General features: G+C 40.8%; 9 protein-coding genes across 9 annotated transcripts in view; 1 reads left to right on the forward strand and 8 right to left on the reverse strand.

Annotated features, from left to right (window-relative positions):
- LOC113568081 (extracellular calcium-sensing receptor-like) overlaps window positions 1-81 on the reverse strand; it is a 3,682-nt gene extending 3,601 nt beyond the window's left edge. The window contains exon 1 of the mRNA XM_035525564.2: window positions 1-81. This exon is cut by the window's left edge and continues 145 nt beyond it. Within this exon, the coding sequence (XP_035381457.2) occupies window positions 1-73 (73 nt within the window). The 5' untranslated portion in view covers window positions 74-81.
- Window positions 82-2,004: 1,923 nt separating this feature from the next.
- On the reverse strand, window positions 2,005-6,562 carry LOC113568083 (extracellular calcium-sensing receptor-like). Its single transcript, XM_026996258.3, has 6 exons — window positions 6,417-6,562; window positions 5,216-5,507; window positions 4,082-4,912; window positions 3,538-3,780; window positions 3,156-3,279; window positions 2,005-2,918 (listed from the first exon to the last, which is right to left on the reverse strand). Exons 1-6 carry the CDS (start codon window positions 6,524-6,526, stop codon window positions 2,005-2,007), a joined length of 2,514 nt encoding a protein of 837 aa, XP_026852059.3. The 5' UTR covers window positions 6,527-6,562.
- A 3,800-nt stretch (window positions 6,563-10,362) lies between these two features.
- olfcu1 (olfactory receptor C family, u1) lies at window positions 10,363-14,780 on the forward strand. Its single transcript, XM_026996255.3, has 5 exons — window positions 10,363-10,638; window positions 11,734-12,552; window positions 12,673-12,900; window positions 13,436-13,559; window positions 13,843-14,780. Exons 1-5 carry the CDS (start codon window positions 10,363-10,365, stop codon window positions 14,745-14,747), a joined length of 2,352 nt encoding a protein of 783 aa, XP_026852056.2. The 3' UTR covers window positions 14,748-14,780.
- Window positions 14,781-14,996: 216 nt separating this feature from the next.
- Window positions 14,997-19,117, reverse strand: LOC113568079 (extracellular calcium-sensing receptor-like). The gene is made up of 6 exons (XM_026996254.3): window positions 18,986-19,117; window positions 18,506-18,806; window positions 17,481-18,266; window positions 17,031-17,255; window positions 16,659-16,782; window positions 14,997-16,324 (listed from the first exon to the last, which is right to left on the reverse strand). The coding sequence occupies exons 1-6, from the start codon at window positions 19,105-19,107 to the stop codon at window positions 15,411-15,413; spliced, it is 2,472 nt and encodes an 823-aa protein (XP_026852055.3). The 5' UTR covers window positions 19,108-19,117; the 3' UTR covers window positions 14,997-15,410.
- A 5,454-nt stretch (window positions 19,118-24,571) lies between these two features.
- LOC113568082 (extracellular calcium-sensing receptor-like) lies at window positions 24,572-29,126 on the reverse strand. Its single transcript, XM_026996257.3, has 6 exons — window positions 28,933-29,126; window positions 28,453-28,753; window positions 27,407-28,192; window positions 26,911-27,135; window positions 26,623-26,746; window positions 24,572-25,923 (listed from the first exon to the last, which is right to left on the reverse strand). The coding sequence occupies exons 1-6, from the start codon at window positions 29,121-29,123 to the stop codon at window positions 25,004-25,006; spliced, it is 2,547 nt and encodes an 848-aa protein (XP_026852058.3). The 5' UTR covers window positions 29,124-29,126; the 3' UTR covers window positions 24,572-25,003.
- A 5,840-nt stretch (window positions 29,127-34,966) lies between these two features.
- Window positions 34,967-39,065, reverse strand: LOC118241253 (extracellular calcium-sensing receptor-like). The gene is made up of 6 exons (XM_035525599.2): window positions 38,929-39,065; window positions 38,424-38,724; window positions 37,435-38,220; window positions 36,940-37,164; window positions 36,652-36,775; window positions 34,967-35,971 (listed from the first exon to the last, which is right to left on the reverse strand). Exons 1-6 carry the CDS (start codon window positions 39,048-39,050, stop codon window positions 35,058-35,060), a joined length of 2,472 nt encoding a protein of 823 aa, XP_035381492.1. The 5' UTR covers window positions 39,051-39,065; the 3' UTR covers window positions 34,967-35,057.
- Window positions 39,066-43,671: 4,606 nt separating this feature from the next.
- LOC118241217 (extracellular calcium-sensing receptor-like) lies at window positions 43,672-48,004 on the reverse strand. The gene is made up of 6 exons (XM_081715779.1): window positions 47,786-48,004; window positions 47,277-47,577; window positions 46,211-46,993; window positions 45,558-45,782; window positions 45,316-45,439; window positions 43,672-44,747 (listed from the first exon to the last, which is right to left on the reverse strand). Exons 1-6 carry the CDS (start codon window positions 47,971-47,973, stop codon window positions 43,834-43,836), a joined length of 2,535 nt encoding a protein of 844 aa, XP_081571905.1. The 5' UTR covers window positions 47,974-48,004; the 3' UTR covers window positions 43,672-43,833.
- A 6,372-nt stretch (window positions 48,005-54,376) lies between these two features.
- Window positions 54,377-58,092, reverse strand: LOC118241216 (extracellular calcium-sensing receptor-like). The gene is made up of 5 exons (XM_035525425.2): window positions 57,793-58,092; window positions 56,727-57,509; window positions 56,101-56,325; window positions 55,859-55,982; window positions 54,377-55,290 (listed from the first exon to the last, which is right to left on the reverse strand). Exons 1-5 carry the CDS (start codon window positions 58,090-58,092, stop codon window positions 54,377-54,379), a joined length of 2,346 nt encoding a protein of 781 aa, XP_035381318.1.
- Window positions 58,093-64,710: 6,618 nt separating this feature from the next.
- The window catches only part of LOC118241215 (extracellular calcium-sensing receptor-like), a 5,874-nt gene continuing 1,222 nt past the window's right edge, over window positions 64,711-69,362 (reverse strand). The window contains exons 2-7 of the mRNA XM_035525424.2: window positions 68,793-69,110; window positions 68,284-68,584; window positions 67,209-67,991; window positions 66,577-66,801; window positions 66,335-66,458; window positions 64,711-65,768 (exon numbers count right to left, since the gene is read on the reverse strand). Of these exons, the coding sequence (XP_035381317.2) occupies window positions 64,855-65,768; window positions 66,335-66,458; window positions 66,577-66,801; window positions 67,209-67,991; window positions 68,284-68,584; window positions 68,793-69,110 (2,665 nt within the window). The 3' untranslated portion in view covers window positions 64,711-64,854. The remainder of the gene's footprint in view (window positions 65,769-66,334; window positions 66,459-66,576; window positions 66,802-67,208; window positions 67,992-68,283; window positions 68,585-68,792; window positions 69,111-69,362) is intronic.

The raw sequence follows: 69,362 nt of genomic DNA on the forward strand, positions 1-69,362 counted from the left end.
AAGGCCCCACAGCGTGCACCCAGACCATCGCAGCCAGGAGCCCCTGTGCCCATAGCCATGCAGACACAGCCATAGCCCACCAGAGAGAGGGAGAGAGATGGAGTGATGGAGTGAGAGAAAGGAAGAGGAGAACAGGGTTTTGCATTTGCAAAGAGAGCGAGAGAAGAAGCTCTTTAGTAGAGGTAAATTTGCCCAGAGCAAAAAATAATTTGTGGTAATTAGAGGAAGTCCGCATGGACCTAGAGTAATTTCCCAGCCCAGAGAAACAAGTGAGCAAAATGTTTTTGTGTCATTCAGTAAAGAATTGATTGGTTGCTTGTGAATTGTAGGCACAGTTTTATAAATTGCATTTCAATTTTCGCAAAACTATTAATCTCTTGTATTTTACTTACTGCGCATTCAGTTTCATTTTGAGGCATTAACTGCTTTATTTCAGTGAGAGTACCCCTTTATATTAACCCACAGGGAAAATAGGGACAAATTAAAAAGCCATTGTGATGTCATGGTTAATTGTTCTATTTTGCCAGGGCCATGGAGCATGATGTCTTTGGAGTTCAATAATCTTTTTCTCCTTATCCGCCATGCACACACACACACACACACACACACACACACACACACACACACACACACACACACACACACACACACACATACGAACTCAAACCCCCCCCCCACACACACACACACGAACACACACACACACAGGTTCATCATAGTGTACATGAGACTGACATTTCAGAGGGTTACAAGAGATTACTCCTCTAAGAAGAGATAGCACTACAGCATAGTCTCCTACCTGTTTACCACTACAACATAGTCTCCTACCTGTTTACTACTACAGCATAGTCTCCTGTTTACCACTACAACATAGTCTCCTGTTTACCACTACAGCATAGTCTCCTACCTGTGGTGTCATAAATGAGGTACCCCATTGAATAAAAGTGAGTTTATTTTTGTAAACTCATTGTTTTACTATTGACAAATAAAATACTTTATATTGCAATTTATATTACCTTGTTGCTTAACATTTTAAGTACCACCTGAAATGTCTGGCTAGAAATATTAAAATAAAATAAACAAAAGTCTAAGTCTAAGTCTATGAAAATGTTTCCCTGCATTATGTCCACATGGACTGCTTTTGATTACACATTTGCAGTTTATTTGAATAAATATGACCAGATCCTGGTTATCATCAGAAGACTTTATTAATTCAATTATTTTTATGATAATGAATGTTATGCTCTTTATGTAAATCTTGAAGATAAAATGTACCCTTTAAAAAAGAAAAACAAACACACACACACACACACACACACAGACACACACACACACACACACACACACACACACACAATGCCCCGACTACCACAAAACCTCCACAAGGTTTAGTTTACAGAAAGTTCTATTCAAAACTACTTACATTTTAAAATTCATACCACTATTTGTTACAGTGCCCCTTCATCTTTATAGCTCACACATGTTTATTTGTTGCACTGACCTCACTCCTATCTATTGTATACATCAAGCACAAGCCTGTTCCTCATCTCATGTTCTGACTATCCATGTATTTAGTTCTCCCTGTCCGAGTCCCAGATGTTGGTTATTGTCTTTGTGTGGTGTATGTTGGTTGTATATCACTTTCTTTTTTAACGGCTCACGCCTGCACCCTGCACCTTTTTCTGCTTGCCTCAATACACTGTCACAGTATCGATAATTTCTCTGTAATATCTGTAGTTTGCACTCCATATTTACATGTTTATAATATGTCATCATTACATGTGATCTCAAATACTATATGTTCATGGGCATGTCATGTGTCACAGATAATTTTGTGCACTAAACTTAAGACTTATTTACACACTAGATTTGTTTAAGGTTTTCTCAGTATACCGGCGGTGTATTTAAGTAATTTCCAACATGGAAGGATTTTTTAATCTTTACATAAAGGCACAGTATTATGTACATATCATGTATAACCCTTTCATAAGAAACATTCTATAGCTATTTCTTTTCTCTTGCTCGACCCATAATTGCTTTTTTAGTGTTCCTCTCAGGGTGCAGGAGGATGATATAGCACTTTGGGGCAAAAATGGCCAGCAGTAGACCAAAACTAGAGGCCAAGATGGCAAAGACCTCTACAGCCACTGAATACTTCCCCGGAGAGCTGATGTATGCTGGCACAAAAGTGATCCACACTGCGCAGAAGATCAGCATACTGAAGGTGATAAATTTGGCCTCGTTAAAGTTATCTGGAAGGTTCCTCGCCAAGAAGGCCAGCAGGAAGCTCACGGCAGCCAGGAGGCCAATGTAGCCCAACAGAGTGGCAAAGCCCAGCACAGATCCCATGGCACACTCATACACTATCTTAGAGCTGATGTAATGAGTGTTTTTAAGGGGTGTGGGGGATGCCATAGCCAGCCACACTACACATATGGCTATCTGGAGGGCTGTGAGGGCAAGCACTGTGCCTCTCTGTTGGGGTACACCAAACCACTTCAAGGCACTTTGGCCTTCTGGCCGAGAGGACTTAAAGACAGCCACGACCACCATGGTCTTGACCAGGATACTGGAAACGCTCAGTACAAAGCTGATGCCAAATGCCGCGTGCCTCAGTCGGCATGTCCACTGCTGTGGCTGGCCAATGAACAGCAGCGTGCATAGGAAGCACAGTTTGAGTGACAGCAGCAGCAGGAAACTCAGCTCTGAGTTGTTGGCACGGACCACGGGGGTGTGGCGGTAATGTGCGAACACACCCAGAACCCCGGTGCAAAAGCAGGAGCCCAACAGGGAGGCCACTGTCAGGGAGATGCCTAACGGCTCCTCATAAGACAGAAACTCAAGTTCTTTAGGGACACAGCGGTCCTTATCTGGGCTGGACCAGAACTCCTCGGGACACGTGGTACATTCAATAGAATCTGAGAGTGGGATAGAGAGAGAGAGAGGAGTGGAGAGAAAAACAGACATATAGCGTGAGAGGGAAAGAGGAGTTAAAGGAATAGGAGATGAAGGTCAATATAGATATCCATAGGTGAGTAAGATTGAAAAAAGAGAGAAAGCAATTTAGTGGAGGACAAGAGAGATGTCAGTAGCACTTTACAGACAGTTAAAAAGACACAGAAATGAACTAAACACATCAAAGTCAAAGTTTTCACCTGTTACATTGTTAAACTCTCCATCTGCACAGGGAAGACAGTCAAAGCAACAGATGGGCAGACCTTTCCGTCTGGCCCTCCTGGTGCCTGGAGGGCAGCTTTCACTGCACACAGACCGGGGCGGCTGAGAAAAGGGGAAAACTAATTTGTCACTTCAGGACACTGTGAATTCAATCAGCACTGAATTGGTTGTATGTGCATTTTCTGTCCTATGTGTGTATGCATTTCCTGAGCATTTAAAGTTACATGCTAATTACTTAGTGGTAACACAACAGCAATATTCAACTCACATATAAGTGCACATATAAGTCTGCTCTTGGCAAAGATCTGTGTACTCGCTGTTTACTCTTAGGATACAACTGTAAAGCAGAACATGATTTACTTTCTTTGACTTGAAGTTCCAGTAGAGGGCGCCCTCCTCTAGTGTAAGGACATCCCCTGTAAGGACATCCCCTGCTTGGGCGGTCTCATACACAACACCCACTGTATGAACTCTGATCGATCCATCTGGGTTTGGCTGCCAGTTCATGACATCATAGATAGCCAGGGCATCACCGTTCTTGTCAAAAGACACGTGGTCACCAAAGCCAGTGGTGAAGTTCACATTCTGCAGGTAATGGACGACCTGCACACATAGACAAAACAGATAAAGAAAGTTTTAAAGGTGTTAATGACTGACCTAAATACTTTTCCTAAGATATAGGGACACAATAAACACATTGTAAAATAATTTCTGCATTTCAAAGACCCTCAGTTGTGACCTGCAAGCTGTTTTAAATATTAAGTATCCACCATATTCTCAGTTTAGTCTTGGCAGTGATGTATGCAGCATTTCCGTAAGTGTGTGCATGTGTGTGTGTGTGTGTGTGTGTGTGTGTGTGTGTGTGTGTGTGTGTGTCTGTGTGTGTATGGAGGGGGACGGTCACCTGCCAAGGCTGCAGAGAGTGTATGCTGGCACAGCTGTGGCTTATGAAGGGTCCTTTTCCCTCCTCACACTGCATCAGGTCATGAAGTGCGTGCGCAAGAGCATAAACAGCCTTATACACATTGTACGAAGCCCTGAGTTCAGACATGTCAGTGTACGCTGTGTCCATGCTACGCAGATCTTCTGCCCCTGTGCACACCTTTCTCTCCCTTTCTCCATTGGGTTGTGTGCTTCCAGAATCAAATGTGCACTCAAACATCTCCTCCCAGAAGGTCCTCACTATGTTGTTTTTAGGGTCTCTGTCAGGGCGGATGTTCAGCAGGAAGTCCCGGAGCCCCTGGATCTCCCCACGGCGGATTGCAAGCCCAAGCGTGCCCCCGAGGAAGGGCAGCAGATGCGGGGTGAGGAAGATAGGAGAGGTGGCCCAGGCCTCACTGGCAATCCACTGCCTGCCAGTCACATTCCTCTGGGCCACTTCGTCCATCAACGGCAACAGGTAAGCCTCAGTGGAGATCACCACCACCACCATGGCTGTGGAAGCTCTGATCACTCCGACAATGCGGGCCACATCCCTGCAATTGTTGTCTCGTGGCAAGATCTCGGAGTAAGCCACACAGCCACCAAACTGCCCCTGCAGGTCCTGGTGGAAGGCGAGGGCAGCATGGATACCATAGTCATCGTCACTGTAGATCAGGCCTACCCAGGTCCAGCTGAAGCGCTTTAAGATCTGCACAATGGCGCGGACCTGGAAGACGTCGCTGGGAATGGTCCTGAAGAAGGAGGGGTACTGTTGCTGGTTGCTGAGGCAGGAGCAGGTGGCGAAGTAGCTCACCTGATGGAGGGGAAGAGAGCGTGATAGACAGAACGAGGTAAAGAGGATATGAAAAAGAGATGTAGCCCTAAAGACAGTGTATGTGTAATAGGAGGACAGAAACAAAGGGAGACAAAGAAAATGATACCACATAGAGAAAGGAACGTATCAGCCAGTGTGAAAAAAATACATGTTCTTGCATAATTTCAACTATAGAAAAAAAAGGATCTACATTTTAAGATAATCACTCAATTATAAACACAAGCCATTCTTTCACAATTTCCCACTCATCTAAAGTAAACTCAATTTGCCCAGAATCTGTACCATGGGCACTCGAAACAGCCCCAGCACACTAGAGATGGCAATAGAGTGGGTGGATCCCGGGTCCCCCACTATTCCAATCACCGGGGGGGAGCCAGTGCAGTCCAGGGTTGAGAGGGCCTCATCAGTCCCACTAATTAGGGCTGTGGCTGCTCGGAATGCCACAGCCAGCTTCACGCAGTTATCATACAGATGGTAGCCCAGGGTAACATTGGGCAACAGGTGAGGATTTCTGTTGATCTCATCAATAGCAAACGCCATTGTCTGTGCCTGCTGGAAGCTTGCCATGTCAAACCTGCGGAAGACAATGAGAGTCAGACGGTATGTAAACAAACAATGGAATGATGAATCTGATGTGATTGTTACATGAATTAAGTTACATTATCCTATTGTGTCAGGGCTTATTATTATTATTATTATTATTTTGATTTGTAGAAATGTACTGTGCAGCAGGTAACTTAAATGCAGGATAATGCACTGGCAATGGCTTTTGGTTTTACACATAAAGATAAAATAAACATTTAATTTTAAATAAAATGAGAAATATATGAGTACAAAAAATACATATACAGTACTGTGGAAAAGGTCAGGAAATTCCATGCTATTTATATGGGCTACAAATATATTTGCATATAAAAGCAAATCAGTAAAGACTAATGAAATAAAACATTATTCCAAATAAACATTCATTCAATAAAGAATATATATTTTATATATATTATTTTATTTTTAGCATGACAAGGACTTCATGACAATAACTTCATGATAACGACTTTTTGATAGTGACTTCAAAACATTTTTATCATGGTAATAACTCCAAGCTTTGTGAAGAATAATTAAGGTGTGCAGAACTCTTCCAAAGTGGGCAGAACAGAATGCCAACACCAACATATCTAATGCCAGCTAGGATCCTTTTGAAAAGTAAAAGAACAAAAACAGAACAAAAAACAAAAGTTAACATGGGACTACTTTCTTGATAAGCAAATAAAGAGCACTCTGGTTAACACATTTCATCATAACTTTTTGGGGTGGCCTAAGACATTTGCAATGTGCTGCAGAGAAACACCGCATGTTTCTAACCATGATCATTTGGTTCTACTGCAAATGAAACTACTATATCCACCCCTTGTTATGCTCTCACTCCTCCTTTTAAACATTATGTCTCTGGTTATTCTCTTAGAGCCCTTTGGAAGTGGCCACTCACTGTTGACAGTAGGGCTGCTCCGGTTCGCTGGTGAAGCTCAGCTCTGGGAACACGGTGAGGAAGTGGACCTCGAACAGGCCCCCCACAATCAGGTCTCCATCCTGATGCATCCCATTCAGCTGGAAGTGCCCCTGGAGCCGGCAGGAGCTGGGGCCAGGGAGCAGGCCTGGAGCTGGGGGTGCAGAGAGGGAGAGGGAGGCTGAGGAGCTCCAGGCCATGCTCAGATACAAGTATGAAACAAACCACATGTTCCCTTCTCTGCTTCTCTACCTTCTACCTCTCTCTTTTTACCACTCTTGACTGTTTCGTGTGTGTGTCCTTCAGGTCTATGGTGGGGGTGTGGGGTATTGTTTTATATAGCAGGTGTGGTCATGTGTGCCTCTGTGGAGATGATGCCATTGCATTTGTTTTCTTTGCTTTTCACTTTTAAGTCTTTTACTTTTTTTTACTACGATTAATGAAGTTGTAGTGTAGTTGTAGTGACGGTGATGATTTATTACCTTGCCTTGTGTTAATGCATGAACATAGCATGAACATAGCTTGAGTAATTTCGGAGACTATGAATTAGTCAATGTGCTGTATATGTATAGGCTTATGTTATACACTGTATGTTGAATTAATAACCGAGGAGTGTGAGACAAAGCTCAATTTTTTTATCAACATGCTCTTATTCCTAAAGTAATAGGAGGCAACCAAATTTATTGCTGGCCCCATCTCCAGATTTTCAGTAAGCTGGTTTATTGCTGGGCCTCATCTCCACAGTTTCAGTAAGCTGGTTTATTGCTGGGCCTCATCTCCAGAATTTCAGTAAGATGGTTTATTTGTCTTACAATGGGCTCAAGGTCATGAGATGAGACCAGCTCTCTCTGTCTGCCTCATCGGTTTGTGTTTAAAATGGAATTGAAATACAGATTGCAAAGCTAAAACTGTTCCATTATGTATGCATCCTGAAATCAACATACATACCTCCAAAAATCCCCACTGCTTGATGCCTTTTGTGAAATGTAAATATATACCACCTTTAGATTTGTAAAGGAAATCCTTTTAGATGATGATTTAATGATGTAATGCCATACAGTTTACTTTTTCTGAAATGAGGTTGCCTTCAACTCAGTCACCAAACTATGGATAAAATGTGACTTCAAAACAAGGCCTGTGAGTCCAAGCATGCCCTGAAGATGGCAGTGTTGTACTTGACATCGCAACTGCTGCACACCTATGCACCTTCCAAAAACTGAATCAACTGCCTGAAAGCTCCTCATACCAAACAGAATATTCCCTCAGTGTCAGTGGAAAACGATTGACTTCATTTTTCTAACTATGATTTCCACAAATGTGGTTTGATTTATCATCTAAGTTATAAAAAAATACTTATTTATTACTTTTCAAATAAACACACACACACATACACACATGTACTTGCGCGCGCACACACACACACACACACACACACACACAAAATTTTATATGGACATGTTTATGCAGAACCAGTAGCGTAAAACATTTAAGGTCATTGTTGGAAAAACAGTTGAAACTCTATAATGCACTATTGAAATAAAGGGTAACTGGAGTCATGGGCTTTTAGCCAATTCAGATGTGAGGTTAACATAAAAAAAGCACTTTTGGTTACTTGCTCACAGATGCGCCATAAGAAAAACCTGAACAAGAGTATTGTTCATGGGTGGTTATTCAAGCAAATAAAAAAAGGTTTTAAGCTTGTAAAGACCATCTAAATGTTCCACAGTTCTGCCTGAATTGTTATACATTTTATACATATAACATTTAGATTTTTTTTTAATGGTATATATGTACATATAACATGTATGTATGTTCACATATGTACACAATGTTGGAGAAAATAGCCCATATGTGGAATATGGTGGAGAAAGTATAAATGTGTGAGGCTTCTTTGCTGGATGAATTGCAAGAACCAATGAATATAAAGTAGAATTGGTAAAAATGCTGAGTGTCATGTGACTGTGTTCTGAAGCTCCAAAAAAGGTTCAATTATGCAACATGACAATGATACAAAACACATGAGTTAAACAAAATGAACACAGCATTCTTCAAAATGAAGGTTTTCTGTGTTTTAGAGGGGTCCAAGACACAGTGCAGACCCCAGTCTCAGTGCAGACCTCAGCCACATTCAAAAAGCTGTGCTATGATCAGAAGCAGGCCATTCCTCAAAATACAAGGGGCCTGAGACAGTTTTATATAGTGGACTGGGCCTCAATACCTCCTAACAACTGAGGGGAACTTATGGGCAGATAAAGAAAACATTTGATGGCTGCTCATGCGAATACTGGAAATGATAAATTACTGGATTACTATGTTTAAAGGCTTACACACATTTTCCCTAATGATCTTGGTTGTTTTCATCTGATTCAATTAAGATTTAATAAAGACAATTCAATATTTGACAACATATTCAATATATATTATTTGAGCCACTCATTCACAAAATTCCAGATTTTTCTATAATTATTAATTCCAAACATCTTCTCACAACTGCATACGTTAATAAATTTAACTTCTGTACACTCATATTTACTTCAGATGCCTTTAACAGTTTTGTATTACACAAACACATCTGACTGACAATACCTTTTTTGAAGAAGAAAAAAAGCTTTCCTTAATTCTTTTCTTTAATGACTTTGATGCTTTTTAAAAATCTGTATTACTTTGTTTGCATTGTTTTTCATTTTGCTGGACATGCCCCATAGATTAATTAAAGCTTTTGAATTTAGTCCTATTTTAATTGGTCAGTAAGTCATTCTTCTTCAAAAATAATAAAACTGCTGTACCATACTTCCATTCCTTATTTTCCAGTGCTTTGTTGTTTAACACTCAAGCCACTGCTTGATTGGTTTCTTCCTCCTGGCCTCTCTCTTCTCTCATTGGCCTGTTTTAGTACCAATCACATGTTACCACATAACATGACTCCAGTGTTGTTTATAAAGGCAGGTCATCCAGTCTGACATGAACTGTGTGTGGGGTCATTCATGCTGATGAACTTACCTAGGAGTCACTGTGATGCCAATCACAAGATGCCAATGGGTGAGCTAGTAGTGCTGGCTCTCTTTCTGTTCATCTGGCCCAGGGTTAGGTCCTCTGAGTCTGGTAGTGGATGTCAGAGGTTGGGGGAGTTTGCGCCTCAAGTGCTGGAGCTCGATGGTGATGTTATCCTTGGGGGACTTTTCCCCCTGCACTACATAGCTCTAGAACCTGATCATGCTTTTACAGATCATGTGCTGCATCGGAGGTGTAGCGGGTGAGTGTGACTGCCAGCAGGTTCTAAAAGAAACATCTGCTTGGAAAGGGACATGACAGGGTGTCTTAAGAAAGACAGGGAGGCTCCAGTAGAGAATGTCTGCAAGTGACTAAGATCTCTGGTTATAATAATAAGTTTAATTTATATAGTGCCATTGTCAAATTCAAGATAATTTCACAATGCCAAAAAAAGTGGGGGAGTTAAGGGACATAAAGGCAGTTAAACAGGTTTTAGCAGGAGGATGATGATCGTGTTGATAATAGAGGTGATTTAAGATTAGCTTTAAAGACAGAGAGTGGAAAGCAGAGACACAAAGATTGTGGTAATGTGTTCCATTATTTGGTTTAAGGACAGTACATGCTTTTTCCTAAGTTCCAAACTGGCTGTTCATTTTAACTTGAAAATTAACACATTATGAATGCATTATTGACAGCAGGTGTAAAATCACATACTGTTTTTTTCCTCATCACTTTTCCCTCATCAATTATAGCCTTCTCACCACAGCGCAAGGGTTCTCCTTTACCCCCTTAGACAACTCTCACTCTCTCTCTCTCTCTCTTTCTCTCTCTCTCTCTCTCTCTCTCTCTCTCTCTCTCTCTCTCTCTCTCTCTCTCTCTCTCTCTCTATTTGCCACTCTTCAGGTTTGACCTGAGGGCCTTTCGCTGGTTCATGACTATGGTGTTTGCCATTGAGGAGATTAACAGGAACCCCAGCCTTTTGCCAGGGGTGAAGCTGGGTTATCGGATTCTGGACAGCTGTGATCACGTCCACACCAGTCTGCAGAGCATGTTCTCTCTGATCAATGGTTCCTCTTCCACACAGAGAGAGGGGTCTGCAAGCAGTAACCCCCACTGCCTCTCCAGAGCTCCAGTCCCAGCTGTTATCGGCCTGGCGTCATCTACACCAACCAGAGCGGTAGCCCACACATTGGGGCCATTTGAGATCCCACTGGTAAGCATAGTCTTGGTCATTAATATGGTTGTTACAAAGAGGGTTATACTACCAGCAATGCAGAAGTTACAAAGTAGAGCTGGTTTGAATAGTGTTGGCTTTTCAGCCCCTGAAATTTAAGGCAGAATCATGAGAATTAAGTCAGTCACATTATCCTAATGGAGATTTCACTTGTTGTCTTTCTTAATTCTGGCTCATTTCATGTGTAATTCAATTTCTCGGAGCTTCAAATGTGTAATGATTCATTGATTAAATCATGTAATTACTTTTGCTCTCAGATAGCATTCTAATTTTCAGAGGCTGTATGTGCACACAATAAGGACATCATCAATATTACTGTCATGGGTTTATGATAAGAATACTGAGGAGAAAACGGTTTCATGCCCTTATAACACTCTGACATTATTGCAATGACAATCTGAATTTTTGTAACACTTATGAATAATGTGGGATGTCAGGTTTTTAACAAAAGAACTTGTATGGCATAGAAAAGCCTCTCTTGTAGTTGATGTGGTGGCATCATGACATTAAGAGCCTGACAGGCTCCTCTGACCCTTTTACTTTTCTTTTTTGACTCTTTGACCTTTTGCCTAAAGGTGTCAATTTTAACTAAATGTATAACTATAAAATCCTCCACCTGTTCAATTAAAGCTCGAGCTGTTGTACTTCTGAAATACTGTTAACAATAAGACATTTTATTATCTGGAATAAGCCTTTCTATATATAATGTCCCTCATTTAGAAAACACATATGGAGAAATGTATATGTAAAGTTATACTTTAAAAAGTATATGTGTTATTGGCTACTACTAAGAGCCCATTTAATCAAATACTGCTCACTCTTATTTAGTTTGCAAGAACTTTGAGGGTTTAATATGGGATACTATACAAATTGTAAAGTATATTTATTTAAAAATAAGTAAATATTTTGTTAATCCAGACATTTTTTGTCAGTTTTGTACATTTAGTTTCACTAGGTCCAACTATACTTTAAACATTCCTACATATGCTTACAATTTCATTTCAGTTGTTTATTAATTAATTCTATTTATTTAATGAATATTTGTTTCTCTGTTTCCTTATTTACTTCTCACAGATCAGCTACTTTGCAACTTGCACATGTCTGACTGATAAGCGGGTGTACCCCTCTTTCCTGCGTACTGTTCCAAGCGATGTCTTCCAGGTGCGTGCACTTGTGCAGCTGATGGTGCATTTTGACTGGCGCTGGGTGGGCACGATGGGCACAGAGGATGACTATAGCCGCTATGGCATCCAAGCCTTCACCGAGCAGCTGAAGGAATGGGGTGGCTGCGTGGCTTTCCACTGCACCATCCCCAAGGTTCCCACCCTGGCACAGATCAGCGCCATTGCCGATGCCCTGGAGGCCTCCACAGCTCGGGTGGTGGTGGTGTTTGCCACGGAAGGCCAGCTGATGGGGCTGCTGTCTGAGGTAGCACGGAGGAACCTGACTGGCTGGCAGTGGGTGGCCAGTGAAGCCTGGGTGACTGCCAGAGTCCTCACAGCTCCAGAGTTCCAGCATGTGCTGGCTGGAACACTGGGGTTTTCCTTCAGGGGTGCCAACATCTCTGGGCTGGCTGAGTTCCTCCTGAGAGTGAGACCCTCCCCTAACTCAGGTTCTGTCTTCTCTAACCTGTTCTGGGAGGAGCAGTTTAACTGCAGGCTGCCTTATGGAGATGGTGAGAGGTTGGAGAGGCCACTCTGTACTGGTCTGGAGGACCTGGAGCAGGTTGAGAGCAGCTACACAAGTGTGTATCCAGTGCGGGTTTCCTATAATGTGTATAAGGGAGTATATGCCATTGGCCATGCCCTGCACCTCCTGCTACAGTGTACACCTATGGGACAACAATCAGATCAGAGAGGTTGTAACAATGATTCACAGTTCACATCTGAACAGGTAATAGAACATTTTTTGGTGGAATATTTTATGGGCTTTTTTGTTTTGTTTTGTATATCAATTGCTATCGACATTGTGTACTGTCAATTATTCTGCCTGTCACAATATTAATTCTAATAGTTGCTTCGTCACCTAAGGAAAGTGAATTTCACCAACCAGTTTGGGGAAAAGGTGTATTTTGACCATAACGGTGAGCCAGTTCCCCTGTATGACATCATCAACTGGCAGAGAAATGTCCGTGGGGGGATCCGGTTCCAGAGAGTGGGGGCATATGATGGTTCTGCCCCTCCAGGGCAACAGCTTGTAATGGACAAAAACTTGATGGAGTGGACAGGAGGGCAGAATCAGGTTAGTCTGGAGTAGGTAGCAACAGGGTTTACTGCAGTGTAGGACAAAAAGGGAACACTAAATTAATTTACTTTTAGTTTAAGTCCATTTAAAGCACCAGAGCTAAGTAAGGTACAGATGTATTTCTACAGGTGGATGGAAATTGTAATAGTAAATAATAATAAACCAAATGCAGTCAGTCAACTAAGGCATATTTGTTGTATTTGATCAGTTGAAGCATGCTTGGTATATTTGATCAGCTGAAGCATGTTTGGTGTAGTTGATCAGCTGAAGCATGTTTAGTTGATCAGCTAGGGTTACATTAGCCTCATAGCTCCACTGTGAAGTTAAAGAAGCAAAGAAAGGACACCAGACCTTTGGTTGATAAAATACATTGATACAACCATTAGCTTAAAGGAAATGTGTGCAATAGACCATCTTCCAAGAATATTTTGATAGGCTTTAATTCACATTTTGGGATTCTGATAATTAATCATAGTAAAGATCATTGTTCCTGAAATTTTCCAAGCTGTTTTCAGGGTCTCTCTGTGTGCAGGTTCCTGTGTCTCTGTGCTCATCACCATGTCCTCCAGGGACTCGGCAGTCCCCAAGGCCAAGTCAGCCCCTCTGCTGTATGGACTGCCTGCCCTGTGCTGAGGGGGAGTTCACCAACACCTCAGGTAAACATGAGTAAACACTGTACATAACAGTCATTTCATGTGTCTCAGATTTGATCAGATATTTTGATGTTTGTAAGTGTTTGGGAGTATTTATCCATAAATGTTTTTCTTATGTTTTCTCTGTAATTTTCTCTGTACATTCATGGTTCTACATTAATTTTCTAAGGGTCTCTTTGTGAATACATTTTTAATTGTCATGATGCACATATATTAAATATATGTATACTCAGAGTGATATATCAAAGAGAGATCACTCAGGAACATCTGTTCATGTTTTGCTCAGGAGCCACAGAATGTATCAAGTGTCCTCTGTACTACTGGTCCAATAATGAGCGGGTGGCATGTGTTGCTGGTATAGAGGAGTTCCTTTCCTTTCAGGAGATCATGGGTATTATCTTGGTTACCCTCTCACTCCTTGGAGTAGCTGCGGCGAGTGCTGTCTCAATAATCTTCTTCCTCTTCCGAGCCACGCCTATTGTCAAAGCCAACAATTCAGAGCTGAGTTTCCTGCTCCTGCTTTCACTCAAACTCTGCTTCCTGTGCTCACTGGTGTTCGTGGGCCGCCCATCACTGTGGGCCTGCCAGGTCCGGCAAGTGGCGTTTGGGATCAGCTTCGTCCTATGCATCTCCTGCATCCTGGTCAAGACCATTGTGGTGCTGCTGGCCTTCCATGCCAACATTCCAGGGGCCACTTCACTGAAACGCTTCGGCCCTCCTCAGCAGAGGGCCTTCATTGTAGCATGCACTGCAGGCCAGGCAGTCCTATGCATAGCTTGGCTGGCATTAGCACCTCCTTATCTCTATAAGAACACGTCATACCAGGATGGAAGGATCGTGCTGGAGTGTAAGGATGTCTGGCCTTTAGGTTTCTACATGGTCCTGGGTTATATCGGACTTTTATCCTCTGTTTGCTTTGTCCTGGCCTTTTTGGGTCGGAAGCTTCCGGATACATTTAATGAGGCCAAGCTCATCACTTTCAGTATGCTGATATTTTTCGCTGTGTGGATCTCATTCATCCCAGCCTACAACAGCAGCCCAGGGAAATACACAGTGGCAGTGGAGATCTTTGCCATCCTGGCCTCTGCTTTCGGACTGCTGCTTTGTATATTTATTCCTAAATGTTACATTATTCTTTTGAGGCCTGAACTTAATACCAAGAAAGGAATGACTGGGAAAGCTTCAAAATGAACTAGCCAGTCAAGACATGCTGTTAATAGCACATTTTATACACCATTATGTCATTCCTTTTAATTGTTCATTATACATTATAAATGTTTAAATGTAATAAAAATGTATGCCTATGTAATACATACAAGTTAATAGGCAATGTTATTTATTTTATGAACAATGACAGTCTGAGTCCAAAACCCCCATTACTCCTGTAATCATACATATGACCTATTAAAAATCAGGGCAATAACAATAAACATAATGGATAAAAGTATGCATGTATTTATTTATCATTAAGTCTCACACAGAAATATGTCCAGACATATAATAGCAGAAATTTCATGAACTGCAAACACTGAATGCTTGAATTCAGCAAAAACCTTTTTTTTAAAGAAAAAAAGTTATAGATAATATCATCTAATAGGACACTTACTAGATTTACCAAATATTCTACGTTATTATCAGCAATGTTGCAACTTATTATGCTTGCTAACACTATACATATTCACAGATACATAATTATTTACTATAATTATATATTATTATTAATTATAAAAAAAGTTTATATTAAATGTTTATATGTAAGGATGATGTATTATATACATGTAAGCTTTATCATAACCAGTCAGATTTTATAGAAGTTTCTGGATATTTATATTGCCTCCTATTTAAGTGAGGGTCTTAAAGAGCTTTAGAGGGAACTTTACCCATAAGGTGTTTCTTGGTATTCTGCTCTGGCCTAAACACAATTATGAAACACTTGGGAGCAAAAATACAAATAATCAAACCAAAGCTTGAGGCCAGAATAGCAAATATCTCCACAGCTACAGTGAATTTTCCAGGAGAGCTGACATAAGCTGGAATAAAGGTGATCCAAACTGCACAGAATATGAGCATGCTGAATGTGATGAATTTGGCTTCATTAAAGTTATCAGGCAACTTCCGTGCTAGAAAAGCCAAAATAAAACACAAAACAGCCAGGAACCCAATATAACCCAGTACAGCCCAGAAACCTACATCTGAACCTAAACCACATTCCAAGATGATCTTGTCCTTGTAGTGCTTTACATTTTTGAAGGGGAAAGGGGGGGAAATTGTTAGCCAAAGAACACAAATAATGACCTGTATGAGAGTAAAAGCAAGAACACTGAGTCTCTGCTGTGGAAGCCCAAACCATTTCATGACATTACTGCCTGGAAGTGTAGCCCTGAAGGCCATTAACACCACTATTGTTTTCCCCAGAACACAGGAGATGCAGAGGACGAAGGTGATCCCAAACACTGTGTGGCGCAGCATACAGGACCACTCAGAGGGCCGACCAATGAAAGTAAGTGAACAGAGGAAACACAGAGTCAGAGAGAAGAGCAGCAGGAAGCTCAACTCTGAGTTGTTGGCTCGGACAATGGGAGACGCCCTGTGTTTGTAGAAGACAGCAGTAACACACACAGCTATGAATGCCCCAGTGACGGAGAACACTGTCAGGATGATGCCCAAAGTGTCATCCCAGGACAGGAACTCAATAGACTTGGGCAGGCAGCTGTCTCTCTTGGTGTTAGGCCAGAGCTCAGCAGAGCAGCGTAAACAATCCAGAGAGTCTAAAAGATGAAAAAGTTAAAGCTCTATTTAGCTGAGAATATTCAGAAAGATTTCAACATTGAACAAGTTTCTTTTTAGACCATTTTTCCTGATAACTTTATGACATCAGTAATATTAAAGGTAGATGCTATACTGTTAGAATCAACTGCTGCATTACAGAAGTCAGTATAAATTCAGACACTGGGAAATAAATTAACGCTGAATGGACCAAGTCCACTGATGAGTTTTATTCAATGAGCATTGACGAATATCTTTACTCTGTAAACAGGGAATCAAGGCAATAGGCAAGTCTTGTAAAACCTTCATTCCACATTATGCTCTGTGATACACAACCTGTCTTGTTACTGATCTCTCCCTCTGCACATGGTATACAGTCATAGCAGCAGACAGGCCTTCCCTTCTGCACAGCCTTCCTGGTGCCTGGAGGACAGCTCTCACTGCACACAGACACTGGAACCTGGGAAAGTCAGAGAAACAATCTCTAGTACTGGAAGGTGACAACTGCATAATATTGTCTTTTCTCTACTCTGACACATCTAAATAAAGTAAGTGATTAATGTAACAATTAAATCAGGTGAAGAAAAGCAAGGAAAACCCTAAACAGTGGAATATTTCACCCAGACCTTGAGTTTAAGAACCACAGGCTAAACGCAGTGTGTTATACTGCACCTCTGTCTGGTATGTACAGTGTGTGTTATACTGTACCTCTGTCTGTCCTCCCACCCAGCTGATAGCACTGTTCATTCTGAACTCCTGTCCTCTTGGTTTGGATGAGTCATAGTAGCCGACTGGCACAAAATTCAAAGCACCATCTTTCTTAAACTGCCAGTTTATGAGCTCATAGACAGCTACAGGATCTCCATTGGAATCAAAGCTGACCTGATAACCATTCTTTGTGGTGAAGTTCACTCTCTTGAGCCGGTTAAGTATCTGCAGTGGTAGATACAACCTAATGAAGGGTCATGACACTGGGTGAATTCCACTATAGACAAATGGACTCACCTGTAGTTCAAAGTTAGTTCTGACATACATTAATAAGTGTCATTCTTAGACATTCATAAATATTTATATAAACGTATTAAAATATACAAGCATAAAAAAACAAAAACATAACGCAAGATGCGAGTTTGAAACTTGTTTTAAGCAATTATGTACCTGCCACGGTGCGAATTTAAGGGTCTTGTCGCACTGCGTGCCACTACAAATAACACCATGTATAGCATGCGCTATGGCATATGTAGCTTTATACACCATGTTAGTTACGCGCAGCTGAGACGTGTCTGTGTATGGGTTCTGTAGCGCGCGGATGTCCTCACTGCCGTCACATTCTCGCAGGAACTCTGAGGAGCCTGTCCGCCCTTTTAGGCTACAGCTGAACGATCTCTCCCAAAATTCCATTAGAAGGGGCGATTGCAAGGCTTGTTCTGGAGAGAGGTCTAGAAGAAACTCAGGAAGACCTGGGATCACTGATCGGGGAATCCCAAAGCCTATTGCGCCAGCACACATGTTATACCGCAGAAACTCTGTCTCTATTATCCACGTTTCGCTGCCTATCCACTGAAGCGGAGGCGGTGGCTGCCGTGCTAATTCTTCCAAGAGAAACTTCATGTCGCCTGATGCAAGAAACGCTACTATTACCCGTGCCGTAGATTTGCGGATGACATTTGCCACTCTCTCCAGTTTACTGCGCGGTTGTGTTCTGTAGTAGGCCTCGGAGTACTCCACACAGATCCCCTCCTCCTGCGCAGTCTTTAGGAACGCTGCCATTCCATTATTTCCGTAGTCTGAGTCGCTGCGCACTGCTCCAATCCATGTCCAGCCGAAAAACTTCACCATTCTCGCCAGTGCAGCAGCTTGGTGTTCGTCACTAGGTACCGTCCTAAAGAAGGCAGGAAACTGCCGTTTATCGCTCAGGCACGCGCATGTTGCGTAGTTACTCACCTGTAAATTAGTCAGTGAAGGAAATTAGATTACTTGAGTAGCCTGATTCAGTTCTCGTTTAGCTATGATTTTTACTAGCGTTTACTTTTGACTTGCAGTTTTTATGTTACTACATTGCGCATTTAACCTCTACATCATGCATTACACTTTATGCCTATGTAGCTATTTATAAAGCATCATTCCGAAGCTCTGTGTCTCGTAAAAATACGAAATGATGTGGTATAACCTATAATATTCACCTGTGGAATTCCAAATAGACCTAGGATTCTGGCCATGCTAATTGACGGGGTGGATGCAGACTCTCCTACGAGAGCTGGTACAGCAGCAGCTACTGATTTTGAACAGGAATTAACGTAATTGAAAATGGGGACTAAGCCATTTGCAAACTGAAATGCAACTTTGATTGCCATCGGCACGGCAGAGCACGAGTCGTATATCTGATAGCCCAACGTGATGTCCGGCAGGAGATCGGTTCTGTTGTTGATCTCGTGGATAGTAAACTCCATAGCACGGGCGAAGCGCAGCTCCCTGAAATCCATGCTGCGTGGAAACAGTAGGACAAATAAATATTAGGCAAAATCAAAACTTGTGGTTTGTTTTTACTTTAGCTTACTATCACATGACTGTTGAAGCAGAAGCAGTGGTAAACATCATTTCAACATAATCTTTTTAATGTAAAATCCTGTTTTCTGTGCTATCCACTCCACCCTCACACAAACCTCCCAGAGCACCGTGGTTGTCGTGGCAGCCTGGTATAGGTGTTCTGTTCTGAACTCATGTAGTAGTGAATAGAGAAAATCCCTCCAATAATAAAATCTCCATTCATAAAAAGCCCAGGCATCTGAGGTTCAGTCCACAGCCTGCAGCTGACTGGCTTTGCTTTACATCCTGCAGGGTTGAACACAGCCATCCACAGCACTGATACAAATGACACCAGACTTGAAGTGATCTGCATGGTGGGCTTTGTGCCTCCCAGCACTATGAATGTCTAGATGGCTGCTTTACACTGGTTTAAATAGCTATGTTCCCTTGAGCTTTGCAAATACATTGGGTTTGTATTGGCCACAGGAGGTGTGGTTATGTATTCAGTATTACTCCTGATTATGACCATACCTTTTTGTTGTGGGTCTTTCTGGTGTATAGCAGGGTTGTATGGGTTACTTTAAAAATGTTTTCTGTTACAAATTACTGATGACCTGTTAAAATAATGTATCGATAATCTAATCCAAATTATTACTGTATTAAAGTAACCTAATCTAATTACTGTTTGTTATTTTTGGATTATTTTAAGACATTAAATAACAGTGAGTTTGGACTAATCCCAGCCAGTATGTCTATGAACAAGCTTCCATGGTCGGTGCAGACTCATGAGCTCAGCAGCCGTCCTTTCTCCAGCAGTCCAGCATTGTTTACGAGGCCTTTTGTGGCAGAATGCCCAATCTTGTCAAATTTCTAGGCTCCATGAGATTAAACATTATGGATGGAAATATAATATTTTGATATCAGTGAAAACAAAGTTCTTTGTACCAAACCTTTGGTGCGTTGGAACAATAAACTGATTCAAACCATGTTTCCACAATGGAATCATCTATATTAAAGAATTTGCTGAAGTACTCCAATTATAAACTGTGTAGTACTTGGTGGAGAAGAAAAGGTTTTGGCTATGGCCCACAGACTTTTGCATGGATTTTTCCATTTAGCTGTAATATACTCTTGGTAGTAATCACCATACTTTTACATGCAGTCCTGCTAGTAATCACCATATTTTTACATGTATCAGTAATTTAATTACAGCTACCATATTGTGTCCTGATTATGTTATGCCAGTACGTGTTTTATTTACAGTATCATTCTTTACTGTATCATTACAGTAAATACATGCCCATGCTGCTATAACTTTAACTCTAGGTCACCGTAGGTATAACAGCCTTTTTTATACATCACCACTTGTCCTTGTAACATTAATTTGTGTACAAGAGCAGCTAATTAAAGGAGTTAATTAGATCTGGCTCTTTACCATTTCATTGTGACTACCAAGCTGAGACAAAGCAGACAGGACAGCCTACCTGAACGGTGGGTAGCGGCTGACCCTGCATGTGTTTATTGCCACCCATAACCAACAGGCAGGGGGCAATAAAGAGTTACACATCTATTAAAAAGCAGGCAAAGTATTACTACATATCACAGAAAACTACAGTACAGCATCTGTAGATGTAGTGAATACATTTGGTTTCCAAATGTCTCAGAAAACAGTGATGTGAGCTTGCACTATAACTTGTTTAATGGGGTGTGTGACTTGTTTAATAAGTAATGAAATAATATTATGAATTTGGATTCATTAAAGTTATCAGACAAATTTCATGCTAGAAAAGCCAGATTAAAACAGAAAACAGCCAGGAACCAAATATAATCCAGTACAGCCCTGAAAACTACACCTGAACCTAAACCACATTCCAAGATGATCTTGTCCTTCTAGTGCTTTAAACTTTTGAAGGAGAAATGAATGGAAATTGTTAACCAAAGCACACAAATAATGACCTGTATGAGACTGAAAGAAAGAACACTGAGTCTCTGCTGTATAGGCCCAAACCGTTTCATGAATTTACTGCCTGGAAGTGTAGACCTGAAGGCCATTAACACCACTATTGTTTTCCCCAGAACACAGGAGATGCAGAGGACGAAAGTGATCCCAAACACCATGTGACACGGCATACAGGACCACTCAGAGGGCCGACCAATGAAGGTAAGTGAACAGAGGAAACACAGAATCCTAGAGAAAAGCAGCAGGAAGTTCAGCTCTGAGTTGTTGGCTTGGACGATGGGAGACGTCCTGTGTTTGTAGATTACAACAGTAACACACAAAGCCATGAAGGTCCCAGTGATGGAGAACTGTCACGGTACAGCCACTCCTTCGAAACGTCTCCCTGTGTGTGTGTGTGCATGTGTTTGTCTGTATGACCACGCCCTCCTTATGTTTCACATCTGCTTCCTTCTGTATCATTAGAGTGTGTGTATATAAGTCTTTTGTCTAAATGTGAATATTGTCAATGTTTAACCGATAGCCTGCATGCTATGTCTTCATTGTGTTGAGTTGTATAGAGTTGTGTTGTGTCGTATGGTTAAGTTTTACGTGACTCGTCCCTGCATCCTGCTATAACTCCTCACCGTTACAGAAACATCGACCACCGAAGGATGTCTGGGATGAGAAATAAAAAGAGGAATGGAAAGAAGGGAAGTAAACACCTTCCCACAGCCCTTGCAGGGAAGCCCCCCATGTTCATGGGCACCCTTCTGATTCCCACAATAGGGGAGAATGGTCCAGGTGAGTGTGGTCCAGGTGAGGGTGCGGAAGCAGGGGAGTGGAGAACCATGTCTGGCTACCGGGGCTGGTATAATGATTTCCAGTCCTCAGAGTCGGACTCCGTGGACTCCTCCCGTCCTCCATTCGCTCATGCTTGCCTCGCTCTATGGGTCCACAATGGGGGAGGAACCCACTGGATGATTTTGGGGGGACCCTGTACATGGTCCGGGGTCGGACTCTGCTGAGTCCTACGGAGACCAGCCGGACTACGAGAACCGGCACTTGGAGGTGGGCTCCGCTGGGTCCTATGGAGACCAGAAGGACTATGAGAACTGGCACTCCCTCTACTAGGGCATACAGCCCTGGAACTCGTGCACCCATACCTAAGCCTCGTAGAAACAAGGGGGACGCGACACCAGTACTCACCCCAGAGTCAGCCAATGTAACTGGTGCGCCTCCTGAAATTGGTGCACGGAAGTCACCACCTCCCAAATCAGTGAGGGGCAATCCCCCACAGACGGGTGGGACTCCAGCCCAGCTGAAGACTGCTCAAAATAGACATTGGGACAACTGCAGAAATAGACACAAGAACAAAGCCAGGGACAGATGATGGGGTAGAAGCCAAGGGCACAGAGGAAGGAATGGAATCAGACACAGGAATAAAGCAGAGACCTGGGCAACAGTGGGAGCAGACACAAGAGCTGATCCAGGGATGGACACAAGAAAGACAAAAGACTGAACAGATACAGAAACTGGGGCAACGACAGGGGCAGATACAGGAGTAGAAATGGGAGTGGACACAGGAGACATGAAGAATGGAGCAGACACAAAGCAGGAGCACACCTAGAAATTGAGGTTTCAACCGGGACAGTCACCAAACAGACATAGGAGAAAGAGCAGAGTGCGGAAGGAGACAGAGTGTAACTAAACCAAAACATGGAAGCAAATGGAGAATAAAACCAGGAAGAAAACAGAAAACATGTGAAAGCTCCAAACTGAAACAAAGCAAAAAGAGGCATTGGCATGGGAAACACAATGCCAGAGAGGAACAGATCCTGACAGCTCTGTAGGTTCATAAGTAATCATGGAGAGAGGATGGGAGGAATTGTCCATGATTAGCAGCAGTTGTGTCAAGATTCACAACCAATTAGAGGAAGTCCATGTCAGTCCCAATAACCTGCCCAAGCTTTCTGATTAGTTTGTCCAGTCGACTTACATTGCATTTTATTTATACATTATATTTAGCAGACACTCTTTATCCAAAGTGACTTACAAAAGTGCGTTGACATCTACTCATAGAACATATCCTAGCCTGTACCGTAGGTTAGAGACAGTCCAGACTACTGTGTTGGTGGTGCAAGTGGATGGACCAGGCTTGGCTGATGCCCAGGCCATAGCCTCATTGCTAGACCAGATCTCCATCCATTATATCACAGCTATCATAAATCTGTGGAAAAAATGTCTGAAATAAAAATAATAGTCCCTTTTGCAGGAATACACTAGTGACAGTGTAGTGCCCAAAAGAGAGGACTGATTCCCAAGGACTGGATTTACTCCAGATTTAAGGGGTATGTCGGGGTTATTAGTGGACCTTAATGGACCTCAAGATTTAGATCTCCTCAGTGTGCCTGGTAAGGTTTTATATACATGCTGTGTTCAAGTTCTTATTAAATCTGTCCTAAATTAGAGGGCTGTTATCAATCCAAATGTTTTTGTAGGCTCAGGAAAACCGTTTTCAATGTTTTGTTAGAATGTGGGAGGCTTAAACTGCTGTTTGGCATATTTGTTTATTGGCATGGAATGCTCCCCCCCCCTCCCCAACAGTCATGTGGTATGGCCCGCCGCATGCAGAGGGATTCACATTTGTCTTATTTGTGACCAAGGCCTCCTTGATGGCACAGCTGCACAGGGTTTAGTGTTGGGCATCTGTATTTAAACCCCTGTTGGTGTGTGCATCATCATTAGTAATTGTTTGTGTAGCCACTGTTAGTTTATATAGCCTCTGTCAATGTTTTGGTCATCGTTGTTAGTGTTGTGTATTCATGTTCACTGTTAATGTTGTGTGAGTGCCAACATTGTCATATAGGTTGTATGTCAATAAATGTTTGTCAAAGTCGAGAGAGTCTGTGTGTCCTGCTCCGCACCGTGCGACACTCAGGCCGTCACATTTATGGAGTGTGGCAAATGTTTAACTTTAGTCTAGGTCATGCAAAACTCATGACAGAATATCAGGATGTATTGCCTTTATTTATTGCACTGGTGAAGTCCAAGGTTATTTTGATTTAAAATTGTATAAAGTCACAACAAACATGGAGGTGTCTGAATTAGAATGGTGTATTGTAGATGTGTTTTGCACCATGGTGGAGGGATGGTAGAGCTCTTCTTGTCCGTTAAACTGATGTAGTTTGGCTAGTTTTGTCACGGTTGGCTCCTCCTAGCGTTCCTGTCTCCATGTTTTTCCCTGTCTTGCATCAGTGTTTAATTTTCTCCGTTCCTGTTCCAGTCCTTTGTTTTGGTTTTTGCTTTCTCATTTGTATCAACGGTTTGTTAGTCCTCATTACCCTGTGTGTATATATACACTCTATTTTCTGTCCTAGTTTGCTGGTCATTGTGAATCTATGCCGCTATTTTTGCTGTAAATTGTTGTTCTAAACCTTTATTGTTGTCTTTGCTCTGCCCATATTTCTTAGCCTGTTTGTGTAGTTGTCTCTTACTGCAGCTGTTTTCATTGTGTTTTTGTATGTTTTTGTTTGCCATGTTTTCCTGGACCCTCCATGTTGGCTCATTGACCCTGGACAGATCTAATGACTCTAATTTTGGATTTGCTCCTAATAAATCTCGTTCTTCTCAGTGTATGCATCTGCCTCCACTTTATATTTTTAGACCATATGAAGTAATGCATTGCATTCATATTGATGTAGTAAACGTTCAAATTCTGAGATACAAACTCAGTAATTATAGACACATCTAAAAATTAAATGCCTATTTGAGACATTCTTCAAATTTTAATTTAAATAATATTTCAATACATATAGTTCAGTACATATGTTGTCCAGTGAAGTGACTAGTCATGTCAAATACACAGGCTACTTTTTGTCTCATAGATTTGTTTAAACCATCCATGATAAGCAGGCAGAAACTATTTTAATGCTTTACTTAAACAAACTTTAATAAATACATTTTAAATATCAGTGATGCTCATGCAATTCTCATAAATTAATTATACATTTAAATTTCTGAACATCACATGGAGATGAAAAAAACATTTTTACATGAAGATCATTTAATACGGAAATAAACTCAAAGCTTGTGATAAAATAAGGATAAAATAAGATACTAGAGAAAAAAGGGTTAGAGAGAGACTGCAAATGCAACTATACTTGCATTTAAAAGATGTTGGATCTTCATGTTACCTTATGTTACCATGTTACCTGTTCTATTCATATGAAGGTTTAGATGGCACTTTACCCATAAGGTGTTTCTTGGTATTCTGCTCTGGCCTAAACACAATTATGAAACATTTTGGAGCAAAAATACAAATAATCAAACCAAAGCTTGAGGCCAGAATGGCAAATATCTCCACAGCTACTGTGAATTTTCCAGGAGAGCTGACATAAGATGGAATAAAGGTGATCCAAACTGTACAGAATATAAGCATGCTAAATGTGATGAATTTGGCTTCATTAAAGTTATCAGGCAGCTTCCGTGCTAGAAAAGCCAAAATAAAACACAAAAGAGCCAGGAATCCTATGTAACCCAGTACAGCCCAGAAACCTATAGCTGAACCTAAGTCACATTCCAAGATTATCTGTTCTTTGTAGTGCTTTAGATTTTTGAAGGGAAAAGGAGGTGATATTTTTAACCAAACCAGACATATAAGGACCTGTATTAAAGTAAAGGCAAGAACACTGAGTCTCTGTTGTGGAGGCCCAAACCATTTCATAACATTACTGCCTGGAAGTGTAGCCCTGAAGGCCATTAACACCACTATTGTTTTCCCCAGAACACAGGAGATGCAGAGGACGAAGGTGATCCCAAACGCTGTGTGACGCAGCATACAGGACCACTCAGAGGGCCGACCAATGAAAGTAAGTGAACAGAGGAAACACAGAGTCAGAGAGAAGAGCAGCAGGAAGCTCAGCTCTGAGTTGTTGGCTCGGACGATGGGAGACGTCTTGTGTTTGTAGTAGACAGCAGTAACACACACAGCCATGAAGGCCCCAGTGATAGAGAATACTATCAGAATGATGGCTAGAGTGTCATCCCAGGACAGGAACTCAACAGGCTTGGGGAGGCAGCTGTCTTGTTTGGTGTTTGGCCAGAACTCAGGAGGGCAGTGCACACAATCCAAAGAGTCTGAAAGATTAGAAAAGTCAGAACTATATAAAGGACAGAATCTTTATATTATATTATGTTTTGCAGCACATGGTACAAAAGCACAATTGAAGAAATTAAAACATGTATTTCCCCAGCAAAATCGTTTTATATTTTATTTTTACAGTAGGTGAGCCCAATGGGAACCTGTTTTCCTTTTGAGATTTGGCTCCTCAGTTTCCTTATTATACTCAGGAAGGGTTTCCTTACCATTATCACTACTTTAAGCTTAATGTGGCCATGGACATGATAGCGATGCATAAGAACTGTGTTCATTATTTTAGAAGGAATCTTTTAAAAATAAATTTAATGGGGATTTCATAAGGAATTTTTAAAGGAGGACACTATCCTGCATTGGCACATTCTGCTTCAAAGTTAATAGGACAAATTAATAATTAGTTGTTACTGTAACCTTTTAATGCATTTTAAAAAAAGACAGAAAGGGTCTGTGTTCAAGGATATATTCTGCCATACAGTTAAAATCTTCATTCTACATTGTGCACTGAGATTATGCAACCTGTCTTTTTACTGATTTCTCCCTCTACACTACTGTGTGACATGAAAAAAAAATATTAGCTCAATCAAAATGTAAACTAATGTTTTCAACATAAACATAAAATTAATGTTTTCATTTTAACAAGGGAAGAAAACCTTCAATTCACATGTTTGGTGATATACAACCTGTCTTGTTACTGATCTCTCCCTCTGCACATGGTACACAGTCATAGCAGCAGACAGGCCTTCCCTTCTGCACAGCCTTTCTGGTGCCTGGAGGACAGCTCTCACTGCACACAGACACTGGAACCTGGGAAAGGCATTGGAGAACGACACAAATACAAATCCTTTGCTGAATTGAGACCCAGGCTCGAGTGCCATAGAATGATATTTTGTGTTTTCCCTTCACCAACACATAAATATCAATTAATCAGAAAATGCTTTGTACTAAGTAAAAGGTGTGTTATACTGTACATCTGACTGTCCTCCTAGCCAGTGGATAGCACTGCTCATTCTGAACTCCTGTCCTCTCGGATTGGACGAGTCATAATAGCCCACCGTCACAATATTTAAAGTGCCATCTTTCTTAAACTGCCAGTTTATGAGCTCATACAGAGCTGCAGGATTGCCATTTGAGTCAAAATTGACTTGAAATCCATTCTTTGTGGTGAAGTTCACTCTCTTGAGCTGACCGAGTAACTGCATGGGTAAATAATAATTAGTAACAAAATGTCATTAATTAAAAGTAATATATAATCATTTTTGCTTTCTGAGAACTTACACTCAAATTGTAGTCCACAGTTTGTATTTGAGTAATTTACTATTCCTCTTCTGAAAATACCATTATTCATGAATAATATTAAATAATATTAAGTACATCTAATGTTATTTCAATAATAACGCAACTCACGGACTTCGACTTATTAGTAAAGGCGGTTTTAAAAAATACAGCATTAAAGTAGTTCCATACCTCCCATGGAGTGAATTTAATGGACTTGTTGCACTGTGTATCTTTACAAATAACACCATGTATGGCATGCGCTATGGCATATGTAGCTTTATACACCATGTTAGTGATGCGCAGCTGAGACGTGTCTGTGTATGGGTTCTGAAGCGCGCGGATATCCTCACTGCCGTCACATTCCCGCAGGAAGTCTGAGGAGCCTGTCCGCCCTTTTAGGCTACAGCTGAACGAGCTCTCCCAAAATTCGGTTAACACGGGAATTTTCGATGCTTGTGCTGGAGAGAGGTCTAGTAGAAAATCACGGAGACCCGGGATAACTGACCGGGGGACCCCAAAACCTACAGAGCCAGCGCACATATTAAAGCGCAAAAAGTCTGGATCTGTGACCCAGGCCTCGCTGCCTATCCACTGAAGCGGAGGCGATGGTTGTCGTGCCAATTCATCCAAGAGACACTTCATGTCGCCAGATGCAAGAAACGCTACTATTACACGGGCTGTAGATTTGCGGATGACATTTGCCACTCTCTCCAGTTTACTGCGCGGTTGTGTCCTGTAATAGGCCTCGGAGTACTCCACACAGATCCCCTCCTTCTGCGCAGCCTTTAGGAACGTTGCCATTCCGTTGTTTCCGTAGTCCGTGTCGCTGCGCACTGCTCCAATCCATGTCCAACCAAAATACTTCACCATTCTCGCCAGTGCGGCCGCTTGGTGTTGGTCACTAGGTATGGTTCTAAAGAAGGTAGGAAACTCCCTCTTATCGCTCAGACACGCACACGTCGCGTAGTTACTCACCTGTAATTCAGTCAGTGAAGGAAATTAGATTCCTAGAGTATCCTGATTCAGTTCTCGTTTAGCTATGATTTTTTTTTTTTTACTTTTGGCTTACAATTTTTGTGTTACTACATTGGGCATTAACCGCCACATCATGAATTAGACTTTATGCCTATGGAGCTATTCATAAAGCATCATTCGTAGCATCATCAATCTATATGTCTAGTACAATAGCGATACTTTAAAATACGAAATGATGTGGTATAACCTAAAATATTCACCTGTGGAATTCCAAATAGACCTAGGATTCTGGCCATGCTAATTGACGGGGTGGATGCAGACTCTCCTACGAGAGCTGGTACAGCAGCAGCTACTGATTTTGAACAGGAATGAACGTAATTGAAAACGGGGTCTAAGCCATTTGCAAACTGAAATGCAACTTTGATTGCCATCGGCACGGCAGAGCACGAGTCGTATATCTGATAGCCCAACGTGATGTCCGGCAGGAGATCGGTTCTGTTGTTGATCTCGTGAATAGTAAACTCCATAGCACGGGCGAAGCGCAGCTCCCTGAAATCCATGCTGCGTGGAAACATTAGGACAAATAAATATTAGGCAAAATCAAAACTTCTGGCTTGTTTTTACTTTAACTTACTCTTCTAGTGCATGAATGTAGAAGCAGAAGCAGTGCTAAACATCATAACAATCTTTCTAATGTAAAATCCTGTTTTCTGTGCTATCCACTCCACCCTCACACAAACCTCCCAGAGCACCGTGGTTGTAGTGGCAGCCTGGTATAGGTGTTCTGTTCTGAACTCATGTAGTAGTGAATGGAGAAAATCCCTCCAATAATAAAATCTCCATTCATAAAAAGTCCAGGCATCTGAGGCTCCGTCCACAGCCTGCAGCTGACTGGCTTTGCTTTACATCCTGCAGGGCTGAACACAGCCATCCACAGCACTGATACAAATGACACCAGACTTGAAGTGATCTGCATGGTGGGCTTTGTGCCTCCCAGCACTCTGAATGTCTAGATGTCTGCTTTACACTGGTTTAAATAGCTATGTTCCCATGAGTTTTGCAAATACATTGGGTTTGTATTGGTGACAGGAGGTGTGGTTATGTATTCAGTATTACTCCTGATTGTTACCATACCTTTTTGTTGTGGGTCTTTCTGGTATATAGCAGAGTTGGAAGTGTTACTTTAAAAATGTGTTCTGTTACAGATTATTGATTACCTGTTAAAAGAACGTATCTGTAATCTTAACCAAATGACTACTGTATTAAATTAACCTCATGTAAGGGATGGCACCAGGCTGAGGCCCCCTCTGGCCACCAGAGGGAGTCCTTGAGTCAGGCACGCTACTAATCAGGCTTGATGGCCAACAGCTGGGCTAGGTCTTTATAAGCCCAGTGACCCAGTCACTTAGTGCTGGGTCTTTGCTCAAGTTTTGAGCCAAGCGCCTAGCTGGTAACTTTTGTTGTTGAGGTCTGTGAGCCTTTATGCTCTCTTCTTCTCTGTGAGGGTGTCTGTGTTTTTACACGTACCCTCCTTTCTCCAGTTTTCTCTCTCTTAGCCATTAAAGTTCCTCACTGTTTTCTGGTTCTGTTTGGGAAGTTTTAGTTTGGTTTTCCTGAGTGCATTGGGGCTGCCATTCTTCACATGGCATCCCTTGTTTATTCCTTTTTCCATGCTCGGCACGGTGTTTAGTTTTTGCTCTCGTTTTGTCGTCCTCCATTTGCCTCGCAGCAAAGCGGCTGGGGTTCAACTCCCTACTTTTTTTTTTTTTTTTTTTTTTTTTTTTTTTTAAATATACTTCTCTTACCTGTTCTTAGATATTTTGCACATGGGCCTACCATCACTAAAATGTGGTAGCTCACCCAGTAGGCTGTTGGTGTCTTCACCTATCTGACCTGGTTTTGAGCCCCATTACACCTAATCTAGTGTTTATTTTTGGATTATTTTTTAATCATCCCGGATAGGTATATAATATTTTGGCATCAGTGAGAACAAAGTTCTTTGCACCAAACCTTTGGTGCTTTGGAACAATAAACTGATTCAAACTATGCTTCTGCAGTGGACTCATCTATATTTAAAAAATTTGCTGAAGAAAGTACTCCCATTTAAAGGTATTGGCTATGGTCCACAGACTTTTACATGGACTGTTAAGTTGTAATGTACTCTTGGTAGTAATTAATAGCAAGATTGCATGTAAAAGTATGGTGATCACCTTATCTTTACATCTATCACTAATTTAATTACTGCCTTTTTTCTACACTTGTAATAGATTACAGCTACCATATTGTGTTATGCCAGTACATGTATTCTGTTACTACTCATGCATTCTATGGAAGTGTTACTGAGGTAAGACTGCAAATGCAACTATAATGATAAATGCACCTACCTCAGCTGTTGCTGCACTGGTTACCCTCATTGCATGATGGGAAAGAAAATCAACTTTAGCGATACATACTTTTCCATTAAAGTTAGACCAATAACATTCAGAATAGAAATACATTTGGCCTTTTACAAATAAAGAACAAGTTATCAGATATGGCTCTTTACCCTTTGATTGTGACTATCAAGCTGAGTCAAAGCAGACAGGACAATCTTCCTGAATGGTGGGGAGCAGCTGACCTTGCATGTGTTTACTGGCACCCACAAACAACAGCCAGGGGCCAGTAAAGAGTTACTTATCTAATAAAACACGAAAAGCAGGCAAATCGCTTTTGCATCAGGGGATTGCCAAGGAGACAGGATTCAGTTGCAAGCCAAATGAACTTAATAACAGGCAGTAAAGGTCAATAACAAAGAATCAGCAAAACAGTATGAAACTTCACAAATAGTGATGGGGAAGACAAGGTTTAAATAGGCAGGTAAAACACGTCATAGGCGTGACCAGTAATCAGTAACAGGGAGAGGCAGACATCTGCAAGGTGGATGAGTTAGGGACAGTAACAATTTTATTTATTCTTTAAATAAAAAATAGAGAAGTCTTATGAGGAGAGAAAAACTAAAAGAACAGCAAAGTATTTTGATTCATGTCATGGGATAGTATTTCTAGAGTGACAGGAATACAGCTCTCACACACAGTAGTTGTAAAAGCACTAAAAATGGCATTGTCACCATTCATGTGCAAATATATAATGAAGCAAAATAACATTCCTGGGCCATGGGGAAACACATCATACATTTCATGTGTATAAATGTCCCCATATATACTGTCTGTCCATTGTGTTTTGTGATGCCTTGCATTTTAAACCTACTTGGCCAAGCTGTTTTTTGTATTGTTTTTTTGTTTGTTTGTTTGTTTTTTTGGCATTTTCTGTGTTCTGGTATTATTTATAGCTTATCTTTGGCTTTTGTCTTTGTCTATCATTATGGATGCTGTCTGCCTGACCAACAAATTAGAATTAGACTCTGAAGTGGGATCCATGAGCAGGCAAATTTATTGACAAACAAGGACAAGACGAAGGAATCTCAGGTTACACAGATGAGGATCAGAATAAACCAGGATCAGCGACAGGAAACAGTACAAAAGAGCAAGGCAAAAATCCAGCATCCACAAAAACAGGCAAGAGATCAACAGGCAAAAACAGCAGGAATACAAGGGAATAACTTAGTTTGCACAGAGACTGTAGGCAATACTTCAGAATGGTTCCAAACTCCTGGAGGCTTTATATAGCAGCGTTAATAAGTTGCAGGTGAGTGAGATCAGCTGCCATGGAGATCATTAGAATTTGGGGGATGAGGACCTCTGGTGGGCAGACATGTGTTCCGAATCACCTTCACTGACAGTAACCCCCTCCCCACGATTGGCCCCAGCCGAAGCTGATGAGCAGCGATGAGGACTGCCCTGGCGGCATGGAGCGGGTCTATCAGGATGTACGTGATGGAAGTCCTCAATGAGCGATGGATCCAGGATCCTTACTTTCTGTCCAGGCTGGTAGGTGGGAGCAGTCCTCTGGTGTCAGTCTGCTTGTAGTTTTTGCTTCCAGACTGCATGTTGTAACTGCACATGTGCTTGTTCCCAGGTGCCTCCACTGCACCACATCAAGTCACCACCGCGAGAACTCCAGAGGGCTCACCTGACCACAGAAACAGAGGAGACTGGAAGCCTAGCATGCACTAAAAGGGTGTCATACCTGTAGAGGAATTTATAAGAGAGTTTTTGGCATACTCAGCCCAAAGAAGAAACCAACTCCAGTCCTCCTGGTTATTGCTGAATATGAATTGAGAAACCACCTGATCTCTTGATTGACACATTGCACTTGACAATTTGATTGCAGATGTTAGCCCAAAGATGGGCTCACTGACACCTTTAACAATTTTAAAAAGGCGGTCAAAACACAAGTGGTGACCTGGACCCCACGATCGGATACTCAGGAATACTGAAAAGCTGAAACGCCTCTTTGAACAACACTTCAGCTGTTTCAAGTGCTAACTTCCTCATTGTTACTAAACATCAGGCCTTAGAAAACCTGTCAATGGTTACTAGAATGACAGTGTTGCCTTGGGAAGGAGGCAGATCTGTGATAAAGTTTATGTGTTAAAGTTTAAAGTTTACATTTTAATGTTTAAAAGTTTAACATTAAGTTAAAGTTTAATGTTTAAAGTTCATGTGTGACCATGGTCTGTTGGGTGGGTACCGGTAATGGTTCTAATAGTCCTGCCTTTAATTGCCTTGGAACCTTGCTTTGAGCACAAACTTGACAGGTTTCCTCAAATGCTTTGGTATCCTGACACATGGATGGCCACCTGAATTTGTTCTGTAGTGTGAATGTTTGATGAATGCCAGGATGACCAGAGCTGTGGGAGGTGTGTATCCACTGCAGAAGAGTGGGTGGGACGTTACTGGGAACGTAGGTTTTGTCTGATTGACAGTCTGTGGGTATGGGTTCAGATTGCTGTTTTTTATCTTATTGTTTTCATGATGTCCCACCTGATGGGAGCTATAATACAGGAGGAACTGAGTATAGTCTCTGTAGAAGGTGTTTTTTACTCGCCTTCATGTAGGTGTGACAGTGCATCTGCCTTACCATTTTAGGACCTGTGTCTGTAGCTCAGTAAAATTGAAAGGAGTGAAGAACAGTGCCTACCTGGCCTGCCTTGGATTAAGTCATTTTGCAGCTTTGCTATATTCCAAATTTCTCTGATCATTGAGAACCGAAAATGGAAAGTGGGCTCCTTCTAGCCAATGTTGCCATTCTTCAAATGCCGCCTTCATGGCGAGAAATTTATGGTTGCCTACCTCGGAAAAATCATGGGCGGAGGATGGGGGATCCCTGTCGTTGTGGCTATACTGTTCCAATGCTCGTCTCAGAAGCATCCATTTGGACTATAAAAGGGAGGTTAGGATTCAGAAGCCAGGATATGGGCTGTACTGAAACATTCCACCATCTTGATTTGACACCATCTTGATTTTATCATCATTTATACTAACCCCATTTTCACTTAGCGTATAGCCCAAGAACTGTGCCTCCAAAGAGTGAAACAAACATTTTTTGAGTTTGACATACAGTTGATTTTATTGTAGGTCAAGCAAAGCAACAGAATAACATCAGGATGTATTGCCTTTTTTTTACTGGTGAAGTCCGTGATTGTTTTTGACTTTAAATTTTATAAAGCCATGAAGGTGTCTGGAGGTGTCTTAAGTAGAATGGTGTAATGTGTCACATGAACAATGCACATCCCAGCACTGCCAAGCCCACCTCTTCCCACCTACGTCTCCGATCTGGTTCCGTGGAATATTAATCAAACACACTTGTTGACTATTCTCTCTCCTGCTACCCTCATATTTAACCTCCTCTCTCTTGCACTCTCTTTGCGAAGAATTGCTGCTCTCGTGTCACATACCAAGCCTTCTTTGTATGTGTTTGTCTTCCTAGTTGCCAAGCTCTGCCTGTTTTTCAGACCTTGTCTCCTAGCTGACCCCTGGATGTCTTTCAGACTCTGCTTCGTGTTTTTGACCTCAGACTGGCCTGACCAGGATGACCAGCTAACTCCTGCTTACCTGACTTGCAGTGGTCAAGGCCCTAAAGCCTCTCCCTTCAGTTCCCCCTTCCCCGTAAACTAAATAAAACCTCTAGCAAGTGGATCCTCTGCTTCGTATGTGTCTGTCTTGGTTACATAATGTAGATGCGTTTTGCACTGTGGTGGAGGGAGGATTGCTCTTTTTTGTCCATTTAACTGATGTAGTCAGGCTAGTTTTTATACTATATGAATGAGTAATGGATTGCAGTTTTATTGATGTAATAAACATTCAAATTCTGAGACCCAACTAAGTAATAAACAGGAATAATAGAAACATCTAAAAATTAACTGCATATTCAAGACAAACGTTAGATATATTTCATTACATATAGTTCAGTATGTTATCCAGTGAAATGACTAAGCGTGTCAAATACATGGGCTACTTTTATGTCTCCTTCATAGATTTGTGTAAACCATTGATTACCAGCAGGCAGAAACTATAATTGTAATGCATTACTTTAATGGAATAAACTACATTTTAATATCAATGATGCCCATGCAATTCTCAAAAATTAATACATTTAAATTTATGAAAATCACATGGAGATGAAAAAAGCCTATATTTTTACATGAAGCTCATTTAATACAAAAATAAATTAATAAACATTGTGATAAAATAAGGTTTGGAGATATTAGAGAAAATATTCAATTAACTGGTATATGCAGTATTTAGGCATTTTAGTTTAATTCAGGTTTTCTACATTTTTGCCAGTAATGTAATTCAGTAATGTATAAAACATATAAACATAATAGACATATACATGCAAAAGTACTTATAACATTTTGTAAAAGAAGCTGGACTTTAATGTTTCCTTATATTTCCATGTTACCTGTTCTATTCATATGAAGGTTTTAAAGAGCTTTCGAAGGCACTTTACTCATAAGGTGTTTCTTGGTATTCTGCTCTGGTCTAAACACAATTATAAAACATTTTGGAGCAAAAATACAAATAATCAAACCAAAGCTTGAAGCCAGAATGGCAAATATCTCCACAGCTACAGTGAATTTTCCAGGAGAGCTGACATAAGCTGGAATAAAAGTGATCCAAACTGCACAGAATATGAGCATGCTGAATGTGATGAATTTGGCTTCATTAAAGTTATCAGGCAACTTCCGTGCTAGAAAAGCCAAAATAAAACACAAGAGAGCCAGGAAACCTATGTAGCCCAGCACAGCCCAGAAACCTATAGCTGAGCCTAAGCCACATTCCAAAATTATCTGTTCTTTGTAGTGATTTAGATTTTTGAATGGCAGTGGTGGTGATATTTTTAACCAAACCAAACATATAAGGACCTGTATTAGAGTAAAGGAAAGAACGCTGAGTCTCTGCTGTACAGGCCCAAACCATTTCATGACATTACTACCTGGAAGTGTAGCCCTGAAGGCTATTAACACCACTATAGTTTTCCCCAGAACACAGGAGATGCAGAGGACGAAGGTGATCCCAAACGCTGTGTGGCGCAGCATACAGGACCACTCAGAGGGCCGACCAATGAAAGTAAGTGAACAGAGGAAACACAGAGTCAGAGAGAAGAGCAGCAGGAAACTCAGCTCTGAGTTGTTGGCTCGGACAATGGGAGATGTTCTGTGTTTATAAAAGACAGCAATCACACAAACAGCCATGAAGGCTCCAGTGATAGAGAATACTATCAGAATGATGGCTAGAGTGTCGTCCCAGGACAGGAACTCAACAGACTTGGGGAGGCAGCTGTCTTGTTTGGTGTTTGGCCAGAATTCAGGAGGGCAGTGCACACAATCCAAAGAGTCTGAAAGACAGAACCTTGAATTATGTTTTGCAGCACACGGTACAAAAGCACAAGTGAAGAAACTAAAACATGTATTTCCTCAGCAAAATCATTTTATATTTTATCTTTACAGTAGGTGAGCCCAACGGGAACCTGTTTTCCTTAGTATGCTCAGGAAGGGTTTCTGACTACTGACTCACTACTGTAAGCTTAATGTGGCCATGGACATGATAGAGATGCATAAGAACTGTGTTCATTATTTTACAAGGATACTTTAAAATAAATTTAATGGGGATTTCATAAGGAATTTTTAAAGGAGAACACTTCTGCATTGGCACATTCTGCTTCAAAGTTAATAGGACAAATTAATAATTAGTTGTTACTGTAACCTTTTAATGCATTTTAAACAAAGACAGAAAAGGTCTGTGTTCAAGGATATGTTCTGCCATACAGTTAAAATCTTCATTCTACATTATGCACTGAGATTATGCAACCTGTCTTGTTACTGATCTCTCCCTCTGCACTACTGTTTCACACATACTGTTATATGAAAAAATGTAATTATTAGCTCAAACAAAGTTTTACTGAAATTTCAGTTTTCATGTAAAGTGAACTAATGTTTTCAACATAAACATAAAATTAATGTTTACATTTTAACAAGGGAAGAAAACCTTCATTTCACATGTTCGGTGATACACAACCTGTCTTGTTACTGATCTCTCCCTCTGCACATGGTATACAGTCATAGCAGCAGACAGGCCTTCCCTTCTGCACAGCCTTCCTGGTGCCTGGAGGACAGCTCTCACTGCACACAGACACTGGAACCTGGGAAAGGCATTGGAGAACGACACAAATACAAATCCTTTTCTGAATTGAGACCCAGGCTTGAGTGCCGTAGAATGATAGTTTGTGTTTTCCCTTCACTAACACATAAATATCAATTAATCAGAAAATCCTTTGTACTAAGTAAAGGATGTGTTATACTGTACCTCTGACTGTCCTCCTAGCCAGTGGATAGCACTGCTTATTCTGAACTCCTGTCCTCTCGGATTGGACGAGTCATAATAGCCCACCGTCACAATATTTAAAGTGCCATCTTTCTTAAACTGCCAGTTTATGAGCTCATACAGAGCTGCAGGATTGCCATTTGAGTCAAAATTGACTTGAAATCCATTCTTTGTGGTGAAGTTCACTCTCTTGAGCTGACCGAGTAACTGCATGGGTAAATAATAATTAGTAACAAAATGCCATTAATTAAAAGTAATATATAATCATTTTTGCTTTCTGAGAACTTACACTTAAATTGTAGTCCACAGTTTGTATTTGATTAATTTACTATTCCTCTTCTGAAAATACCATTATTCATGAATAATATTAAATAATATTAAGTACATCTAATGTTATTTCAATAATAACGCAACTCACGGACTTCGACTTATTAGTAAAGGTGGTTTTAAAAATACAGCATTAAAGTAGTTCCATACCTCCCATGGAGTGAATTTAATGGACTTGTTGCACTGTGTATCTTTACAAATAACACCATGTATAGCATGCGCTATGGCATATGTAGCTTTATACACCATGTTAGTTACGCGCAGCTGAGACGTGTCTGTGTATGGGTTCTGTAGCGCGCGGATGTCCTCACTGCCGTCACATTCCCGCAGGAAGTCTGAGGAGCCTGTCCGCCCTTTTAGGCTACAGCTGAACGAGCTCTCCCAAAATTCGGTTAACACGGGAATTTTCGATGCTTGTGCTGGAGAGAGGTCTAGTAGAAAATCACGGAGACCCGGGATAACTGACCGGGGGACCCCAAAACCTACAGAGCCAGCGCACATATTAAAGCGCAAAAAGTCTGGATCTGTGACCCAGGCCTCGCTGCCTATCCACTGAAGCGGAGGCGATGGTTGTCGTGCCAATTCCTCTATAATAAACTTCATGTCGCCTGTCCCTAGAAACGCTACTATTACACGGGCTGTAGATTTGCGGATGACATTTGCTACTCTCTCTAGTTTACTACGCGGTTGTGTCCTGTAGTACACTTCGGAGTACTCCACACAGATCCCCTCTGCGTCCGCAGCCTTTAGAAACGTTGCCATTCCGTAATTTCCATATTCCGTGTCGCTGCGCACTGCCCCAATCCATGTCCAGCCAAAATACTTCACCATTCTCGCCAGTGCAACCGCTTGGTGTTCGTCACTAGGTATGGTTCTAAAGAAGGTAGGAAACTCTTTCTTATCGCTCAGACAAGCGCACGTTGCGTAATGACTCACCTGTAATTCAATCAAAATATGAAAAGAGACAGAATTGTTGTTTGAGTAGCCTGAGTTCATATTTCTTTAAGCCACTCCCTTTTTATTAGTGACTATTTATGGTATAGAGCTATTATATATTTTATATAAGCCATAGCCAAAGATTAGAGATTGCCAGATCTATTTTAATTATGCCATTATGTGTCGATGCCTACAGTATTCACCTGTGGAATTCCAAAAGCACCCAGCGTTCTGGCCAAACTAATTGACGGGGTGGTAGCAGAATCTCCTACCACAGCAGGTACAGTGGGCGCTGCAGATCTTGAACAGAAATTTGTGTAATTGAAAACCAGGTCCAAGCCGTTCGCAAACTGAAGTGCAAATTTGATCGCCATCGGTACGGATTCGCACGAGTCGTGTATCTGGTAACCCAACGTGATACCCGGCAGGAGATCCGTTCTGTTGTTGATCTCGTGGATGGCGAACTCCATAGCACGGGCGATGCGCAGCTCCCTGAAGTCGATGCTGTTTGAAGACAGTAAGACATAAAAATAACCCCACTTAAAATGAAAACAAAGATTTTTTGTGTTGCTTACTCAGTATTTAGGTGTCACTGGCACAATAACAAATAGTTGCAGAAGAAAACTAGAAAACATAATTTGAAAACAATGACAGCTTTAACAAAATGCCCTGCTGCTTGTACTGTGCAGTCCAACCTGACGGACAGACCTCCCAGCGCACTGTGGCTGTGCTGGAATCATGGTGTAGATGTTCTGCTCTAATCGAATGTAGTAGTGAATAGAGAAAATGCCCCCGATCACAAAATCTCCATTCATTGACAAAACAGGCATTTGAGGATCACTCCACAGCCTGCAGCTGACTGGGTTTGCTTTACATTCTGCAGGGCTGAACACAGTCATCCACAGCACTGATACAAATGACATCAGACTTGAAGTGATCTGCATGGTTAAGTGATCAGGCTCTGAAGGCCTAGATGGCTGCTTTAGACTGTTTTAAATAGCCACCTTACAGTGATGACCTGTCAGTAAATGTGGGTGTGAATTGGGCACAGGAGGCGTGGTTATGTATTCAGTGTTAATAATAATGATGTCCATTCTATTTAGTTTGGGGTGTTTCTGGTGTGTATTGCAATGTCATTACAGCAAAACTGAACCAAGCTGAAGTAAATGTTGAGCTCTTGTACAATGAATAAAATACTATACTCATTTATTTCATTTATATTATTTATGAGCTATGTTTTATTGTGATATATAGTATTATGAATTTAAAAAAAAATCAATTTGTTTACTTTCTATTATTTTCACATTAGTCTTTCATCCTCTGAGCTCATTTGTCTGACATGGCACTGTAGTCAGGGAGTGGAGAGGCAGGTAGAAGTTTATTATAATGAACTAAAGAAAGAGCAGCCTGGCCCAGCAAGCAGCAAACAACTGATAGCCATAAGTAGGACAAACACCCTTTTATTACAAAGCGAGCTTACACAGGCCCTGTGGGAATAAATGCTTAAAGTGAAACAAGAAACAGCTGAGCAAAATCTACTAATCAGTGGGTGATTGGGATAACAGGAGTGATCGGATATCGTGATTGGTGTGTGCAGATTGGTTGTCAGTGTGTGCAGGTGTATATTGTTGACAAAATATACAATTTTCATAACAAATTGAATTTTCTCATGTTTAAATATGACTAATATTCTAATAGCATAGTAATCATTAATAGTTCAGTTCATAAGTATTTGGACTCCCACAGTCAGTATTTTCGTTTGCTGAAAGTCACCACTTTTGTGCCACCTATGGCTTTCAAACAGGTAAGAGTGGTGCACCCATACAGTTTTGCAGCACTAAGGAATTCTGCTGTCTAGTCCTGTAGCTTAGAGAGCAGGAGCAGCTCCCTTTAAATTTTGGTTTCTTATTAGTGAAGAGCAGGGAGGGTTTTTTTGTTTCCATTCTTTTTTACACTATCACATCTACCTAGACAAAAGTAGGGTCATATTTAGCAAATGAGGGCTTGATGCTGTCCTTGGCTTGGTTTTCTCTCATCCATTCTCCTTCTTCCTGTGCTATAGGTTATGCTGTGATTCCTGTTTCTTGTAGTCTACACAGTAGTGTGTGGCTTGTCCATCCATGGTAACTCCTGCTTCATCAGATGCAGTTATCACACATATTGCTCTAACGGTCTCTGTACCGTCTCTTTTGATGGGTTCCATAATACAAGACTTGGTAGGCACTGTGGTACCCATCTTGTGGACTTCAGGTTGTCTGGCCTTTGCTTTTGGTATCTCAGGCCAACACATCTCAGGTCCAACAGGCCTAAGGCTCTCAAGTGCTGTAGTGCTAACATGCCTTCCTGGGGTGTGTCAGTGTTTGGATGGGTTTATGGATGGATGGTTTTGCCACAGTAGCATACAAAGCACATGAAGTACAGAGGATGCTACAAACACCAAATCCAACAAGGATACACCAAGAGACAATATGCAGGTCATATGCAAGTCTTATGAAGAGAGATTGTTGGTAAAGTGTCAAGTGATTATACTAAAGTGTGATTGTACAGAATAAGGTAGCAGTCAAAAATAAAGATGAAGCAAATAAATACAGTGCAAGTAACAAAAGCAGGAGTGTGTCATATGGACTGACATTGTCTTGAGAAATTTTCAGTAATCCCATCTAACACAGGGTTGTAGCAATTTTGACACTTTATTAAACCGGCAATCACAGTTGATAAGTTTAATTGGGGCACAACCCTGATTAACAGGGAAAGCATTAATTTTAACTAATTTATTGATGATTATTAATTCAGTCTCAACCCATGAAAGTCTCCAGTTCCGTAATGTGATTATTTCTCATCTACCAAAAATTAGAACATCACTCTTGACTCACAGATGTAATAACTAATAACAAATGTAGGAAACAAAATCACCAAACGAATTAACACAAACTAGAGTCGTGGTGGACCAAGTGAATAACTACTACTACAACAACTACTACTACATATATATCTATATATATGTGAACATACCTCTGTAGAATGAGAAAAGTTGGTTGTCCTGGTAAGGCTATGAGTTTGATAAAATTTATGGTCACAGTTCCTTGAAGTATAACAGGCTAGTAAAACCCACATTTCAATCTGTGGGTTTTATGATGCCCAAGAAGAGGGGGAAGGTTTAGAAAGCCATGCCATCATGGACAACTATCAGCTAGTCCGTTTATGGCTTTGTTCTCAGCATCATGGCACCGGGCGGATCATGGTTCCTGTGCATGGACCACAGGTGAGAGAAAGCCCACCCTAATCAGGGATTATTTGTAGTCTTCACTACTGAGTGCAGTTAGAGTCTGATTGCAGTGGGTCTTATAATCTTCTGTACTGGTCCCTTCTACAGTATGTTTGGATGTCTGAAGATGGTCTGCTGTTTTGTTAGGTAAGCATGGAGAGAATGAGAGGAATTGTTTATGATTGTCAGCAGCTGTGTCAAGATTCACAGCCAATTTGAAGGAGTCCATGTCAGTACCAATGACCTGTCCAGAATTTCTGATTAGTTTATCCAGTTGCCCCTGCCCCAGCACACTGCTGCATAAAGAAAGCCTCCAACAAAAAGGTCTTGTGACCTCTAATGACATACTATATAACATAGGGATAAAACTGACATTACTCTCATGGGGATAATAATGAAGTTATCAATCCAAATGTTTGTGACAACTGTGTTTATTATAGTTTATTTTATAAAGAAATAAATAACATGGAGGTGTCTGAATGGAATTATGTAATTGTAAAGGCCCGAGTGCTGCAGGGCAAGGAGCAGGACGTCGGAATCACTCAACAGAGACAGATGTTTATTAACAAACACTGAAGACATCGGCACTCACATATAACACAAGCGATGATCATGAACACAGACAATAAGATGGTGAACAGAGGCACAAAGATGAACAGGGGCACGGCTCCCAACATGTCTATCCCCAGGACAGCGAACCCCAGGCTGCCGCGCACATACACACATAAAACACAACGTGACAAAGCCTGGTGCCCACCCAACACAAGGTGGGCTAGGAGCCACCAACAAGGGAGGTCTCTCAGTTCATGATGGAGAAAGGCAGAGTCTACTCTCCAGACATCCATCCACAGGTATCAGAGGACCCAGGGTGTGCCAAGAAAACATTGCCCACACCATTACTCCATATCCAAGAGCCTGAAGTGTTGACACCTGACAAGAAGGGCTTATCGATTTATGCTGCTTGCAACAAATTCTGACTTTCTTATCAGCACAGTGCAACAGAAATCTGGATTCCTTTGATCAAGCAATGTGTGTCCACTTCTCAGTGATCCAGTTTTTGTGCTCTTTTGCCCACTCAGGTCTTGTCTGTCTGTTTCCCTTAGACAGCAATGGAACCGAATCTGGTGGTCTGCTGTCATAGCCCATCCATGTCAAGGAAAATTCAAGTTGTGAATTCGGTCATGTTAATTGAAGTGCCACTGTTGTATTTGGCTGCAATTTGCTTAACTGTGCACTGCCCGTTTGTCTGAACAGTTCTTGGCGTTCTCTGAGTGCTTATGTTGATGAGTTGCTTACATCCAGAGGATCCCTTTTTTCCCCCATCAGTCACACCATTCTCAGAATACTTTTAACATTTGGTATACTCAGTTCATTAAATTGAGTAAATGTAGTAGTCATTGCTACTGAATACTGCATTTGATACTGAGGGCCAAACTCAGTTCTAAGAATGAATATTAGAAACATTAAAAATTAACTGCAGATTCAAATTTTAATTGAAATGTATTTCAATACATATGATGGTTTGATGGTGCCCCCCCACCAGTAGCCTCCATCAGACGATGATGACGTTGAACAAGGCTTTTCTTTGTTTTGTTTTCTGTTTTACATGTTCTTAGTGTTGGTTTAATGCCAAATCCCAGGTTCATTCACTGCACTACCTGTGTATTATGTTAATTTTTCAGCCTTTTAAAGCCTTTTTTGTTTGCATGACTGTTGTCAGTCACTGATACTGTTAGGCTGACTTTCTTTAGTTCTGTTTAGTGCACTTTTATATTCAACTGTGTTTTCAGTCATTAAACTTTTCAGTTGGAGACTCACATTTGCTTCCTCCTTTGTTCTTGTGCATTGTACTCCCATGACAGTTTATGATGTTGTCTTGTGATGTGACCAGTCATGTCAAATACATGGGCTACTTCTACGTCTCCTTCATAGACATGAACCATCGATTATAAGCAGGCAGAAACTATATTTTTAGTGTTTCTTTTTTACTGGACTCAACTCTAAATTCTAATGTTAATGATGTTCATGCAATTCTCATAAATTAATATATTTAAATTTAGGAACATAAAAACAAATTAAAAAGCCTATATTTGTACATAAAACTTATTTAATACCGAAATAAACCCAAATTTATTTACACAATGTCATAAAATTAGGTCTGTAAAAATCTTGATTCAGTGGGGATTTCTACATTTTTTGCCAGTGATGTAATTCATGTATATAAAGCATATATAAACATAAAAGATATGTACATATAAATGTAATTTTATCTCAGCATAGTTTGGATAAAGTGCTGGATCTTACCTGTCCTATTCATATGAAGTACCTGTCCTATTCATATGAAGGTTTTAAAGAGGTTTAGATGGCACTTTACTCATAAGGTGCTTCTTGGTATTCTGCTCTGGCCTAAACACAATTATGAAACATTTGGGAGCAAAAATACAAAGAATTAAACCAAAGCTTGAAGCCAGAATGGCAAATATCTCCACAGCTACAGTGAATTTTCCAGGAGAGCTGACGTAAGCTGGAATAAAGGTGATCCAAACTGCACAGAATATGAGCATGCTGAATGTGATGAATTTGGCTTCATTAAATTTATCAGGCAGCTTCCGTGCTAGAAAGGCCAATATAAAACATAAAAGAGCCAGGAATCCTATGTAACCCAGTACAGCCCAGAAACCTATAGCGGAACCTAAGTCACATTCCAAGATTATCTGTTCTTTGTAGTGCTTTAGATTTTTGAAGGGAAATGGAGGTGATATTTTTAACCAAACCAGACATATAATAACCTGTATGAGAGTAAAGGAAAGAACACTGAGTCTCTGCTGTGGAGGCCCAAACCATTTCATGACATTACTGCCTGGAAGTGTAGCCCTGAAGGCCATTAACACAACTATTGTTTTCCCCAGAACACAGGAGATGCAGAGGACGAAGGTGATCCCAAACGCTGTGTGACGCAGCATACAGGACCACTCAGAGGGCCGACCAATGAAGGTAAGTGAACAGAGGAAACACAGAGTCAGAGAGAAGAGCAGCAGGAAGCTCAGCTCTGAGTTGTTGGCTCGGACGAGGGGAGATGCCCTGTGTTTGTAGAAGACAGCAGTAACACACACAGCCATGAAGGCCCCAGTGATTGAGAACCCTGTCAGAATGATGGCTAGAGTGTCATCCCAGGACAGGAACTCAACAGGCTTGGGGAGGCAGCTGTCTTGTTTGGTGTTTGGCCAGAACTCAGGAGGGCAGTGCACACAATCCAAAGAGTCTAAGAAGTTGAAAAAGACATAAATACATAAGGGACAGGACCTTATAATACATTTTAAAGCACACAGTATAAAAGCACAAGTGAATCAAAAAACAAGAACATGTCTTTCTCCATCAAAACCATTGTATATTTATCTTTACAGTAGGTGACCCAAAGGGGAACTTGTTTTCCTTTTGAGATTTGGCTGTTCTCAAAGTTTCCTTATGCTCAGGAAGGGTTTACTTACCACTTTCACTACTGCAGGCTTAGTGTGGTGGTAGACATGATATAGCTGCTTAAGCACTGTGGTCATTATTTTACAAGGATACTTTAATATAAATTTAATGGGAATGTCATAATGAATTCTTAGAGGAGGACATTATTCTGCACTGGAACAGTCTGAATCAAAGCTAATAGGACAAATTAGTTTTTACTGTAACCTTCTAATGCATTTTAAACAAAGGCATATGTCCAAGGATGTGTTCTGCCATACACTCAACAAAGAAGCATGTCTTTATTGTGTAAAATAACAACCAAGATAAAAGATGGTGTTAAAATCTTCATTCTACATTATGCATTGATATTCTACCTGTCTTGTTACTGATCTCTCCCTCTGCACATGGTACACAGTCATAGCAGCAGACAGGCCTTCCCTTCTGCACAGCTTTCCTGGTGCCTGGAGGGCAGCTCTCACTGCACACAGACACTGTCATCTGGAAATGACATTACAGAATAACACAAATACAAATTCTTTGCTGAATTTAACCCCAGGCTTGAATGGCACAGCACATAAATATAAATCAGAAAAGGTGTTAAGGTGTTAGACTTTACCTCTGTCTGTCCTCCCACCCAGCGGATAGCACTGCTCATTCTGAACTCCTGTCCTCTCAGTTTGGATGCATCATAGTCACCCACTGTTACCATATTTAAAGTGCCATCCTTCTGAAACTGCCAGTTTATGAGTTCATAGACAGCCACAGGATCTCCATTGGAATCAAAGCTGACCTGATAACCATTCTTTGTGGTGAAGTTCACTCTCTTGAGCTCGTCACGTATCTGGAAAGGTGAAAGGTCATGGCATTCTGTGAATTCCTTTTATAAACAACTTAATTCTCCTGTAGCCCTGCAGTCTTTAAATAAATGACTGATTCTGTAAAAAAAAAAATCTTTACACATGTAAAACATACAAATAACATATACAACAGGCTGTCAGTGTATGTAAGTTTTGTTCGAATGCATGTGTAAATATGATAGCTTGCGTATGCATTATATTTATTCACTATGTTATTTGTATTTTAAAAACAGGTACTGAATGTATGTCCATGAAAAATTAATAAGGTCTATCTCATCTCATCTTATATATCTGAGAGTTTCAAAAAAATGTAAGATGCTGATTTAAAATATATATATATATATATATATATATATATATATATATATATATATATTTATATAATTTGTTTTTAAATTGAATGAATTTATACCTGCCATGGTGAGAATTTAATGGACTTGTCGCAATGAGTTTCATTACAGATAACACTGTGGAGTGCATGCGCTATGGCATATGTAGCTTTATACACCAAGTTAGAAATGCGCAGCTGAGACGTGTCTGTGTATGGGTTCTGTAGCGCGCGAATATCCTCACTGCCGTCACATTCCCGCAGGAACTCTGAGGAGCCTGTCCGCCCTTTTAGGCTACAGCTGAATGAGCTCTCCCAAAATTCCGTTAACAGGGGCGATTTCGAGGCTTCTTTTGCAGAGAGATCTAGTAGAAACTCACGAAAACCTGGGATAACTGTGCGGGTGACCCCAAAACCTAATGCACCCGCGCATATGTTAAACCGCAAAAATTCTGGATTTATGATCCATGAGGTGCCCATCCAGAGAAGCGCAGTCGGTGGTTCCTGTGTCAGATCATCCAAAAGAAACTGTAGGTCGCTTGACTGAACAAACGCTACTATTACACGGGCTGTAGATCTGCGGATGATATTTGCCACTCGCTCCAGTTTCCTGCGCGGTTGTGTCCTGGAATACACCTCGGAGTACTCCACACAGATCCCCTCCTCCTGAGCAGCCTTTAGGAACGCTGCCATTCCGTAATTTCCATATTCCGTGTCGCTGCGCACTGCTCCAATCCATGTCCAGCCGAAATACTTCGCCATTCTCGCCAGTGCAACCGCTTGGTGTGCGTCACTAGGTATGGTTCTAAAGAAGGTAGGAAACTCCCTCTTATCGCTCAGACAAGCGCACGTTGCGTAATGACTAACCTGTAATTCAGTCAGGATATGAAAGAAGACATAATTGTTATTTGAGTAGTTTGAGTTCATTCTTCTTTTAGCAACTCCCTTTTTATTTGCGACTATTTATGAGATATAATCTTTTATGTTAAACGTACTTCAGTAGGCTATTTACCTTACCTTACATAGTCTTATATGGAGGCCCACTCATTAGTTTTCATTAACTAAATATATCTAACAATGATAGCAAAAGATTAGAGATAGCTATAATTTTTTAACTATGCCATCATGAGGCGATGCCTACAGTATTTACCAGTGGAATTCCAAAAAGCCCGAGAGTTCTGGCCAAACTAATTGACGGGATGGTAATAGAATCTCCTACGACAGCAGGTACAGTGGGGGTTGCAGCCGTTGTACAGAAATTTGTGTAATTGAAAACCAGGTCGATGCCGTTCGCAAGCTGAAGTGCAAATTTCATCGCCTTCGGTACGGACTCGCACGAGTCATGTATCTCGTAGCCCAAAGTAATACCCGGCAGGAGATCCGTTCTGTTGTTGATCTCATGGATGGCGAACTCCATAGCACGGGCGATGCGCAGATCCCTGAAGTCCATGCTGTTTGAAGAGAGCAACACTCAAAAATTAACACACAACATAAAAAACAAAGATATTTGTGCTGCTTACTCTGCATTGTAGGTGTCACTGGCACAATAACAAATGGGTGCAAATGGGAAAGCAGAATTTGAAAACAATAGTTTCTCTGTAATTCTAATAAAACACACTGCTGTTTGTACTGTGTACTCCAACATACAGACAGACAGACCTCCCAGAGCACTGTGGCTGTGGTGGTAGCCTGGTGTAGGTGTTCTGCTCTAATCTGTAGTAGTGAATAGAGAAAACCCCCCCAATGACAAAATCTCCATTCATAGAAAGCCCAGGTATCTGAGGCTCAGTCCACAGCCTGCAGCTGACTGGGTTTGCTTTACATCCTGCAGGGCTGAACACAGTCATCCACAGCACTGATACAAATGACACCAGACTTGAAGTGATCTGCATGTTGGACTTTGTGCCTCCCAGTACTCTGAAGGTCTGGATGGCTGCTTTACACTGGTTTAAATAGCCACCTTGCTGTGATGACCTGTCAGTAAATGTGGGTGTGAATTGGGCACAGGAGGCGTGGTTATTTATTCAGTGTTAATCATAATGATGTCCATACCATTTAGTTTGTGGTATTTCTGGTGTGTATTTCAATGTCATTACAGCAAAACTGAACCAAGCTGAAGTAAATGTTGAGCTCTTGTACAATGAATAATATACTATACTCATTTATTTCATTTATATTATTTATGAGCTATGTTTTATTGTGATATATAGTATATGTTGACCTCTTGTACAATGAACGAAATACTAATTGATTTCGTTCATGTTGTTTATAAACTGTGTTTTATTGTGATATATAGTATTAAGCATTTCTTAAAAATCATCAATTTGTTTACTTTCTTTCTTTTGTTATTGTTATATTAGTCTTTCATTCTCTGAGCTCATTTGTGTGACATGGTGCTGTAGTCAGGGAGCGAGGCAAGAGTGGAGAGGCAGGCAGAAATTTATTACAATGAACTAAAGAAAGAGCAGCCTGGCCCAGCAAGCGGCAAACAACAAAAGGCTATGAGTATGACAGCAACCCTAGAGGGTAACAGGGTATTCAGGGATGCTTGCAGCAGGATACGTGTTTGGAAGGGCATAGTACATTCTCCTATGGTGGTTAAGGTGACATGAGTCTTCATGGGACCTGCGGGAATAAATACTTAAAGGGAAATAAGAAACAGGTGAATAAAATGTAATAAGCAGTGGGTGATTGGGATAACTGGATTGATTCTGTTTTGACTGGTGTGTGCAGAGTGGTTGTCGGTGTCTGCAGGTGTATGTAGTTGACTGGGTACTGAGCGCAGCATGGTAATTTAATATACAATTTTCAATGCAATTTTCTAGGCAGTTCTGATGATTATTTAATTCTTTATTCTCATGTTTAAATATCACTAATATTCTAATAGTGCAGTGATCATTAGTAATTCGGGTTTATAAGTATTTGGACACTCCCCAGACACTATTGTTGGTTGCTGAAAGTCACCACTCTGCATTTTTGTCACTTTTGTGCCACCTATGGTTTTCAAACAGGTAAGAGTGGTGCACCTATACAGTTTAAATCGTGGTTTCTTTTTAGTGAAGAGCAGGGAGTTGATGCTGTCCTTCTCCATTTTCTTTCTGCCTGTGCTGTAGGTTGTGCTGTGATTCCTGTTTCTTGTGTGTAGTGTGTGGCTTGGCCTGAAAGTTTGTAGGCTGCCGCTGCATACATTAAAGGACATCGGCTTTCTTAAAAAGCAGAGTCTGTCTATTTGCTTTGTAGATTGCTTATTGTTATACATCCAGTTTAGCAAACCCAGGTAGCAATAGATGTTCATCATGTCCATCTCCTCTCCCAGTATAGATACAGGGTTTGTGTGGGTCTTGGGTCTTCTAACATTCAGCATCTTATCTTTAGTCTTAGCCACATTGAGCTGGAGGTTGTTCATCCCACCCCACTCAAAGCTGTTGATCACAGTCCTGTATTCCACTCACTCAGGTCTTGAATACCTTAAAGACCATCCAGAGTGCATCAGGTGGGGCATGTGGCTAGACCAGGTTTCGTTGATGCCCAGACAGTAGCTTCACTGCTTGGCCTGAGGTCCATCCATTATATCACTACTGTCATAAAACTGTGGAAAAAAATGTCTGGAGGCAGAAGACTGGGAATGCAGTGCCTACCAGAGAGAACCCATTCCCAATGATTGGCCTTACTCCATACTTAAGCGGCATGTCACAGTTATTTCTGGTCATTAATGGACTTCAACATTTAGATCTTCACACTGTACCCAGTAAAGGTTTATATAGTTGCTATAAGTTCCTAATAGTATGTCCTAAATGAAAGTGCTAATACAGTGTTTAGGGGGAAATTTGGGTTGGGGTTGGGCAACTTTCCAGTTTGGAGGGTGTTGTACAAAGGCTCCAATAAAAAGTTCTGGTGACCTCTAATGACCTAACATGGCTGTCAGTGCATTTATGCCTGTTATCAATCCAAATGTTTGTGATGAACGTGTTTATTGTAATCTCAGAGAGACCATATTATGTTGTTTTATTTGAATGTGGGAGGTTCAAACTGCTGTTTGAGTCACTGAAATATTGGTTTATGGGATGTGGGGATATTTTTACATCATATGGTTTTATTTTTGGAGTGGGTTTTAAATAGAAATGATTGAGACTGCAAATGATTAACTTGTAGGTCAAGGAAATTTCATGACAAAATAAAATCAGGACACATTGCATTTGTATATTGCACTGGTAAAATAGAAGATTGTTTTAGATTTGAAATTTTATAAAGCCACGAATAACATGGAGGTGTCTAAATTGGAATGATATAATGATGATGTTTTACGCTGTCGTGGAGGGAGAGAGGGAGAGTTGATATTTTACTCTATGGAACTGTGTCACGGGACGCTCCCCCCCCCATGAGTCATGTGGTAAAGCCTGCCACATGCAGGGGGGTTCACATGTGTATGTAGCCACACCCTCCGTGATGGCACGCACCTGCAGGGGGTTCAGTGTTTTGTCTATTCAAACCCCCGTCTGTGTGTGCCTCACTGTTTGTCATTGTTGATGTCGTTTATGTTAACGCTGCCTATGTTGTTATCACGGTTATTGTTTAAACTGTTTGTGTGTTCATGCTCATCGTTGTCACTATGTGCGAGTGCCGCTGTTGTTGTTTGTTTGATGTTATTAAATGTCTCATTATGTCAAGGTAGTCTGTGCGTCCTGTTCCACGCCCTGCCGCACTCAGGCCGTCACAAACTGATGTTGTCAGACTAGTTTTTAGAGTACTGTATGTGAAGTATTATTACATTTACACTGAATGGCCACTTTAATAGGGACACCCAGCTTTAAACGTTAAAAGGGAAATGCCTGTTCGTACGACTTGCTGACCTGACCATGTAAAACCGCCGGATGGCACTGAGAGATAGAGTGTCCAATACAGGAATACATAGCTTCCACCACACATTATTTAAAGAAAGAAAATCATACATTTACTACCAATTTCTACCTCCTGGTCTTAGAATGAAGCTTGTAAAACAAACCCTAGGGATGGGTGGAGAATTGGATAATCAATTTAATTACTTTCATTTTTTCTAGAAGTTACTAACTACTGACTTGAATATATTTTGTCTAATTAGTTTATATAAGATTTCAAGTAAACGCGGTTAAAAGTGGTTAAAAATTGTTTACAAGATGTATGAGGTAAACAACATACAAATGAGCAGGCTGAATAACGTGAATTAATAAGGAACAGACAGAAATAATATACCCTTATCACTTTATAGGACCAAACATCACAATTTGCAGATTATATTAAAATAGCCATATATTACTGGCTGATTACCAATTGACATCATACTAAGTTACATGGCAAGTTGGGAAAGAGAAACATATATATCTGTGATTATATCTCTGTGGGATGAGAAAAATTGGTTGTCCTGGTAAGCGTTTGAGTTGGATAGACTTTATGGTCACAATTCCTTGAAGTATAACCAGGCTGGTAAAACCCACATTTCAATCTGTGGGTTTTATGATGCCCAGCAAGAGGGGGAAGGTTTATAAAGCCATGCCAGTATGGACAACTATCAGCTGGTCCGTTTATGGCTTTGTTGCTCAGCATCATGGCACCGCACGGATCATGGTTCCTGTGCATGGACTGAAAGCCCCCCCTGACCAGGGATTATTTGTAATCCTCACTACAGAGTGCAGTTAGAGTCTGATTGCAGTGGGTTTTATAATCTTCTGTACTGGTTGCTTGTGTCACGGTACGGCCCCTCCCCCCTCAAGTCTGCGTGTGTGTGTGTCTGTGCGTGCGTGTCTGTGTGTTCGTATTGCCACACCCTCTTGTGTTGTGCACCTGATCCTTGTTGTGTGTAATTGTCATGAATGTATATAAGTCTCATTTCATATCGTCAAAGTTGTCGGTGTTTGATCCAAGTAGTGTTAATATGCATATGTTTAATGTGTAAATAAAACATATGTTTATGTTCGACGTGCCTCGTCCCCGCATCCTGCTTAACCCTCGTCCGTTACAGTTTGGATATCTGAAGGTGGTCTGCTGTTTTGTTAGGTAAGCATGGAGAGAATGATAGGAATTGTCCATGATTGTCAGCAGCTGTGTCAAGATTCACAGCCAATTTGAAGGAGTCCATGTCAGTCCCAATGACCTGTCCAGAATTTCTGATTAGTTTATCCAGTTGCCCCTGCCCCAGCACACTGCTGCATAAAGAAAGCCTCCAACAAAAAGGTCTTGTGACCTCTAATGACATACTATATAACATAGGGATAAAACTGACATTACTCTCATGGGGATAATAATGAAGTTATCAATCCAAATGTTTGTGACAACTGTGTTTATTATAGTTTATTTTATAAAGAAATGAATAACATGGAGGTGTCTGAATGGAATTATGTAATTGTAAAGGCCCGAGTGCTGCAGGGCAAGGAGCAGGACATACAGAATCACTCAACAGAGACAGATGTTTATTAACAAACACTGAAGACATCGGCACTCACATATAACACAAGCGATGATCATGAACACAGGCAATGAGATGGTGAACAGAGGCACAAAGATGAACAGGGGCACGGCTCCCAACATGTCTATCCCCAGGACAGCGAACCCCAGGCTGCCGCGCACATACACACATAAAACACAACGTGACAAAGCCTGGTGCCCACCCAACACAAGGTGGGCTAGGAGCCACCAACAAGGGAGGTCTCTCAGTTCATGAGGGAGAAAGGCAGAGTCTACTCTCCAGACATCCATCCACAGGTATCAGAGGACCCAGGGTGTGCCAAGAAAACATTGCTCACACCATTACTCTATATCCAAGAGCTTGAAGTGTTGACACCTGACAAGAAGGGCTTATCGATTTATGCTGCTTGCAACAAATTCTGACTTTCTTATCAGCACAGTGCAACAGAAATCTGGATTCATCGGATCAGGCAACGTGTGTCCACTTCTCAGTGATCCAGTTTTTGTGCTCTTTTGCCCACTCAGGTCTCGTCTTTCTGTTTCCCTTAGACAGCAATGGCACCGAATCTGGTGGTCTGCTGTCATAGCCCAGTCACACCTTTCTCGGTATACTTTCAACATTTGTTAAACTCTTAGCCCTGCTAGTATAGCACTGATGACCATGCCTCATGTGAAGTCACTAAGATCACTTAATTTTCCAGTTGTAATGTGGATTCACACTGAAACTGATCCACAAGGCTTGAAAGTAGAACATTACAAGTCCATCAACATTTTGTATAAGTATATTCAATTGAGTAAATGTAGTAGTCATTGCTACTGAATATTGCATTTGATACTGAGCGCCAAACTCAGTTCTAAGAATGAATATTAGAAACATTAAAAAATTACCTGCAGATTCAAATTTTAATTGAAATGTATCTCAATTCATATGATGGTTTGATGGTGACCCCCCACCAGTAGCCTCCATTAGACAATGATGACATTGAACATGGTTTTTGTTTTAGGTTTTCGGTTTCATACGTTATCTGTTTTGGTTTATTGTCACGGCCAGCTCACGTAGTGCATGTTCATTCACTGCACTACCTCTGTATTATTTTAATTTTCTATACTTTTAAAGCCTTTTTTGTTTGCATGACTGTTCTCAGTCACTGATACTGTCATGTTGACTTTCTTTAGTTCTGTTTAGTGCACTTTTATATTCAACTGTATTTTCATTCATTTCATTAAACTTTTCAGTTGAAGACTCACATTTGCTTCCTCCTTTGTTCCTGTGCACTGTACTCCCATGACAGTTTATGTTGTCTAAAGAAGTGACCAGTCATGTCAAATACATGGGCTACTTCTACGTCTTCTTCATAGACATGAACCATCGATTATCAGCAGGCAGAAACTATATTTTTAGTGCTTCTTTTTTACTGGACTAAACTCTAGATTCTAATGTTAATGATGTTCATGCAATTCTCATAAATTAATATATTTAAATTTAGGAACACAAAAACAAATAAAAAAGCCTATATTTGTACATGAAGCTTATTTAATACCGAAATAAACCCAAATTTATTTACACAATGTGATAAAATGAGGTCTGTAAAAATCATTCAATGAGCTCATATATATATATATATATATATTAGGACTGTATGAATTTTAGATTGGTTCAGTGGGGATTTCTACATTTTTGCCAGTGATGTAATTCATGTATTCAAAGTATATATAAACATAAAATATGTACATATAAATGTAATTATATCTCAGTACAGTTTGGATAAAGTGCTGGATCTTCATGTTACCTGTCCTATTCATATGAAGGTTTTAAAGAGGTTTAGATGGCGCTTTACTCATAAGGTGTTTCTTGGTATTCTGCTCTGGCCTAAACACAATTATGAAACATTTGGGAGCAAAAATACAAACAATTAAACCAAAGCTTGAAGCCAGAATGGCAAATATCTCCACAGCTACTGTGAATTTTCCAGGAGAGTTGACATAAGATGGAATAAAGGTGATCCAAACTGCACAGAATATGAGCATGCTGAATGTGATGAATTTGGCTTCATTAAATTTATCAGGCAGCTTCCGTGCTAGAAAGGCCAATATAAAACATAAAAGAGCCAGGAATCCTATGTAACCCAGTACAGCCCAGAAACCTATAGCGGAACCTAAGTCACATTCCAAGATTATCTGTTCTTTGTAGTGCTTTAGATTTTTGAAGGGAAATGGAGGTGATATTTTTAACCAAACCAGACATATAATAACCTGTATGAGAGTAAAGGAAAGAACACTGAGTCTCTGCTGTGGAGGCCCAAACCATTTCATGACATTACTGCCTGGAAGTGTAGCCCTGAAGGCCATTAACACAACTATTGTTTTCCCCAGAACACAGGAGATGCAGAGGACGAAGGTGATCCCAAACGCTGTGTGACGCAGCATACAGGACCACTCAGAGGGCCGACCAATGAAGGTAAGTGAACAGAGGAAACACAGAGTCAGAGAGAAGAGCAGCAGGAAGCTCAGCTCTGAGTTGTTGGCTCGGACAATGGGAGATGCCCTGTGTTTGTAGAAGACAACAGCTATACACACAGCCATGAAGGCTCCAGTGATTGAGAACCCTGTCAGAATGATGGCTAGAGTGTCATCCCAGGACAGGAACTCAACAGGCTTGGGGAGGCAGTTGTCTTGTTTGGTGTTTGGCCAGAACTCAGGAGGGCAGTGCACACAATCCAAAGAGTCTAAGAAGTTGAAAAAGACATAAATACATAAGGGACAGGACCTTATAATACATTTTACAGCACATAGTACAAAAGCAGAAGTGAATCAAATAACAAGAACATGTCTTTCTCTATCAAAACCATTGTATATTTATCTTTACAGTAGGTGACCCAAAGGGGAACTTGTTTTTCTTTTGAGATTTGGCTATTCTCAAAGTTTCCTTATGCTCAGGAAGGGTTTACTTACCACTTTCACTACTGCAGGCTTAGTGTGGTGGTAGACATGATATAGCTGCTTAAGCACTGTGGTCATTATTTTACAAGGATACTTTAATATAAATTTAATGGGAATGTCATAATGAATTCTTAGAGGAGGACATTATTCTGCACTGGAACAGTCTGAATCAAAGCTAATAGGACAAATTAGTTTTTACTGTAACCTTCTAATGCATTTTAAACAAAGGCATATGTCCAAGGATGTGTTCTGCCATACACTCAACACTGAAGCATGTCTTTATTGTGTAAAATAACAACCAAGATAAAAGATGGTGTTAAAATCTTCATTCTACATTATGCACTGACATTCTACCTGTCTTGTTACTGATCTCTCCCTCTGCACATGGTACACAGTCATAGCAGCAGACAGGCCTTCCCTTCTGCACAGCCTTCCTGGTGCCTGGAGGACAGCTCTCACTGCACACAGACACTGTCATCTGGAAATGACATTACAGAATAACACAAATACAAATTATTTGCTGAATTTAACCCCAGGCTTGAATGGCAAAGAACATAGATATAAATCAGAAAAGTTGTTAAGGTGTTATACTGTACCTCTGTCTGTCCTCCCACCCAGCGGATAGCACTGCTCATTCTGAACTCCTGTCCTCTCAGTTTGGATGCATCATAGTCACCCACTGTTACCATATTTAAAGTGCCATCTTTCTGAAACTGCCAGTTTATGAGCTCATAGACAGCCACAGGATCTCCATTGGAATCAAAGCTGACCTGATAACCATTCTTTGTGGTGAAGTTCACTCTCTTGAGCTCGTCACGTATCTGGAAAGGTGAAAGGTCATGGCATTCTGTGAATTCCTTATATAAACAACTTAATTCTCCTGTAGCCCTGCAGTCTTTAAATAAATGACTGATTCTGTAAAAAAAAAAAAAACTTTACACATGTAAAACATACAAATAACATATACAACAGGCTGTCAGTGTATGTAAGTTTTGTTCGAATGCTTGTGTAAATATGATAGCTTGCGTATGCATTATATTTATTCACTATGCTATATGTATTTTAAAAACAGGTACTGAATGTGTGTCCACGACAAATGAATAAGGTCTATCTCATCTCATCTTATATATCTGAGAGTTTCAAAAAAATGTAAGATGCTGATTTAAAAATATATATATATATATATTTATATAATTTGTTTTTAAATTGAATGAATTTATACCTCCCATGGTGAGAATTTAATGGACTTGTCGCAATGAGTTTCATTACAGATAACACTGTGGAGTGCATGTGCTATGGCATATGTAGCTTTATACGCCAAGTTAGAAATGCGCAGTTGAGACGTGTCTGTGTATGGGTTCTGTAGCGCGCGGATATCCTCACTGCCATCACATTCCCGCAGGAACTCTGAGGAGCCTGACTGCCCTTTTAGGCTACAGCTGAATGAGCTCTCCCAAAATTCCGTTAACAGGGACGATTTCGAGGCTTCTTTTGCAGAGAGATCTAGTAGAAACTCACGAAAACCTGGGATAACTGTGCGGGTGACCCCAAAACCTAATGCACCCGCGCATATGTTAAACCGCAAAAATTCTGGATTTATGATCCATGAGGTGCCCATCCAGAGAAGCGCAGTCGGTGGTTCCTGTGTCAGATCATCCAAAAGAAACTGTAGGTCGCTTGACTGAACAAACGCTACTATTACACGGGCTGTAGATTTGCGGATGATATTTGCCACTCGCTCCAGTTTACTGCGCGGTTGTGTCCTGGAATACACCTCGGAGTACTCCACACAGATCCCCTCCTCCTGAGCAGCCTTTAGGAACGCTGCCATTCCGTAATTTCCATATTCCGTGTCGCTGCGCACTGCTCCAATCCATGTCCAGCCGAAATACTTCGCCATTCTCGCCAGTGCAACCGCTTGGTGTGCGTCACTAGGTATGGTTCTAAAGAAGGTAGGAAACTCCCTCTTATCGCTCAGACAAGCGCACGTTGCGTAATGACTAACCTGTAATTCAGTCAGGATATGAAAGAAGACATAATTGTTATTTGAGTAGTTTGAGTTCATTCTTCTTTTAGCAACTCCCTTTTTATTTGCGACTATTTATGAGATATAATCTTTTATGTTAAACGTACTTCAGTAGGCTATTTACCTTACCTTACATAGTCTTATATGGAGGCCCACTCATTAGTTTTCATTAACTAAATATATCTAACAATGATAGCAAAAGATTAGAGATAGCTATAATTTTTTAACTATGCCATCATGAGGCGATGCCTACAGTATTTACCAGTGGAATTCCAAAAAGCCCGAGAGTTCTGGCCAAACTAATTGACGGGATGGTAATAGAATCTCCTACGACAGCAGGTACAGTGGGGGTTGCAGCCGTTGTACAGAAATTTGTGTAATTGAAAACCAGGTCGATGCCGTTCGCAAGCTGAAGTGCAAATTTCATCGCCTTCGGTACGGACTCGCACGAGTCATGTATCTCGTAGCCCAAAGTAATACCCGGCAGGAGATCCGTTCTGTTGTTGATCTCGTGGATGGCGAACTCCATCGCACGGGCGATGCGCAGCTCCCTGAAGTCCATGCTGTTTGAAGAGAGCAACACTCAAAAATTAACACACAACATAAAAACAAAGATATTTGTGCTGCTTACTCTGCATTGTAGGTGTCACTGGCACAATAACAAATGGGTGCAAATGGGAAAGCAGAATTTGAAAACAATAGTTTCTCTGTAATTCTAATAAAACACACTGCTGTTTGTACTGTGTACTCCAACATACAGACAGACAGACCTCCCAGAGCACTGTGGCTGTGGTGGTAGCCTGGTGTAGGTGTTCTGCTCTAATCTGTAGTAGTGAATAGAGAAAACCCCCCCAATGACAAAATCTCCATTCATAGAAAGCCCAGGTATCTGAGGCTCAGTCCACAGCCTGCAGCTGACTGGGTTTGCTTTACATCCTGCAGGGCTGAACACAATCATCCACAGCACTGATACAAATGACACCAGACTTGAAGTGATCTGCATGTTGGACTTTGTGCCTCCCAGTACTCTGAAGGTCTGGATGGCTGCTTTACACTGGTTTAAATAGCCACCTTGCTGTGATGACCTGTCAGTAAATGTGGGTGTGAATTGGGCACAGGAGGCGTGGTTATTTATTCAGTGTTAATCATAATGATGTCCATACCATTTAGTTTGTGGTATTTCTGGTGTGTATTTCAATGTCATTACAGCAAAACTGAACCAAGCTGAAGTAAATGTTGAGCTCTTGTACAATGAATAATATACTATACTCATTTATTTCATTTATATTATTTATGAGCTATGTTTTATTGTGATATATAGTATATGTTGACCTCTTGTACAATGAACGAAATACTAATTGATTTCATTCATGTTGTTTATAAACTGTGTTTTATTGTGATATATAGTATTAAGCATTTCTTAAAAATCATCAATTTGTTTACTTTCTTTCTTTTGTTATTGTTATATTAGTCTTTCATTCTCTGAGCTCATTTGTGTGACATGGTGCTGTAGTCAGGGAGCGAGGCAAGAGTGGAGAGGCAGGCAGAAATTTATTACAATGAACTAAAGAAAGAGCAGCCTGGCCCAGCAAGCGGCAAACAACAAAAGGCTATGAGTATGACAGCAACCCTAGAGGGTAACAGGGTATTCAGGGATGCTTGCAGCAGGATACGTGTTTGGAAGGGCATAGTACATTCTCCTATGGTGGTTAAGGTGACATGAGTCTTCATGGGACCTGCGGGAATAAATACTTAAAGGGAAATAAGAAACAGGTGAATAAAATGTAATAAGCAGTGGGTGATTGGGATAACTGGATTGATTCTGTTTTGACTGGTGTGTGCAGAGTGGTTGTCGGTGTCTGCAGGTGTATGTAGTTGACTGGGTACTGAGCGCAGCATGGTAATTTAATATACAATTTTCAATGCAATTTTCTAGGCAGTTCTGATGATTATTTAATTCTTTATTCTCATGTTTAAATATCACTAATATTCTAATAGTGCAGTGATCATTAGTAATTCGGGTTTATAAGTATTTGGACACTCCCCAGACACTATTGTTGGTTGCTGAAAGTCACCACTCTGCATTTTTGTCACTTTTGTGCCACCTATGGTTTTCAAACAGGTAAGAGTGGTGCACCTATACAGTTTAAATCGTGGTTTCTTTTTAGTGAAGAGCAGGGAGTTGATGCTGTCCTTCTCCATTTTCTTTCTGCCTGTGCTGTAGGTTGTGCTGTGATTCCTGTTTCTTGTGTGTAGTGTGTGGCTTGGCCTGAAAGTTTGTAGGCTGCCGCTGCATACATTAAAGGACATCGGCTTTCTTAAAAAGCAGAGTCTGTCTATTTGCTTTGTAGATTGCTTATTGTTATACATCCAGTTTAGCAAACCCAGGTAGCAATAGATGTTCATCATGTCCATCTCCTCTCCCAGTATAGATACAGGGTTTGTGTGGGTCTTGGGTCTTCTAACATTCAGCATCTTATCTTTAGTCTTAGCCACATTGAGCTGGAGGTTGTTCATCCCACCCCACTCAAAGCTGTTGATCACAGTCCTGTATTCCACTCACTCAGGTCTTGAATACCTTAAAGACCATCCAGAGTGCATCAGGTGGGGCATGTGGCTAGACCAGGTTTCGTTGATGCCCAGACAGTAGCTTCACTGCTTGGCCTGAGGTCCATCCATTATATCACTACTGTCATAAAACTGTGGAAAAAAATGTCTGGAGGCAGAAGACTGGGAATGCAGTGCCTACCAGAGAGAACCCATTCCCAATGATTGGCCTTACTCCATACTTAAGCGGCATGTCACAGTTATTTCTGGTCATTAATGGACTTCAACATTTAGATCTTCACACTGTACCCAGTAAAGGTTTATATAGTTGCTATAAGTTCCTAATAGTATGTCCTAAATGAAAGTGCTAATACAGTGTTTAGGGGGAAATTTGGGTTGGGGTTGGGCAACTTTCCAGTTTGGAGGGTGTTGTACAAAGGCTCCAATAAAAAGTTCTGGTGACCTCTAATGACCTAACATGGCTGTCAGTGCATTTATGCCTGTTATCAATCCAAATGTTTGTGATGAACGTGTTTATTGTAATCTCAGAGAGACCATATTATGTTGTTTTATTTGAATGTGGGAGGTTCAAACTGCTGTTTGAGTCACTGAAATATTGGTTTATGGGATGTGGGGATATTTTTACATCATATGGTTTTATTTTTGGAGTGGGTTTTAAATAGAAATGATTGAGACTGCAAATGATTAACTTGTAGGTCAAGGAAATTTCATGACAAAATAAAATCAGGACACATTGCATTTGTATATTGCACTGGTAAAATAGAAGATTGTTTTAGATTTGAAATTTTATAAAGCCACGAATAACATGGAGGTGTCTAAATTGGAATGATATAATGATGATGTTTTACGCTGTCGTGGAGGGAGAGAGGGAGAGTTGATATTTTACTCTATGGAACTGTGTCACGGGACGCTCCCCCCCCCATGAGTCATGTGGTAAAGCCTGCCACATGCAGGGGGGTTCACATGTGTATGTAGCCACACCCTCCGTGATGGCACGCACCTGCAGGGGGTTCAGTGTTTTGTCTATTCAAACCCCCGTCTGTGTGTGCCTCACTGTTTGTCATTGTTGATGTCGTTTATGTTAACGCTGCCTATGTTGTTATCACGGTTATTGTTTAAACTGTTTGTGTGTTCATGCTCATCGTTGTCACTATGTGCGAGTGCCGCTGTTGTTGTTTGTTTGATGTTATTAAATGTCTCATTATGTCAAGGTAGTCTGTGCGTCCTGTTCCACGCCCTGCCGCACTCAGGCCGTCACAAACTGATGTTGTCAGACTAGTTTTTAGAGTACTGTATGTGAAGTATTATTACATTTACACTGAATGGCCACTTTAATAGGGACACCCAGCTTTAAACGTTAAAAGGGAAATGCCTGTTCGTACGACTTGCTGACCTGACCATGTAAAACCGCCGGATGGCACTGAGAGATAGAGTGTCCAATACAGGAATACATAGCTTCCACCACACATTATTTAAAGAAAGAAAATCATACATTTACTACCAATTTCTACCTCCTGGTCTTAGAATGAAGCTTGTAAAACAAACCCTAGGGATGGGTGGAGAATTGGATAATCAATTTAATTACTTTCATTTTTTCTAGAAGTTACTAACTACTGACTTGAATATATTTTGTCTAATTAGTTTATATAAGATTTCAAGTAAACGCGGTTAAAAGTGGTTAAAAATTGTTTACAAGATGTATGAGGTAAACAACATACAAATGAGCAGGCTGAATAACGTGAATTAATAAGGAACAGACAGAAATAATATACCCTTATCACTTTATAGGACCAAACATCACAATTTGCAGATTATATTAAAATAGCCATATATTACTGGCTGATTACCAATTGACATCATACTAAGTTACATGGCAAGTTGGGAAAGAGAAACATATATATCTGTGATTATATCTCTGTGGGATGAGAAAAATTGGTTGTCCTGGTAAGCGTTTGAGTTGGATAGACTTTATGGTCACAATTCCTTGAAGTATAACCAGGCTGGTAAAACCCACATTTCAATCTGTGGGTTTTATGATGCCCAGCAAGAGGGGGAAGGTTTATAAAGCCATGCCAGTATGGACAACTATCAGCTGGTCCGTTTATGGCTTTGTTGCTCAGCATCATGGCACCGCACGGATCATGGTTCCTGTGCATGGACTGAAAGCCCCCCCTGACCAGGGATTATTTGTAATCCTCACTACAGAGTGCAGTTAGAGTCTGATTGCAGTGGGTTTTATAATCTTCTGTACTGGTTGCTTGTGTCACGGTACGGCCCCTCCCCCCTCAAGTCTGCGTGTGTGTGTGTCTGTGCGTGCGTGTCTGTGTGTTCGTATTGCCACACCCTCTTGTGTTGTGCACCTGATCCTTGTTGTGTGTAATTGTCATGAATGTATATAAGTCTCATTTCATATCGTCAAAGTTGTCGGTGTTTGATCCAAGTAGTGTTAATATGCATATGTTTAATGTGTAAATAAAACATATGTTTATGTTCGACGTGCCTCGTCCCCGCATCCTGCTTAACCCTCGTCCGTTACAGTTTGGATATCTGAAGGTGGTCTGCTGTTTTGTTAGGTAAGCATGGAGAGAATGATAGGAATTGTCCATGATTGTCAGCAGCTGTGTCAAGATTCACAGCCAATTTGAAGGAGTCCATGTCAGTCCCAATGACCTGTCCAGAATTTCTGATTAGTTTATCCAGTTGCCCCTGCCCCAGCACACTGCTGCATAAAGAAAGCCTCCAACAAAAAGGTCTTGTGACCTCTAATGACATACTATATAACATAGGGATAAAACTGACATTACTCTCATGGGGATAATAATGAAGTTATCAATCCAAATGTTTGTGACAACTGTGTTTATTATAGTTTATTTTATAAAGAAATGAATAACATGGAGGTGTCTGAATGGAATTATGTAATTGTAAAGGCCCGAGTGCTGCAGGGCAAGGAGCAGGACATACAGAATCACTCAACAGAGACAGATGTTTATTAACAAACACTGAAGACATCGGCACTCACATATAACACAAGCGATGATCATGAACACAGGCAATGAGATGGTGAACAGAGGCACAAAGATGAACAGGGGCACGGCTCCCAACATGTCTATCCCCAGGACAGCGAACCCCAGGCTGCCGCGCACATACACACATAAAACACAACGTGACAAAGCCTGGTGCCCACCCAACACAAGGTGGGCTAGGAGCCACCAACAAGGGAGGTCTCTCAGTTCATGAGGGAGAAAGGCAGAGTCTACTCTCCAGACATCCATCCACAGGTATCAGAGGACCCAGGGTGTGCCAAGAAAACATTGCTCACACCATTACTCCATATCCAAGAGCCTGAAGTGTTGACACCTGACAAGAAGGGCTTATCGATTTATGCTGCTTGCAACAAATTCTGACTTTCTTATCAGCACAGTGCAACAGAAATCTGGATTCCTTTGATCAAGCAATGTGTGTCCACTTCTCAGTGATCCAGTTTTTGTGCTCTTTTGCTCACTCAGGTCTTGTCTGTCTGTTTCCCTTAGACAGCAATGGAACCGAATCTGGTGGTCTGCTGTTATAGCCCAGTCACACCTTTCTCGGTATACTTTCAACATTTGTTAAACTCTTAGCCCTGCTAGTATAGCACTGATGACCATGCCTCATGTGAAGTCACTAAGATCACTTAATTTTCCAGTTGTAATGTGGATTCACACTGAAACTGATCCACATGGCTTGAAAGTAGAAAATTACAAGTCCATCAACATTTTGTATAAGTATATTCAATTGAGTAAATGTAGTCATTGCTACTGAATACTGCATTTGATACTGAGCGCCAAGCTCAGTTCTAAGCATAAATATTAGAAACATTAAAAAATTACCTGCAGATTCAAATTTTAATTGAAATGTATCTCAATTCATATGATGGTTTGATGGTGCCCCCCCACCAGTAGCCTCCATTAGACAATGATGACATTGAACATGGCTTTTGTTTTAGGTTTTCTGTTTCATACGTTATCTGTTTTGGTTTATTGTCACGGCCCGCTCACGTAGTGCATGTTCATTCACTGCGCTACCTCTGTATTATGTTAATTTTCTATACTTTTAAAGCCTTTTTTGTTTGCATGACTGTTCTCAGTCACTGATACTGTCATGTTGACTTTCTTTAGTTCTGTTTAGTGCACTTTTATATTCAACTGTATTTTCATTCATTTCATTAAACTTTTCAGTTGAAGACTCACATTTGCTTCCTCCTTTGTTCTTGTGCATTGTACTCCCATGACAGTTTATTATGTTGTCTTGTGATGTGACCAGTCATGTCAAATACATGGGCTACTTCTACGTCTCCTTCATAGACATGAACCATCGATTATCAGCAGGCAGAAACTATATTTTTAGTGTTTCTTTTTTACTGGACTCAACTCTAAATTCTAATGTTAATGATGTTCATGCAATTCTCATAAATTAATATATTTAAATTTAGGAACATAAAAACAAATTAAAAAGCCTATATTTGTACATAAAACTTATTTAATACCAAAATAAACCCAAATTTATTTACACAATGTCATAAAATTAGGTCTGTAAAAATGTTGATTCAGTGGGGATTTCTACATTTTTTGCCAGTGATGTAATTCATGTATATAAAGTATATATAAACATAAAAGATATGTACATATAAATGTAATTTTATCTCAGCATAGTTTGGATAAAGTGCTGGATCTTACCTGTCCTATTCATATGAAGTACCTGTCCTATTCATATGAAGGTTTTAAAGAGGTTTAGATGGCACTTTACTCATAAAGTGCTTCTTGGTATTCTGCTCTGGCCTAAACACAATTATGAAACATTTGGGAGCAAAAATACAAAGAATTAAACCAAAGCTTGAAGCCAGAATGGCAAATATCTCCACAGCTACTGTGAATTTTCCAGGAGAGCTGACATAAGCTGGAATAAAGGTGATCCAAACTGCACAAAATATGAGCATGCTGAATGTGATGAATTTGGCTTCATTAAAGTTATCAGGCAGCTTCCGTGCTAGAAAAGCCAATATAAAACATAGAAGAGCCAGGAATCCTATGTAACCTAGTACAGCCCAGAAACCTATAGCTGAACCTAAGTCACATTCCAAGATTATCTGATCTTTGTAGTGCTTTAGATTTTTGAAGGGAAATGGAGGTGATATTTTTAACCAAACCAGACATATAAGGACCTGTATTAGAGTAAAGGAAAGAACACTGAGTCTCTGTTGTGGAGGCCCAAACCATTTCATGACATTACTGCCTGGAAGTGTAGCCCTGAAGGCCATTAACACCACTATTGTTTTCCCCAGAACACAGGAGATGCAGAGGACGAAGGTGATCCCAAACGCTGTGTGGCGCAGCATACAGGACCACTCAGAGGGCCGACCAATGAAAGTAAGCGAACAGAGGAAACACAGAGTCAGAGAGAAGAGCAGCAGGAAGCTCAGCTCTGAGTTGTTGGCTCGGACGATGGGAGATGCCCTGTGTTTGTAGAAGACAACAGCTATACACACAGCCATGAAGGCTCCAGTGATTGAGAACCCTGTCAGAATGATGGCTAGAGTGTCATCCCAGGACAGGAACTCAACAGGCTTGGGGAGGCAGCTTTCTTGTTTGGAGTTTGGCCAGAACTCAGTAGGGCAGTGCACACAATCCAAAGAGTCTAAGAAGTTGGAAAAGTCATAAATACATAAAAAGTAGGTCCTTATAATGCATTTTACAGCACATAGCACAAAAGCACAAGTGAATCAAGAAACAAGAACATGTCTCTCCAGCAAAACCATTGTATATTTATCTTTACAGTAGGTGACCCAAAGAGGAACCTTTTTTCCTTTTGAGATTTGGCTGTTCTCAATGTTTTCTTATTCTCTGGAAGGGTTTACTTACCACTTTCACTACTGCAGGCTTAGTGTGGTGATAGACATGATATAGTTGCTTAAGCACTGTGGTCATTATTTTACAAGGATACTTTAATATAAATTTAATGGGAATGTCATAATGAATTCTTAGAGGAGGACATTATTCTGCACTGGAACAGTCTGAATCAAAGCTAATAGGACAAATTAGTTTTTACTGTAACCTTCTAATGCATTTTAAACAAAGGCATATGTCCAAGGATGTGTTCTGCCATACACTCAACACTGAAGCATGTCTTTATTGTGTAAAATAACAACCAAGATAAAAGATGGTGTTAAAATCTTCATTCTACATTATGCACTGACATTCTACCTGTCTTGTTACTGATCTCTCCTTCTGCACATGGTACACAGTCATAGCAGCAGACAGGCCTTCCTTTCTGTACAGCCTTCCTGGTGCCTGGAGGACAGCCCTCACTGCACACAGACACTGTCATCTGGAAATGACATTACAGAATAACACAAATACAAATCTTTTGCTGAATTTAGACCCAGGCTTGAATTCCACAGAACATAAATATGAATCAGAAAAGGTGTTAAGGTGTTAGACTTTACCTCTGTCTGTCCTCCCACCCAGCGGATAGCACTGCTCATTCTGAACTCCTGTCCTCTCAGTTTGGATGCATCATAGTCACCCACTGTTACCATATTTAAAGTGCCATCTTTCTGAAACTGCCAATTTATGAGTTCATAGACAGCCACAGGATCTCCATTGGAATCAAAGCTGACCTGATAACCATTCTTTGTGGTGAAGTTCACTCTCTTGAGCTCGTCACGTATCTGGAGTGGTGAGAGGTCATAGCACTCTGTGAATTCCTTATATAAACAACTTAGATTCACATGTAGCCCTGCAGTGTTTAAATAAATGACTAATGATTCTGTAAAAAAAATCTGTACATAAGTAAAACATACAACTAACATAAAACTAAAATATACAACAGGCTGCCAATGTATGTCAATATTGTTTGAGTGCATGTGTAAAGATGGTAGTTTGTGTATGCACCATAAGTATGCGCTATTTTATTTGTATTTTAAAAACAGATACTGAATGTGTGTCCACGACAAATTAATAAGGTCTATCTCATCTCATCTTATATGTCTGAGAGTTTCAATAAAAATGTAAGATGCTGATTTAAAAATATCAATATTTATGAATTAATCTGGTATTAAATTGAGTGAATTTATACCTGCCATGGTGAGAATTTAATGGACTTGTCGCAATGAGTATCATTACAGATAACACTGTGGAGTGCATGCGCTATGGCATATGTAGCTTTATACGCCAAGTTAGAAATGCGCAGCTGAGACGTGTCTGTGTATGGGTTCTGTAGCGCGCGGATATCCTCACTGCCATCACATTCCCGCAGGAACTCTGAGGAGCCTGACTGCCCTTTTAGGCTACAGCTGAATGAGCTCTCCCAAAATTCTGTTAATAGGGGCGATTTCAAGGCTTGTGTTGGAGAGAGGTCTAGAAGAAATTCAGGAAAACCTGGGATAACGGACCTGCTGACCCCAAAACCTAATGCACCCGCGCATATGTTAAACCGCAAAAATTCTGGATTTATGATCCATGAGGTGCCTATCCACAGAAGCGGAGGTGGTGGTTCCTGTGTCAGATCATCCAAAAGAAATTGTAGGTCACTTGACTGAACAAACGCTACTATTACACGGGCTGTAGATCTGCGGATGACATTTGCCACTCGCTCCAGTTTCCTGCGTGGTTGTGTCCTGGAGTACACCTCAGAGTACTCCACACAGATCCCCTCCTCCTGAGCAACCTTTAGGAACGCTGCCATTCCGTAATTTCCATATTCCGTATCGCTGCGCACTGCTCCAATCCATGTCCAGCCAAAATACTTCACCATTCTCGCCAGTGCAACCGCTTGGTGTGCGTCACTAGGTATGGTTCTAAAGAAGGTAGGAAACTCCCTCTTATCGCTCAGACAAGCGCACGTTGCGTAATGACTCACCTGTAATTCAGTCAGGATATGAAAGGAGACAGAACTGTTATTTGAGTAATTTGAGTTGATTCTGCTTTAAGTAACTCCCTTTTATGAGCGACTATTTATGGGATATGGGGAGTTTGTTAGGTTACCCATGTATTTCAGTAGGCTATTTACCTTATCTTACATAGGCTTATATGGAGGCCTATTCATTAATTATTTTTCTGCAGCTAAATACATCTAACAACGATGGCAAAATATTAGAGATAGCTAGAATGTTTTAACTATGACATTATGTTGCAATGCCTACAGTATTTACCAGTGGAATTCCAAAAAGCCCAAAAATTCTGGCCAAACTAATTGACGGGATGGTAACAGAATCTCCTACGACAGCAGGTACAGTGGGGGCTGCAGCCGTTGTACAGAAATTCATATAATTGAAAACCAGGTCGAAGCCGTTCGCAAACTGAAGTGCAAATTCCATCGCCTTCGGTACGGATTCGCACGAGTCATGTATCTGGTAGCCCAAAGTAATACCCGGCAGGAGATCCGTTCTGTTGTTGATCTCATGGATGGCGAACTCCATAGCACGGGCGATGCGCAGCTCCCTGAAGTCCATGCTGTTTGAAGAGAGCAACACACAAAAATTAACACACAACATAAAAAACAAAGATATCTGTGCTGCTTACTCTGCATTGTAGGTGTCACTGGCACAATAACAAATGGGTGCAAATGGGAAAGCAGAATTTGAAAACAATAGTTTCTCTCTAATTCTAATAAAATGCACTGCTGTTTGTACTGTGTACTCCAACATACAGACAGACAGACCTCCCAGAGCACTGTGGCTGTGGTGGTAGCCTGGTGTAGGTGTTCTGCTCTAATCTGATGTAGTAGTGAATAGAGAAAACACCCCCAATCACAAAATCTCCATTCATAGAAAGCCCAGGTATCTGAGGCTCAGTCCACAGCCTGCAGCTGACTGGGTTTGCTTTACATCCTGCAGGGCTGAACACAATCATCCACAGCACTGATACAAATGACACCAGACTTGAAGTGATCTGCATGTTGGACTTTGTGCCTCCCAGTACTCTGAAGGTCTGGATGGCTGCTTTACACTGGTTTAAATAGCCACCTTGCTGTGATGACCTGTCAGTAAATGTGGGTGTGAATTGGGCACAGGAGGCGTGGTTATTTATTCAGTGTTAATCATAATGATGTCCATACCATTTAGTTTGTGGTATTTCTGGTGTGTATTTCAATGTCATTACAGCAAAACTGAACCAAGCTGAAGTAAATGTTGAGCTCTTGTACAATGAATAATATACTATACTCATTTATTTCATTTATATTATTTATGAGCTATGTTTTATTGTGATATATAGTATATGTTGACCTCTT

The sequence above is a fragment of the Electrophorus electricus genome, chromosome 6 (assembly GCF_041902795.1).
Source record: "Electrophorus electricus isolate QZ-2024a chromosome 6, ASM4190279v1, whole genome shotgun sequence".
NCBI lineage: Eukaryota > Metazoa > Chordata > Actinopteri > Gymnotiformes > Gymnotidae > Electrophorus > Electrophorus electricus.

Excerpts from the sequence above, each read along its gene's own strand:
- LOC113568083 (XM_026996258.3), bottom strand. The coding sequence starts at position 6,526 with ATGCATCAGGATGGAGACCTGATTGTGGGGGGCCTGTTCGAGGTCCAC. Across the intron at positions 4,913-5,215 it reads GGCTGTTTCGAGTGCCCATG|GTGAGCTACTTCGCCACCTG; the intron begins GTACAGATTCTG and ends CCCCTCCATCAG. Across the intron at positions 3,781-4,081 it reads ACTCTCTGCAGCCTTGGCAG|GTCGTCCATTACCTGCAGAA; the intron begins GTGACCGTCCCC and ends CTATGTGTGCAG.
- olfcu1 (XM_026996255.3), top strand. The coding sequence starts at position 10,363 with ATGGTGTTTGCCATTGAGGAGATTAACAGGAACCCCAGCCTTTTGCCA. Across the intron at positions 12,553-12,672 it reads CACAGTTCACATCTGAACAG|TTGCTTCGTCACCTAAGGAA; the intron begins GTAATAGAACAT and ends TAATTCTAATAG. Across the intron at positions 12,901-13,435 it reads GGACAGGAGGGCAGAATCAG|GTTCCTGTGTCTCTGTGCTC; the intron begins GTTAGTCTGGAG and ends CTCTGTGTGCAG.
- LOC113568079 (XM_026996254.3), bottom strand. The coding sequence starts at position 19,107 with ATGCCTGGGCTTTTTATGAATGGAGATTTTATTATTGGAGGGATTTTC. Across the intron at positions 18,807-18,985 it reads CAACCACGGTGCTCTGGGAG|CATGGATTTCAGGGAGCTGC; the intron begins GTTTGTGTGAGG and ends GTTTCCACGCAG. Across the intron at positions 16,325-16,658 it reads AGAGATCAGTAACAAGACAG|ACTCTCTGGATTGTTTACGC; the intron begins GTTGTGTATCAC and ends TTCATCTTTTAG.
- LOC113568082 (XM_026996257.3), bottom strand. The coding sequence starts at position 29,123 with ATGGCTGTGTTCAGCCCTGCAGGATGTAAAGCAAAGCCAGTCAGCTGC. Across the intron at positions 27,136-27,406 it reads TTAAATTCACTCCATGGGAG|TTACTCGGTCAGCTCAAGAG; the intron begins GTATGGAACTAC and ends TTACCCATGCAG. Across the intron at positions 25,924-26,622 it reads AGAGATCAGTAACAAGACAG|ACTCTTTGGATTGTGTGCAC; the intron begins GTTGTATATCAC and ends CTAATCTTTCAG.
- LOC118241253 (XM_035525599.2), bottom strand. The coding sequence starts at position 39,050 with ATGCCTGTTTTGTCAATGAATGGAGATTTTGTGATCGGGGGCATTTTC. Across the intron at positions 37,165-37,434 it reads TTAAATTCACTCCATGGGAG|TTACTCGGTCAGCTCAAGAG; the intron begins GTATGGAACTAC and ends TTACCCATGCAG. Across the intron at positions 36,776-36,939 it reads GGCTAGGAGGACAGTCAGAG|GTTCCAGTGTCTGTGTGCAG; the intron begins GTACAGTATAAC and ends TGCCTTTCCCAG.
- LOC118241217 (XM_081715779.1), bottom strand. The coding sequence starts at position 47,973 with ATGACTGTGTTCAGCCCTGCAGGATGTAAAGCAAACCCAGTCAGCTGC. Across the intron at positions 47,578-47,785 it reads CAGCCACAGTGCTCTGGGAG|CATGGACTTCAGGGATCTGC; the intron begins GTCTGTCTGTCT and ends CTCTTCAAACAG. Across the intron at positions 45,783-46,210 it reads TTAAATTCTCACCATGGCAG|ATACGTGACGAGCTCAAGAG; the intron begins GTATAAATTCAT and ends TCACCTTTCCAG.
- LOC118241216 (XM_035525425.2), bottom strand. The coding sequence starts at position 58,092 with ATGGACTTCAGGGAGCTGCGCATCGCCCGTGCGATGGAGTTCGCCATC. Across the intron at positions 56,326-56,726 it reads TTAAATTCTCACCATGGGAG|ATACGTGACGAGCTCAAGAG; the intron begins GTATAAATTCAT and ends TCACCTTTCCAG. Across the intron at positions 55,291-55,858 it reads AGAGATCAGTAACAAGACAG|ACTCTTTGGATTGTGTGCAC; the intron begins GTAGAATGTCAG and ends TCAACTTCTTAG.